We start from the raw sequence: 72089 nt of genomic DNA, 5'->3' as shown, positions 1-72089 counted from the left end.
GAGGACTGAGGAAGTACAGAATGTTGTTGTTGTTGTTGAAAAAGAAGAAATGCCTTTTTCAAGACTATCAATATGCTATGTGTAACGATTACGATGTATATTAAGATCAATACCAGTAATTAAAGTTATAGCACGGATATAACAATTAATGGGGATACTCCACTTTTAAAGATGATACCTTTTACAGATCTACGCGAATCTATATACTCTGAATGTGTTTTGCTCAGCAGGTTCGTCCACTCGGCGGCAGACGGGGTTTCGCAGTTGCGCTGTCGAAGAAGAACTGGACCAAAATGACAAAGATTTCTCCTCGACTTCTTTTTGAAAAACCGATTCAAATATAATTCCACATTTCACTGAAATTTCACATTTTCTCGGTCGGTCGGATGTTTGTCTCTTCCATTGAGACACAAAATAAATATGACAACCTAAATCTGGCTTTCTTTTTACAGCGTAGCCCATATGACAAAGTGGTCTAGAACAATGTTTGTACGTCTGTATGTATGTATGTATGTATTTATGTGTGTAGTATGTTGGTATGTCCCCTCAAACATATACCAATCAGAGCTGACGATCTGGTCACATGTCAGGGTGATGTCATTACGTGTACGACGGCTCGGCTGACTCCCACTGATCTCTACAACCACCTGTCCGTACATTTTGCCACGCCACCTGTCATATAATCCTGTTGTTGACTTCTTGCTGCGACAGACAATCAGTGACATGGTTCTTTTAACAAATAAATCACCACAGTGTAAAAGAAACTCACCAGATTGATATACTGAGTTAAGAAAGTAAACCCAAGTCAAGAAAAAGAAAAAAAATTCCATATTAAATGCCAAGTCTCTGTATATATATATATATATATATATATATATATATATATATATATATATATATATATATATATATATATATATATATATATATGTATATGTATATATATATATATATATATATATATATATGTATATGTATATATGTATATGTATATGTATATATATATATATATATATATGTATATGTATATATATATATATATATATATGTATATGTATATATATATATATATATATATATATATATATATATATATATATATGTATGTATATATATATATATGTATATGTATATGTGTATATGTATATGTATATATATATATGTATATGTATGTATATGTATATATATATATGTATATGTATATGTATATATATATATGTATATGTATATATATATATATATATATGTATATATATATATATATATATATATATATATATATATATATATATATATATATATCAGTCACTATGCGACCTTCATATCATCAGTGGAGAACCGCCAGCAAGGTGTCCCATACAGCTGCTGCTGCACCTTGCTGGGAGCGATAAGCACCGCCTGCCACACGGTAACGTTATCTCTGGTATCCACTCATCATATGGAGTCGACCTGGTTGCGGTTGGGAGTTACTAATAATGGTATCTGTAATCTGGTTCTCCAACCTAATGGGCGGATGATGATACTGATGATATATCATCCACTGATGATATGAAGGTCGCATAGTGACTGATATAAAAACCGAAAGGTTCACAGAGTTACAAGTGTATGGAAGCCTCACTGCGTTGCCCTGATGAAGCCCCAACAAGGGCGAAACCAGGTCGGTAACTGTGAGTTTTGCATGCACTTGTGACAGTATCTGAACTTATAATCCGTAATGACGCACTGCTAGATGGTTCCTCTGGAGCTTTGCAGGCAATGCGGACATGCATGGCGATGACGTCATGTTGTCCGCTCATTAGGTTGGAGAACCAGATTACAGATACTATATATATATATATATATATATATATATATATATATATATATATATATATATATATATATATATATATATATATATATACTGTATATATATATATATATTGTTACAGACGCGGCTTTTAGATGTTATATTGACCGAGCGGTAGTGTATTTAACCGCGTCCGAACAGTTACTCCCCGATTAAAACCCGATTCCACCCGACGTTGACCAGATCGCCCCACAGATATTCAATCGGGAAATCTCTAAAGCGACCGAAAGAGAAGGAAAAAGAAGAAGAAGAATACGGAGGAAGAACAGATTTATTATACACACACAGCAATGGATGGAAGAAGCAGTAACACAGCGAATGGTTAACTTACACTATTCATTTTTACTTAGCCCCAATACAAACGAACAGGACAGGACGTTCACACTTACACAGGGGATAATTGCAGGCAGGTAAGGCTTGAGATGGATCGCTTGGTCGGGAGCGCGCAGTTCGCAATCCCTCGCGGTTTTGGCGGGAAACCCTCCGTCGGGTATCCACCGCGGTAGACGTCCCGCGCTGGTTCGGCACACCTGCTCCCCTTCTTGGGGCGGGGCCGTCTCCCTCCTTTCAGCGCGTCTCTCCAAAGCTGGTCTCCTTGCCGAGTACCTCTCCTCTTTGGCTTGGAGCGTTTCGCATCTCACCGCCTCTCTTTGGTGCGGCCTCGTTGCTCCTCTCCCAGGGTCATCTCCAGCTCATCTCCAGTCATCTCGACATCTCTCATCTGCTAAAGCAGTCCCTTGCAGTCGCTTTTATCACCTCCAGCGAAATCAAGCCGCCGACTCCGAGGGCGCGCCTACCGGGTCACTCACCGCGGTGTTGATTGGCTGTTAGGGCTGGTTCACTCCTTGCTTCTTATGACGAGGTGGAGACACGCCTTTCTTCCCCAACCTTACCTCGTGGCCAATGGTGGTTTGAAGAAAACCAGCCAAAATGCGGAAGGCAATTGGAAGGGAGGTTTTGGGGAAATTGGAAGGGCCTACGCTTATTTTGTTTGATACAATGCAAAGTCAATCTAGTGGGAAAACACATACTTAGCCTACATGGAATAAGGAAATACACTATTTAAAAGATATATCGTGACCTGCGTGTATATTTCATGCAATTAACTAGGACGCTGACTGCGACCATTATTTACATTACAGGGTGGTACCGTACGTTTGTAACGTTCACATTGTAACGTTTTCACATTCATTACACTTCCTCCAAAATTGTTACACTTCTCAAAAACCGTTACACTTCTCAAATTCGTTACACACTTCTCAAAATCGTTACAATATATATATATATATATATATATATATATATATATATATATATATATATATATATATATATATTGTTGTGGATCTCAGCGCCGGCCTTTCCCCTTACCAAGGAGGGATTAGTCCCCTTGTCTTTTACTAGCCGACGGGACCCGGGACCTATGACGTCCTTCCCGGACAGCGTTAAATAGGGTTTTAGGACTATTAATTCGTTATTACCTAAGTACTAACGCTGACCGAAAACGAGGAAATAAGCCCCGCCCGAATCACGGGTGTTGGTGGAAACGCCGAGCGGTAGCGGACCCGTGACCCGAGCCGTTATCAATGACTACAACCCGATCCAAGTGGTTCGTAATCGTGCAACGCTTACCCAATGGAGAAATCACGGAAACGGTCGAATTTGGGAAGAAAAGGAATAACAGAATTTATTTACACTTTATACAATGAGAAAAAAAAGAATACACAGTGCAGCCTTAAACAGTCTTAACTTATCCCTGGACAAACGGGCCCGTCACACTCAGACACACTCACACGGGGTTGCAGACGAACAGGTCGATGGTTCAGAGAGAGCTCGCTCTCCGGTCCCCAACTCGCACTGTGAAGTAGATGAACCAGACAGCAGGAGCTCTCCATGTGTCGTTTGGCGCGCACGGGGTAATTACAGGGCAAACGGTAGGCTGGCTCTGGCGGGTACGCTTGCGGGGCTGCGTACGTAATAAACGGACAGTTCGTAATCGTTCAATAAACGCGAACAAGGCGCTTCTCAATCAATGCCTCGAAACTGTCATGTGCACGTCGGTCCTCTCAATGCAGTTCTCACACGAGTGCTCCGGATCAGTTCTCTCGATACCAGTTTGCTCCGTCCTCATACAGTTCTTCGTAAGCACCTCTCTCTTCTCATCTCTCAACTCCAGCCAGTCCTCTTAATGCTGTTCTCACACGAGTGCTCCGGATCAGTTCTCTCAATACCAGTGCTTCGAGTCCTTCTCATCCAAGTCCTGTCGCACGAGTCCTTTCAATACCAATGCCTGGCTCCAGACCTTTTTCAAAGCGCAATTCATTGCAGTCCTCTCAGCACGCCCTTTCCCCACGAATCCTGTGTAAGCGCCTCTCCCTTCTCATAGCTCAACTTTGTACAACGAAGTTCTCCTGGCCAGTCCTGTTCAAGGGCTTTGTGTGAAGACTTATATAGCCTTGCCCAGCGAACCCTCTCGAACTTACTCGATGTTTCTTGCCACGCCCTATCACCCCATGCCCACCGAGCTCTGGTTGGCTGTTGCTCTTACCGTCACCGCCTCTGACGTGCTGCTTGTCACGGCCACACCTCGACCCTCGCGCTACGCCCCCTTTTTAGGCCTACCTCGTGGTTACCCGACTAGTTTGAGCGAGCAAAAGACAGCTAATGCTGCTGGCAGCCAAAGCACCACACACGGAGGGATCAGCCAAAATGGGGCGTGGGCTCGAGTTTGCCCATGATGGAAATTGGAGGGTGGCCGCAAAATGAAAAGGGACCTAAGCTTATTTCTTTACACAACGCAGATGTCACTAGGGAAATGGCCTACTCTTACACATACTGTGACATAACTAATTCTAATGGGTCCACGTGTTGCTTGTGGACTAACTATGGGGGGGGGGGGGGGGGCAAACCTTTAACCTTTAATGATGTTATATGTACAATCTCAAAACCTCAACAATATATATATATATATATATATATATATATATATATATATATATGTATATATATATATGTATATATATATATATATATATATATATATATATATATATATATATATATATATATATACATACAGACTTGGCATTTAATATGGAATTTTTTTTTGTGGGGGTGAACTTACTTTTAAAGATGTCTTAGAACCAAAAGTTCATTGGAATTATGTTGAAATTATTCTAGATTTTGTTAATGTGACCTTTAAAAGAAACAAAAAACACATTTGACATTTCGAAACAAATAAATTGATCCTTGAAAGTGATGTAAACTGATATTGAACTCAATTCATGGACAGTACTGCGTTAAACTTCTGTACGTTTTCCAGAAGTATCTCTTTATTTTGCACATTAGCCAAAATTTGATCATGCGAGCACGATGAGGCCGTGCATTGTCATCTTGGAAGACAAAGTTTCCTCGAAAGGCTGCACGAGCAAATTGAAGCAATGTTTCTTCCAGAATGGCCCTGCACTTGAACTGGTTCAGGTTTCCATTCAGAACAACCAGGTCAGTTTTGCCCCCTGCATGAAAAGCAGCCCAAAAGGTCACCCCACCACCCCCAGCTTGGACTCTTGGCACTATGCAATCTTTGTTGTAGGCTTCATGCACTTGTCTGCGCACTCGGACGCGGCCATCTTGACGATAGACCAGAAATCTAGACTCGTCACTGAAGATCACGTGATTCCAGTGTCCTGGCTGCCATTGACGGTGCTCTCTGGCCCACTGCAATCGGCGCTGGCGGTGTTGTCTGGTCAGGCGTGGCTTTCTCAGGGGACGCCTGGCATGATAGCCTGCTTGAACCAGTCGTTGGTTGACTAGCCTTCTGGATACAGGCACATTTGTCAGTTGCTGCCACTCAGCCCTAAGCCGATTAGCTGAAATGGTAGGGCCATTGCGGACTAACCGGTGCAGCTGGCGATCATCCCTCCTTGTGGTTCTGCGGGGATGTCCTGGCCTCGGTGTTGGAGTCGGGACACCCCTCTGAACATTTCGTTTCAGGACCTTTGACACCTGACCTTGAGTGATGCCATAATGCCGAGCAATAGCACGCTGTTTCATGCCATAATTTCGTAAAGCCACCACTCCATGACAAACAGCATTGTCGAGTTGACGGACCATCTCGCGAGGAAGCGGCAATAACTTTTGGAGACGTGCAGCAGTTGTTTTCCACTAATACAGAACGCAACAACCCTTGTATACCCGACTGTGAAGCCAATCATCAAATGCACCTGTCCGTACATTTTGTCACGCCACCTGTGAGAAATCCTGTTGTTGACTTCTTGCTGCGACAGACAATCAGAAACATGGTTCTTTTAACAAATAAATCACCAAAGTGTAAAAGAAACTCACCAGATTGATATACTGAGTTAAGAAAGTAAACCCGTCAAGAAAAAAAAAAAATTCCATATTAAATGCCAAGTCTGTATATATATATATATATATATATATATATATATATATATATATATATATATATATATATATATATATATATATATATATAAGCAAAGATTATATGTCATATATATATATATATATATATATAATTGAAGGGGGAATTTTGGTTGATGGAGTTGGGCCCTCTTTAAACGAAACGGACTATCTTTGATATAAAATGACAAATAATTTTACACTTTTTCCTCAAAGGAATTTTATTGTGACATAATGATGAAAGTGATTTTACACTGTTCCGTTTGTTTGTCGCATTATTTGAAACGCAGGTGATGGGGTCATGTGCCTATTCATGTGAACGTATCTCTGTGTGCTTTATAAGGCACTGCCTGTACTTTAAAATAATGCTCTCATTACTCATCATCATCTGACCTGGTGTTGGCTAAGCGGTTAGGGTACCGGCTTGGGATCCTAGGATCCTGGGTTCGAATCCCGGTCGATTGCTGAATTAACGCCAGGGGGGTTGACTCAGCCTGTCATGCCTTCCGAGGTCGGCAAATTGAGTACCAGCTTGCTGGGATGAATGATCACAGTGTGTACCCCGGTTTAGAATAGGTACACCGTATCCCTGTGCATCATAAGAGCGTGACCAAGGGTTGGCGTCAGGAAGGGCATCCGGCCATAAAAACATTGCCTCAAACAGGGAACCCTGATGGTCATGGGGTCCGCAAGGCTAACCCCTGCTCTAGTGGGGAAAATGGCCTTAAAACGATCATTCATTCATTCATATCTGACCCTTCGTCTATATTTCAGCCATTTGTCTCAGTCAGTTTGACAATACGTTGCTGTGCACGTGGGGACATGTATTTCGCAAGATTCTTCACATATTTTACCTTCGCTACGCATTGTCGGCTAAAGAGGCTGTCCAGGTTTCAGCAAGCAGAATGTGTAATGGCGGCAGACATCGTTTCGGAAATCACAATGCCATAGCCTACTTGTGCTCGACAGAAAATGATAACACCTTTCATCTTCACTACAAACGTTTCTACCTGTTTTGTCGCTGACTTTTTAAAGAGGTGAGAAAGTGTGCAAATGAAGTTCAACATTTGCTTACCAGTTGTGGGGATCACATCAAACACTCTCGGATCATGTCTTCCCACGCATAATACAGCCAGCTCCACCTGCTCCCTCTTTCTCGATTATACTAAAATCCCTGTCACATGCCAGAGAACTGTGCCCACTTACAGAAAGGTGGTGCACAATCTTATCAAACCTTCCATTCATCACTCTTGACTTAAGGTAAACATCATAAAAACTCATTAATTAAATGATTTATTAATTAATTCAAATTCAAATTCATTAATTAATTCATTCATTAATTCAAATTAGTAAAAATTCATCCTCGTAAACATTTTGTGGTTTTCGATTATTTGGCCTCTACAACCATCAGTGAAGGAATAGTCTAGTTGGTAGAGGGGGTTAGCGTGCACCCCTGGAAATCAATTTCTAATGGGCGTTTTTATATCGGAAAAAATGCGTAGAAAACGATTCGCTATGTTAAGAATTTGTCCGGATGTCCCACGTGCCATTTTAATGCAAATTAAGCCGCCATTATGTATAAATCTGTTATTCACCATATCTCCGCCAATATTACAGATAACTGAAAAAACAAGGTGTCTAGACCCATATTTAAGGGTCAAAGATCATTATAAGACCAGTCTTGAAGTGATCACATGTGTCCTTGGCATGTAAAATATGCAAATTAATGCCACGATTACCGAAAAATCTATTTTTTATCATATCGCCACCAATATTACAGATAACTGAACAAATAAGGTGTCTAGACCTATGTTTTGAGGGTCAAAGATCATTATTAGACCAGTCTTGAAATGACCACATGTGTCCTTGGCATGTTAACATGGAAATTAAGAGTGCCAGAATTATCGAAAATTTGAATTAACTCTCTATCTCGACCGAAATTTCAGTGTTCTCCACTATCACGTGCTTCACTCATCATCGCTTTCATCAAAACTGTCAAAGTCAAATTCGTCCTCTTCTCCCTCCTCCTCATTATCATCCTCTTCCTCTTCATGATCAATAGTGTACAGGAGATCAACCAGTGACGTTGGTAGCACCGGGCCACATGACCACAACGGTTCCAACACTCCTTCGTCAGTCCTCATCCATCCCTGCCCCTGATCGTAGGGTTTAGGCTTTTCCAAAATGGGTACGTCAGCTCGTTTGTACAAGCAGACGCGGTGATTCACACGCTGGACATGCGGCTTCAAAGCGGACTAGCAGGGAGGAAGGCGAGCCAAGTCGACTTTAGACTTGGAAGTGAGTTTCTCGTTCTCGCCTACCATCTTGCGGAGCTCGGACAACATCCACTGAAGAATCACGACTTTGGCCGTACATCAGGCAGGTGAATTGTTCCAACTGCTTCAGTACCAGAGGGTTTATGATCCAGTTATTCCCGAGTTGCTGGAACGCCTTATGAAATCTGGGGTTCTTCTCTAGCTTTTTCAGTGGTCCCACCTTCCCTTTCCCTTTGAAGGCACTGGTGCAGTCCTCTCCGCTGAACACATAGTACCCAAGAAGCGTGGCACAGTCGTCTTCTCCCAGAGATTCCGCGAGCTCAGAGAGGTTGACTAGTTGTCGATGTTTCCCTGATCCTGTATCCAGGTACACAGTCAGCTTGATGGCATGAGCGTGGTAGAGAAGAATCACGAAGATATCTGTGTCAAGGGTTCTGACCACAGCGTTCTTGTAACCAAGAGCAGCAGCGTGGTGGAGGTACAATACTACTCTCGTACCAGTCTCTTCCTGGTTGCTGTAGATAGTGGGAAGCTCACGAACCTCGATCTGAAACACAAAGGGGCATTGAACTTGAAATTAGAGGTAGCAAATTGAAAGAGTGAAATCGGCCCGATGTATAATTATTGATATACTGTAAATCATATTAATAAAAATCTGGGGTTCAACTTACCTCACCATTCATTGAAACAAACTGATGAGCTCTCCCCTCCACGATCAGCACTGCCATCTCAGTTCTCTCCAGCCTTGAAGCTGCCTGTTGACCACACCATAACCGCAGCAGGAGCTGGCAGAGCTGCTTCTTATTGTCATCATTTGCAAGGAACATCTTGAAGTCGTATGGCTTCCTGGTCGCTGGTCCAGCCAGAATGATCTTCTCCGAGCTGCCACGCCTCAGTCTCTCCTGCGCTTTGATAGATCCCGGATGATAACTGTCAGTCGAGAACAAGAAGTGCTTCGTGGCCACCATCTGATCGAGTATGTGGAGGCATATCTCACCACAGGTCAGGGGCAGGTTGGTAAGGACATGGAGCAGTGCCATGCCGTCCTGGATGAACAGGGCATCCTTGGGATATGGCAGCTCTTCTGGGGTGACATCTTCCATTAGGTAGTGTAGAATGTTGGCTTTGTTGGTCTTCGAGAAAAATCCATCTGGTGTCCCAAGGCTGGGAGGAACAGGCATCAGGCAGTACTTCATGAGTTCTTCCAAGTCTATTGGTTCATCTAGGCACTGCGACTTAACGAGGAGAAGGAACGTGAGGTTGCTTTGCTCCTGATACTGTATGACCTGGAATGACAATGGGTAACATGTTGATACAGATGGTACAGGTTCATATTAAAAATACATCACTCGGGTATTGGAATTCCAGCTTACCTTTCCCTGTGAGGATGTGAGGTTAACCTTCTTGTTGCAAGCCTCCATGGTCTTGAGTTTCTTCCTCTTGATGGGGTCGAAGAAGCTTTCTGGCTTTCCACTCTGTAGGCGTCCAATAAAGTCAGTTTTCGCAGCCTTGCCCACAGCTTCTGCTTGGAGCACGTCCTTCTCAACATCCATGGGGATGGGAGCACTGGAAGTCAGGGAGTAGAACTTGTCCTTATCTGTGATGGTGAACGGATTTGTGAAGTTCCTGACAGCAGTGAGGACGCACTGAACGGCCTTCTTCAATTCAAGACTGGTCTTATAATGATCTTTGACCCTCAAAATATGGGTCTAGACACCTTGTTTTTTCAGTTATCTGTAATATTGGCGGAGATATGGTGAATAACAGATTTATCCATAATGGCGGCTTAATTTGCATAAAAATGGCACGTGGGACACCCTGACTATTTTTTAACATAGCAAATCGTTTTCTACACAATTTTTCCAATATAAAAATGTCCTTTAGAAATTGATTTTCAGGGGTGCACGCTAACCCCCTCTACCAACCCTACTAGAAGTGTTCTTACATTTTCAGGGAAACCGTGCTGTGATTTATGCAATGAGACGGGCAGCTAACAACTTAATTAACACCTTGTTTGCCTTGTGTGTCTTGGGCCAGGTATATACATTTTGCTTTTGCCTGTCGTGGCAGAGAGTATTCTGAATACAAACAGCCACAACTGTCATGAGTAAAACACATTGCCTGTGGGTACCTGGGGAAATTGCATTTTCTATTTAGAGTCAAAACAGATACACTCAGTATCCTCTTTTTTCCTTCGTTACTTGTGAAAGCTCTGAAGACTTCTGAAGACTCTTCTGAAGAATCTCTGGGAGAAACATTATGTTTCTGGAGTTGTTGTTTGGCCTCCATGATCTTCCTGACTGATGCATTTTTCTCATCTTTGATGTTGAATCAAACTCAGCACATTGGGAACAGACATCTGGTTTGGACCAACCAAAGCCATATTTAAGTTGGTTTTGCAATGATGATAAAACTTGTGCCTGCCTTCGTACTGGACTTTCTTCATGTCCAAACCACCTTTAAACTTCAGTATTGCTCTAGATGACAGAGTTGTACAGAACAGGGTGTACGGTACATCTTCATAAACTTGAATGCAGTATACTGTCGTGCGACTCCGGTTAACATCAGAGACCAGCTTGCTGGGATGAATGCCGCCGCACTGAACGGCCTTCTGGGGTTCAAAGTCTGTATATATATTGTCTCAGTATAAAGCTTATTTTGGAGACGTGTTAGACTGCCAGAATCCTGGGATGAGGACTGTGAAGCCAATCAAATACAGGTGAGCATGTCTTGCTCAAATACCGTTCATCTATGATTGTATACATACATACATACATACATACATACATACATACATATATATATATATATATATATATATATATATATATATATATATATATATATATATATATATATATATATATATATATATATATATATGTATATATATATATTGTTGTGGATATGAGGATTGTGTTTTTTTTATTGTGTTTTTTATTATTATTGCTTTATTCTGGACCCTCCTTACTCCATGTATGTATAAAGGTCAAAGGGCGTCCCATAATTACCTTCGCAAAAGCGGAAGGTTATGTTTTGATCGCTGTGTATTTATTTGTATGTCTGTGTGTGTGTGTGTGTGTGTGTGTGTGTGTGTGTATGTTATTCGCATAACTCAAAAAGTATTCAACCGAATTGCATGAAATTTGGTGGGATGATTGGTTATTATACGGGACACATTTGATTAGATTTTGGGAGCAATCGGGTCAAAGGTCAAGGTCAAGGTCACGAAAAGGTCAAATGTTCACTGTTCTGTTCCCTACACTCCCATGCCAAGTACAGAACAGTAGCTGCGGCGAAGGTATGCGCTCTACCGAGTGCCCATTCTAGTTAGGTCATAAACAATCACGTCAGCCAATCATAGATTTCCCCCTTGTTGATAGTTATATCTTTATTATGTGTATTAGGGTAAGGCCTTGTCTTCCATTAAGATGACAGACACTCCATTGCACCAAGTGAAATAAGATAGATTCCCTTCATTCCCCATTCCCACTCCCAAAACTTCCATTGCTAAGCCTCAATTGCCAGCTACATCCCCTCCAAGCCTCCATTGCCAACTGCACTGGGCAGTTTGCCAGGTTTGCTACAGCTGTGGGTTGCTGATTTTGCCCCAAAACCACCATTGAACATGTGCTCGGGGCGGGTAAGAAGGGCGTGCCCGCCCATCGTCATCAAGGGCGGAGCCAGAGGGCCGTGCCGACCAATCAGGGCCGAGGCGAGCTGACCGATGGGCGTGTCCTGAAGGCCGGTGGCTTGATCGCCTGAGGCACTATAAAAGCGCGCGCGCAAGAAGCAAGGACGTGGTTGAGTTGAGTGGTTGGACTGAGTACGAGACGAGTCAGATGAGTCCTGGAGAAAGCACGTGACGTCCACAGAGCAGCAGCAGCAGCCACAGCAGCAACAGCGGAAGCTTCAGCAGCAGCAGCAGCAGCAGCCACAGCAGCTTCAGCCACAGCAGCTTGGGGGGCCTCGACATCAGTTTACGAGCAGGGCCGCGAAGGAACGGCGGCTGCTAAACGCGCCGATCGTGCTGCAGTACCCGTGGACCTTCCTTTCCCTCCAGCCATCCGCCTCCTGCCTTTCCATCCTTTTGTGTACGTGAGTTTGTTCTGTGTGTCTTGTCCCTGGGTATTAATTTCAGTTTGTATAAGCTAGCATTGCACTGTGTCTCTAATATCTTCTGTAAATTATTTTCTTATCTTTCCTTCTTCCTTGGTTACTTTTGAGCATGTAAATAGTAGGAATAAATTTAGTAGTATTTCCAACCTTTTTGTCTTCTGTCTTCTTCTCCTTCACATCCATGTCGCTTTTGTCTTTTCCATATTGAATATCTGTGGCGCGATCCGGCCAACGTTCGGGAATCGGGTTAGTCGGGGTAACTGTTCGGCCGCGGTGCCATCCGCTCGGCAAACCAACATCCTTATCCGCGGTCCGTAACAATTGGTAGTCAGGAGTTGGGATTCGAATCTGGGACTAAATTTATTTAGCCCAAATTTTGGGACACCAATTGTGTTATTGGCAGTAACAATTGGTGTCGGGAGTGGGGTCGGACCCGAAGCGCGCTTAACGCGCTCAAAATTACAAGCTGCTGAAATTTGTTTTAAAGAAAAACCCGAATTTTGAAATCGCGCCATGGCTAGTCAAGGCGATCGGATGCCGGTGGGGGAACTAGAGGAGGGGTTAGGGGTAACCCAGGATCAGAGGGAAGAAATGGAGGAGGGCAATGAGGAGGTGGTTGAGGAGGTTTCAGGCGCGCAAGATGGCGCTCTCGCGCACGAGGTTACGGCGCGCAAAATGGCGCCTCGCACATGGCTACGGCGGCCGCGCCCGCCGCACAAGTGGGAGGGATTGATGTGCGGTACCTCATGGCGCAGATTAATGCAGCCATACTAATGGCGAATATGGGGCTAGAAGCCAAAATGGATAGGATGGGGGGCCAAATGGGGGCAATGAGGGACAAAGCGAGGGGTACCAGCGAACAGTTGGGAAATAAATTTGAGGGTTTAGACAAGAAATTTGCAGGGTTAGACAATAATTTTAAGGGGTTAGACAACGGGATAAAAGAGGTGAAAAATGGGTTAACGGGGGTGGAAAATAGAATGGCTGCCCAGGAGAATCAGATAGAGGGGGTGAAAAATGGGTTAAGGGGGCTAGAAGATAGGATGGAAGGCAAATTGCGGGAAGTAGGGGAGCAATCCGCCCGGGAAATCAAACGGATGGGGAACCAGATAGAGGAGGTGAAAATCGGGTTAGAAGGTAAATTGGATGCTCAGAGGGATGAATTGGGACAGATGAGGGTGGCATCTACTAAGGAGATGGAGGAGATGAAGGAGGAGATACGACGAGGTGTAAGCGAGGAGGTCTCGGGGGTACGCGAGGAGGTAAATCGAGGTGAAAAGCGTATGGAGAAAGAGGTGAGAAATGGAACGGCTAGGTTACAAGGGGGCATAGAGGACCTGACGCAGGAGGTGGAACAGCTGACGGTGGGACAGACGGAGTTAGTGGAGCAGGTACAAAGGAACACTGCGGTACTAGGAGGGTTAAAAGCGACACAAAGAGACATCAAGGACGACTTGTTAGCGACGAAGAGGCAATGTCAGATGGTACGTGAGGGACTGACAACGAGGTTGGAGGAGGTGACGGAGGTAATGGAGACGAAGGACCGGGAGGTGAGGACGCACATAGAAACGGTCAAAGTAGCCTTAGAGGACGAAATTGAGGAGACGCACTGGGAAATAAAAGAGGTGAAGCAAAAATTAGAGAAGGTGGAAGAGGGGGTGAGTGAAATTAAGAAGAGATGGACGGAAACTAAGAGAGAAATACAGGAGGAAGTGATGGAGTATGTGCAAGGTCTGTGTTCAAATCGTGATGTTGTGCTCACCAACCAAATAAAGAGTTTGCAGGTGGTGAAGGAGGTGCGGAGACGAGGTGCCAAGGTGAGTGGCGATATATTCGGAAATGCATATGATGTGAGGGGAGCTTCAGTCGGCTTGGGGGTTGATTTGGATCCGGGTGTTCGTGAGAGGCCGTTGGTGAAGTGTGCGACAGGTATGGTGTGCGAAGGAGGAGGTGTGCGAGAATGTCCGACTCTGGGGTGTGTAAGGAAAAAGTGCGCGCCGAGGAGTGAGTGTGCTGTCGAGAGTGAGTTGGTCGTAGCGCGGGTGCGAGGGGGCACATGGAAGCGCGCTGTGGTGAGTGTTACAGAGGATGTAACGAGAGAGTGCACACCTGTGGTGAGTGTTACGGAGGGAGTAACGAGAGAGTGTGCGCAAGAGGATGCGCGAGAAAGGTGTGTAACGGACGGGTGCATGAGGAAAGAGTGCGCTGTCAAGAGTAAGAAAGAATGTACACCTGTGGTGAGTGTTACAGAGGATGTAACGAAAGAGTGTACACCTGTGGTGAGTGTTACGGAGGGAGTAACAGGAGAGTGTGCGCAAGAGGATGCGCGAGAAAGGTGTGTAACGGACAGGGGCATGAGGAAAGAGTGCGCTGTCGAGAGTAAGGGTGAGTGCGCTGTCAAGAGTGGTGGTGAAAGTGGTAAGAGTGACACGGAGCGTGAGTTGGTTGTGGCAGGTGAGAGGGGATGCACACCTGGAATGGTAGAGCGTGTGTGGGAATGCACACTGGAATTGGTAGTGAGGCACGTGGTTGGGTGTGCAAGTGAGAGCACACCTGTGGTTGTCACATAGGAGGTGACCGAGAGGGGGGCGCGAAGAGGTGTGCGAACGACGTGTGTGTGAAAAGGTGTGCGGTGGTCAGGTGTGTGACAAAATCTGTAAGCGGACTGAGTGTACCTGGGTGTCAGGGAAGGTGCAATGACCAAGAGCATGGAGACGGCTGGATGTGTGAGCAAGGAACGGGCTGCGGGGTGTAAGCATGCGAATGGAGCATCGACGCTAACCGGGTTAGCGGTTAGAACGACGTTTAGCCGAAGCGGGCCCTCGGTGCGTGCCGGGTTTCGCGTGCCACGAGGACCAGCGGGGATCCGAACCACGGCGGTTTCGAAAGAACCGCCGTACGCGACCCATGCTGGGCCTCACTTTGAACGGCCGCGTCCGTGCTCCACTAGGCAGAGCGGGCAGCCCGATAGGAAGGGTCGTCATGGCGACCCCTTTTTGTTGAGGCGTTCCGGCAGGTCGAGATCGGGCCATTGGACGGCTCTGTGCCGAGATGGTGCGTGGGATCTCGGCCCGAGTAAACCTCCTTCCCTTCACCGAGTGTCGGACGCATCCAACCGCCGGCACCAAAGAACCCGCATTCATTGCTCGGCTGTACGAAGCCGAGCTTTGGAAGTGAATTGGCGCACCGAGAGGCACTAGTGAGAAGACTGATGACGAGGATAGTGGTTTGGACCCGAAATTGCAAAGCAAAATTTGATGATTGGTAGAATGATTGGCAGATGATTGGTAGAGTGATTGGCAAATTTTTGATTTGTTGAATTTGGACGAGCCAAATTGGTAGTGGGAGATACCCGATGTGGGGGGATGGCAACTCTGCCATCTCTCACACGGGGGCAAAGGAGCACTAGACTTATGGGGTTTATGGCAGTGAAAACTAGCCCGGGAGGGTTAGGATATAATGATAGGGATCTAGAGAAGATGACCTTAGGTAACGTTAAGTTTAGGTAGTGACAATGATACCTGTAGTGGGGACGCAGGTAGATTAGTGTGGATGATAATGACGTGGTATGTGCTTAGTTTAAAGGGAAGACGGGGAGCACTAAGTTAGCAGGGCAACAGGTAGATGAGATGATGCCGTGTGTGAGGAAAAGGTGTGATTGCACAGGTGTGCAACTGGACAGGTGTATGGAGCAGTGTTTGAGTGAGTGATAGTGATGTGTGTTGTGTTGACCAAATGGTCCAGGAAGGAAGGAGGGTGCAGGTGGCACCAGGTGTGATTGCACAGGTGTGCAACAACAGGTGAATGAAGAATGGTTGTATGGATTACATGGAGTGTGGAATATATGGAGTATGGGAATGGATGGTCGTGGAGTGAGTATAATGGAAACTGTGGAGTGGAGTGGATGGTGCGGAGGTGTGAATGGGGGAAGAGTGGACCCCCATCACGAATACCCGGGGAGGGTAGTGGAAGTGTTAGGTAGAGGGTACAGGTAAATTGTGGTTGGATATTGGCATCTGTGGTGCGGGTAGTTGCACAGGGGTGTAGTGATGGGTGCATTAGTGTCGTGGAAATGGCTGGGTGTGTGGCCTGTTAGTGTGTGTAGTTGGTTTGGGCACTCCAGCACTGTGAGGATGTCGGCCAGGTGAGGCCGCAGGTGGGCTCTGGGAGCCGGTAGCGTTGTTGTGGATGGGGCCCGAGGATCCGGAGGACGGACCCGGGTAGCCCAGTGCCAGAGGGCACCGAGGGGTGACAGAGCCAGGAGGGGCCTTCCCCAGTAGATAGGTTAGGTCAAGGAGCAGGTAAGCTCAGGTGGCAACTACAGTGGTGGAGGTGTGCAGGTGGGTAGACCTGCTGGGAGAGCTGCACGACCCAGCCTGGAAATTGTGCAAGGGCACAGGGAGTTGCATCGGGGGAGTGAGACCCCAAATTAAGGAAGCACCACAGTTTGGTCAATGGGAATTGGTTTTTAGAACCCATAGTGTAAGTTGGCCAATGGATTGGCAGGGAAAGACCCCGGGTAGTGTAAAGTGTGTTAATGTCATTTAGAAAGTAGTTAGGATGAAAGTCTCCTCGCACCATCTGCATCCACTCACCTGGGATGACGTACCTCCACACCATGCCAGGTTGTTTTATTATTTTTGGTGCAAATGTTTGGAATGAGAGACGCATCATGACGTGGGTGTGACATTGTGCTTTGATGTTCCATCTCTTCCTCCTTATGAGGATTGATGATGAATTGGGTGATGGCAAATTTTGAAGTAGAGGGAGTGAAGACGAATTTGGTATAGGGGGAAGATGTGACGGTAGCGACGGATTTGTAAATGTGAAGATTTTTGTAAATATGGGGTAAGGGCAAGGGTAGTGTAGGTGACAGGGGGGGGTGACGTACGGTAGGGATGAGCTTTCTCACTTCGCTCTCCGTACGCACTTCACCTTGCATTGCCTTGTTTGATGTGTACCCTTGTGACCTTACCCCTCGCTCATCTGTCTTTCCCCCCTTTGTCTCCCACATGAGGACCTGTGTGCCACTGGGCGCCGAGGGGAGCGTGCGTGAGTCCGCCATTGTGCGCCCGGAACTCCCAGAACCAGCAGTCTGCATCGATGCACCACATTATGGACCACATGTCTGTGGCCGAGCACCACTTATGGACCCCATGGGTTGGGGCATGGCCCCTCTGCTGGAACCGGCCATGAAGGCCCGAAATCTTGCTGGCGGACCTTGATCACATGGCACCGATGCCCCACAGGTGAACCACACTAGTCGGCCCTGTGGGCCATAAATAAAGAAAATAAAAATGGACACGTTGGCTGCATTTTAATAGTGTAAATAGGCCGCCAGCAAAGAAGATGACAACATCAGGAAAATAGTAATAGCCAGCAGAGGGAGCCGAAGAGCAAGAGACCACCAGCAGGGTTAGGGGTTTGTTTGTTGTTTTTATTTTATTGAACAATGATGACTGTGCACCGATTGGTGCTTGAGGGTGTGTTGGTGCGTTTTGGGTGCTTTCAGGGTGCATTGATGCAGAGCAGACTGTCTCCCCCCCCAGAAAGAACAATCACAGGTCCTGGGTTACGAGTTGTAAATAAAGTAACGTCATTGTAAATAATGCTCCCCACCGTAAATGTATAGCTTGAAGACCATTCCGCAATTCGGTTAACTGTGGGCATGAATCGGTTAGGCAGGGTGCAATGGAGCAGCGGGACATATTTATTTATGTTTTAAAACTGTCGCACTCAGGGTCAGGTTAAAAGTAGAGGGAACTACACCTACGTGCCACACTAAAAGTTAAGGTAAGAGGCCCGGGACATGCCTAAGAGGAGGAGGGTGCAGTGTTGTGGATATGAGGATTGTGTTTTTTTATTGTGTTTTTTATTATTATTGCTTTATTCTGGACCCTCCTTACTCCAGTTATGTATAAAGGTCAAAGGGCGTCCCATAATTAGGTCATAAACAATCACGTCAGCCAATCATAGATTTCCCCCTTGTTGATAGTTATATCTTTATTATGTGTATTAGGGTAAGGCCTTGTCTTCCATTAAGATGACACTCCATTGCACCAAATGAAATAAGATAGATTCCCTTCATTCCCCATTCCCACTCCCAAAACTTCCATTGCCAAGCCTCAATTGCCAGCTACATCCCCTCCAAGCCTCCATTGCCAACTGCACTGGGCAGTTTGCCAGGTTTGCTACAGCTGTGGGTTGCTGATTTCGCCCCAAAACCACCATTGAACATGTGCTCGGGGCGGGGAAGAAGGGCGTGCCCGCCCATCGTCATCAAGGGCGGAGCCAGAGGGCCGTGCCGACCAATCAGGGCCGAGGCGAGCTGACCAATGGGCGTGTCCTGAAGGCCAGCGGCTTGATCGCCTGAGGCGCTATAAAAGCGCGCGCGCAAGAAGCAAGGACGTGGTTGAGTTGAGTGGTTGGACTGAGTACAAGATGAGTCAGATGAGTCCTGGAGAAAGCACGCGATGTCCACAGAGCAGCAGCAGCAGCCACAGCAGCAACAGCGGCAGCTTCAGCAGCAGCAGCAGCAGCAGCCACAGCAGCTTCAGCCACAGCAGCTTGGGGGGCCTCGACGGCAGTTTACGAGCAGGGCCGTGAAGGAACGGCGGCTGCTAAACGCGCCGATCGTGCTGCAGTACCCATGGACCTTCCTCTCCCTCCAGCCATCCGCCTCATGCCTTTCCATCCTTTTGTGTACGTGAGTTTGTTCTGTGTGTCTTGTCCCTGGGTATTAAGTTTGTATAAGCTAGCGTTGCACTGTGTCTCTAATATCTTCTGTAAATTATTATCTTATCTTTCCTTCTTCCTTGGTTACTTTTGAGCGTGTAAATAGTAGGAATAAATTTAGTAGTATTTCCAACCTTTTTGTCTTCTGTCTTCTTCTCCTTCACATCCGTGTCGCTTTTGTCTTTTCCATATTGAATATCTGTGGCGCGATCCGGCCAACGTTCGGGAATCGGGTTAGTCGGGGTAACTGTTCGGCCGCGGTGCCATCCGCTCGGCAAACCAACATCCTTATCCGCGGTCCGTAACAATATATATATATATATATATATATATATATATATATATATATATATATATATATATATATATACATACATACATATATATATACAGACTTGGCATTTAATATGGAATATTTTTTTTGTGGGGGTGAACTTACTTTTCAAAATGACTTAGAACCAAAAGTTCATTGGAATTATGCTGAAATTATTCTATACTAGGGCATTGCCCGTACTATATCTATATCTAAAATTATATCCCCCCCCCTCTATTTACATGAAATGGTTTGGTCCAAAGCGAACGGCTTCCGTAAAATTATATCCCCCCCCCTCTATTTACATGAAATGGTTTGGTCCAAAGCGAACGGCTTCCGGAGTTTGGTAAAGAAATCGCCATCGCGTGCACAAACGCGCAGGAAAGCGAATGAATCGCAAATTCGTTTTTATTAGTTTTAAAACATAGTTTAACGCCAACATAGTTTGCAAACGTGAAATAAATGAATACGCTCTCAAATGTGCCATCCGAGGCAGAGTGTGTCCGCCACGTTCGGCACACGCGATAGTTCGCTGCTCTCTGATTGGTTGAATCGTTTTTTGGACATAGCTCGGTAAGTAATTGTCCGATTAATATGAAACCTTGAAAAGGCACATCCTCGGGTCCCCAGCAATATACCTGGCAAGTTAAAAGTATATCGGACCCGTGGTTGTCGAGAAACAGCGGTCACAGACAAACGTACAAACAGAGATTACTGGAATTATAGATAGATTTTGTTAATGTGACCTATAAAAGAAACAAAAACCACATTTGACATTTCGAAGCAAATAAATTGATCCTTGAAAGTGATGTAAACTGATATCGAACTCAATTCACGGACAGTACTGTGTTAAACTTCTGTGCGTTTTCCAGAAGTATCTCTTTATTTTGCACATTAGCCAAAATTTTTTTTTAACAAAAACAAAAGTTAAATTACGACTGGGCTTACGGACAGTAAAATTACAGTTCAGTACTTCGTGTAACCCCCACAAGCATTCAGGAGAGCACGTACACGTTGAGGCATGCTGTTCACGAGATTTGCCAAGGTTTGGACAGGAATCGCTTGCCATGCAGTTACAATAGCCTGCTGCAATTCACGCACAGAGGCAGGCTGCTGGTCCAAGTTGTCGATTTGACGTGTTAAATCTGCTCACAAGTTCTCTATCGGATTCATATCAGGGGACATGGCAGGCCACTCCATATGCTCTACACCATGGTCAGCAAGAAAGTGTTGGATCATGCGAGCACGATGAGGCCATGCATTGTCATCTTGGAAGACAAATTTCCTCAAAAGGCTGCACGAACAAATGGAAGCAATGTTTCTTCCAGAATGGCCCTGTGCTTGAACTGGTTCAGGTTTCCATTCAGAACAACCAGGTCAGTTTTGCCCCCTGCATGAAAAGCAGCCCAAACGGTCACCCCACCACCTCTAGCTTGGACTCTTGGCACTATACAATCTTCGTTGTAGGCTTCATGCACTTGTCTGCACACTCGGACGTGGCCATATTGACGATAGACCAGAAATCTAGACTTGTCACTGAAGATTACGTGATTCCAGTGTCCTGGCTTCCATTGATGGTGCTCTCTGGCCCACTGCAATCGGCGCTGGCGGTGTTGTCTGGTCAGACGTGGCTTTCTCAGGGGACGCCTGGCACGATAGCCTGCTTGAACCAGTCGTTGGTTGACTAGCCTTCTGGATACAGGCACATTTGTCAGTTGCTGCCACTCAGCCCTAAGCCGATTATCTGACTTGGTACAGCCATTGCGGACTAACCGGTGCAGCTGGCGATCATCCCTCCTTGTGGTTCTGCAGGGACGTCCTGGCCTCGGTATTGGAGAAGGGGCACCCCTCTGAGCATTTCGTTTCAGGATCTTTGACACCTGACCTTGAGTGATGCCATACTGCCGAGCAATAGCATGCTGTTTCATGCCGGAATTTCGTAAAGCCACCACTAAATGACAAACAGAATTGTCGAGTTGACGGTCCATCTCCAGGGGAAGCGGCAATAACTTTTGTAGACGTGCAGCAGTTGTTTTCCACTAATACAGAACGCAACAACCCTTATATACCCGATTGTGAAGCCAATCGTCAAATGTACCTGTCCGTACATTTTGTCACGCCACCTGTGATATAATCCTGTTATTGACTTCTTGCTGCGACAGACAATCAGTGACATGGTTCTTTTAACAAAGAAATCACCAAAGCGTAAAAGAAACTCACCAGATTGATATACCGAGGTCAGAAAGTAAACCCAAGTCAAGAAAAAAAAATATTCCATTGTAGCGGCTACCGCTGGGTTTTCACAATCGCCTTGCACCTATCAAGGACGCGGAGCGATCACCATGCCGGGCTCGTCCAGGACGCCCGGGCAGGCCTGCGCTCAACTTGCCAGGCCTCGGTCGGGACGCCCAGGCATGCCCGGGCATGCCCGGGCAGGCTCGCCCTCAACTTGCCAGGCCGCAGCCAGGACGCTGGGCCACGCCCCCTCTCGCCTTTCCTGGGCAAACGCTCCGGGATAATATGTATATATATTGCTGCCCGATAAACGGGCTTTTCAGAGTGCCTGAGTGTTTGGTTTGAATAAAGCAACTCGGATGAATTCCAGCTTTTTGTCACGTCCATTCTTCCGATCGACGTGGGAGCCCCAGCTCCTTCATTGGTGACCTACCGACATGGACACGGCAGTCGCTCTTAAACTGCCTACCTTCTGGGAGGCTCACGCGGCGGTTTGGTTCGCACAGGCGGATTCCCTGTTCGCCCTGCGAGGCATCACGGCCGACGACATCCGCTTCCACCATGTGGTAGCAGCGCTCGGTTCGGCCACCGCGGCCCGCGCCCTGAGCCTCCTCGAGAGCCCGCCAGCCGCTGACAAATACGGCGCGATTAAGAAGCTTCTCCTCGACGCTTTCGCCCTCCCATCGGCGGAACGCGCACGGCGCCTGCTCGACCTGCCCGAGCTCGGCGACACGCGCCCTTCCGAGCGAATGGACTACATGCTTTCACTGCTCGGCGAGCACTCTCCGGCATTCCTGTTCCGGGAGCTGTTCCTCCGTCAGCTGCCTAACCCGGTACGCCTCGCCCTGGCAAGCATGACGATCACAGATCCCCGGGCCCTTGCCAGAGAAGCCGACAAGATCTCCGCCGCAGGTCAGCGCATCGCAGCGGCGACATTGGACCCACCGCCGTCCGACGCAACACCCATGGTGCCCGAGCACCCGGCACGGTCGACGACCGAACTGCCGACGCAATTGGCGGCCGCTACACCGAGCCGACCACCTCCAGCACGACGACCGGGGCCTCCACCTGACCAAGCATGGTGTTACTATCATGCCAGGTTCGGACAGAAGGCCCGGACATGCCGACCCCCGTGCACCTTCGGCAGGCCGGGAAACGGCCGGGCCGGCGTTCATTACCAGCCATGAGCGCCGGCCACACGGGCAACTTACTGTTCATCACGGATAAAGCGTCCAGACGGCGCTTCCTGTGCGACACCGGCGCCCAACTGAGCGTCATACCCGCCTCTGACCAGGACAGGCAATCTGCGGTTTGCGGCCCCTCCTTGGTTGCGGCCAACGGATCGACCATCCGCACCTTCGGCCCGCGCAACATCACCCTCTGCTTCGGCGGCCAACGCTTTGCTTGGACGTTTGTAACCGCAAACGTGCCCATGGCTCTGCTAGGCGCCGACTTCCTCTGCGCCCACGGACTGCTGGTGGATGTCCAACGGCGTCGTTTAATCAACGCCGAAACCTTCAGCTCCCTGGTATGCACATTGAGCAGCTCCGCGCCGACCGAGCTGGCATGCGCCGTCCCGGCGGCGAACGAGTTTGCTCGCCTGCTCACGGAGTTCCCGGCCCTCACGCGGCCGACGTTTTCGGCCGTCGCAGTACGGCATGGGATCGAGCACCACATACCAACCACGGGCCCGCCGGTCTATGCCAGGGCCTGCCGCCTCGACCCAGCCAAGCTCGCCATGGCGAAGGCCGAATTCGACGCGTTGGAGCACCTCGGCATCGAGCGGCGCTCCGATAGCGCGTGGGCCTCGCCACTGCACATCGTGCCAAAGCCGGGGGGTGGATGGCGCCCGTGTGGCGACTACCGCCGTCTCAATGACGCTACCACCCCCGACAGGTACCCGATCCCGCATATCCAAGACTTCTCCGCCCGTCTGGCGGGACGGGTCATTTTTTCGAAAATTGATCTCATACGGGGATATCACCAGGTACCTGTCAGGGCGGCCGACGTCCCTAAAACGGCAGTCATCACGCCGTTCGGCTTATTCGAATTCTTGCGGATGCCGTTTGGTCTCAAGAACGCGGCTCAGGCGTTCCAACGCTTGATGGACGGCGTGCTGCTTGACCTGCCGTTCCTTTTCGTTTACCTGGACGACATCCTCATCGCCTTCGGGCGCCTCAGCGAGCACGGCCTCATCGTCAACCCGGCCAAATGCCACTTCGTTACGACGGCCGTTGATTTTTTGGGCCACCACATCACCAAGAACGGGGCCGTGCCGCTGCCAACCAAGGTCGATGCCATCACCACGTTCCCGCGTCCCCGCACCATAAAGGCCCTGCAGGAATTCCTGGGAATGGTGAATTTTTATCACCGCTTCGTGCCCCGCGCTGCTCAACTCATGCGGCCCCTCTACGAAGCCCTCCGGGGCAAGCTGGCCAAGCACGACATCGCCTGGTCCGCAGCAATGGATGCGGCCTTCCAAAGCTCAAAGCGGGCCCTCGCCGACGCAACACTGCTCGCTCACCCGGTGCTCAACGCTCCCATCGCCCTCACCATGGATGCCTCCGACTACGCGGTGGGCGCCGTACATGAGCAATGGGTGAACGGGGTTTGGCAGCCACTCGCTTTTTTCAGCCGGCAGCTCCGGCCGAACGAGCTCAAATACAGCACGTTTGACCGGGAGCTCCTCGGTCTACACCTGGCCGTCCGCCATTTCCGCCACCTCCTGGAGGGCCGACCTTTCACGGCATTCGTCGACCACAAGCCATTGGTTTACGCCATGGCCAAGGTCACGGAGCCGTGGTCGGCCCGCCAACAGCGCCACCTCTCCGCCGTGTCGGAGTTTACCACGGACATCCGGCACGTCGCCGGCAAAAACAACGCCGTGGCCGACTGTCTTTCCCGGGCCAGCGCGAACGCGGTCCACCTGGGCGTGGACTTTGCGCTTATGGCGGCGGACCAAACCACCGACACCACGGTGCAAGCCCTCCGGGCGGCGGACACGGGCCTCCGCCTGGCCGACATCCCCTTCGCGGACACTGTCCTGCTCTGCGACGTCTCCCAAGGCCAGCCTCGCCCCATCGTGCCCGTCACCTGGCAACGCCGCATCTTCGCCTCCCTCCACGGCCTTTCCCACCCGGGCCGGAAAGCTTCCCAGAAGCTGGTGTCGGCGCGATTCGTCTGGCACGGCCTTCGTCGGGACGTCCGCGATTGGACCAGCACCTGCACGGCCTGCCAACGGGCCAAGGTCCACCGACACACCTAGGCCCCGCTGGCACCTTTCACCGTGCCCGAACGACGTTTCGACCACGTCAACGTGGATCTGGTGGGCCCCCTCCCCCCGTCACGGGGGTTCACACACCTGCTCACCATGGTGGACAGGACCACCAGGTGGCCGGAGGCCGTTCCCCTCGTCTCCACCACCACCGCCGACGTGGCGCAGGCTTTCATCGCCACCTGGGTCGCCCGCTTCGGCGCACCGGCGGACATCTCGTCAGACCGCGGACCACAGTTCACCTCCGAGCTGTGGGACGCGGTCGCCCGCAACCTGGGGGTCAAGCTCCACCGTACTACGGCCTACCACCCCCAAGCAAACGGGTTGTGCGAGCGATTCCACCGCTCCATGAAGGCCGCGCTCATGGCCGGCCTTCAAGACGGCGGTTGGGCCGACCGGCTGCCGTGGGTCCTTTTGGGCCTCCGCACGGCCCCCAAGGAGGACCTCCAGGCATCCACCGCCGAGCTTGTCTATGGCCAGGCGCTACGCGTCCCGGGCGAATTCGTGCCCGACGCTACCAGTCCCTGGTCCGCAGCTCACCAGCGCTCGGACCTCCAGGAGGCCGCCCGACGGTTTGCCCCCGTGCCAACATCCCACCACGGTGACCCCCAGTCCTACGTCCCCCCAGCACTTCGCACAGCGGAGTATGTTTTTGTGCGTCACGACGCGCATCGGGGGCCACTCCGGCCGCCGTACGACGGGCCCTTCCGGGTGCTGCGACGGGACGACAAGTCGTTCGTCATCGACATCGGCGGCAGGTCGGACCGGATTGCGGTGGACCGCCTCAAGCCGGCGCACGTGGACGTCGACCACCCACCACGGGTGGCCCTTCCGCCGCGGCGAGGCCGCCCCCCGTCCACGGTGCCCCCCACTCGACCGCTCACCACCACACCGGACCCCCTCCCACGACCCGCCAGGGGTCGCTTCGGCCGGGTCATCAGGACCCCCCTCAAATTGACCCTGCCGGTGCAAGTCGATTCTGGGGGGACGTGTGTAGCGGCTACCGCTGGGTTTTCACAATCGCCTTGCACCTATCAAGGACGCGGAGCGATCACCATGCCGGGCTCGTCCAGGACGCCCGGGCAGGCCCGCGCTCAACTTGCCAGGCCTCGGTCGGGACGCCCGGGCATGCCCGGGCATGCCCGGGCAGGCTCGCCCTCAACTTGCCAGGCCGCAGCCAGGACGCTGGGCCACGCCCCCTCTCGCCTTTCCTGGGCAAACGCTCCGGGATAATATGTATATATATTGCTGCCCGATAAACGGGCTTTTCAGAGTGCCTGAGTGTTTGGTTTGAATAAAGCAACTCGGATGAATTCCAGCTTTTTGTCGCGTCCATTCTTCCGATCGACGTGGGAGCCCCAGCTCCTTCACCATATTAAATGCCAAGTCTGTATATGTCGGGACTCGAACCAGGATTCACAGCCAGAAATCAAGGAGTAACAAGGGTTTTCCGACATATACATGCAGTATATACATCCAGGGTGTCCCAAAAAGTCACTGTGAACCCCTGCAAATTCCATGTAACCATGAAAAGCAGCCCAGTAATTGTTAATACTTACAAACGGCGCACATGGCTTTTGATATGGGTTTTACATTAACAACACGTCAAGCCTTTGTATTGTTGTAAGACAGTTGTTTTTGAGAAGTGGATTAGGTTTATGTTGTTTTTTTTAACTTGAGGCACGTGTTTTTTTGGTGGAACATGTGTTTCATAGTACAGGTGAATATATTGAGAGAGTAACGCAGGAGTTTGCAAAAAAGTTTCCTGACAGTGCTGTTCCACATCGTAACACTGTGCAGGAGTTAATTTTCAAATTTTGCAAGACTGGTTCAGTTGTGGACACATGGCCTGGCAGATCTTCAGTTATCAGATTAGAAAGTTTTTTAAAGTTTTGGTTTGCATGTCAAGAAGCCTGAGGAAATCAGTTATTAAGTTGTCATGGCAGGCTGCAGTTGTCTCAGATAGTAGTACGGTACACACAGAGCATAAACGAAATGTCTGCACCCCACCTGGAGTCCATATAAAGTAACAGCTGTGCATGAACTGCAAGAAAGGGACGACATAAAGTGTTCCGTTTACTGCCAATGATTTTGAAACTTTATTACTGCCAATGGAGACGACATTATGGAAATCACCTTTTTCTCAGATCAGGCTTGGTTACATTTATCTGGCAATGTAAACAGCCAAAACAGAGTTGTGTTTCGTCAGCAGAAAATCAACAAGTAGTATTGGAGTCACTATTGCATGACGTGAAAGTTTCCGTGTGGTGCACCATGTCACATAAGCGGATAATTACTCCCGCCAGGGAGTAATGCATGATCGTGTCCGTGTGTGTGTGTGGGTGGGTGTGTGTGCGTGTGTGTGTTCGTGTGTTTGTGAACAAGATATCTGGAAAAGTTCTGAACGGATTTGGGTGAAAGTTGGTGGGATGATTGCCCTTGGGATAAGGAAGAATTGATTAGTTATTGGTGAAGCTCAGGATATTATTCCGGATCCAGGAATTTTTTGAAGGATTTTTTACCATTGGAAGATAGGGCTCTTTTTTTTTAAACATTATCTTCTATATATTCTATATTTAACATTGTGATATGAAAATAGTTTTCATATTTGTTGTAAATGTAGTTTAAACTCGTGGTTATGCGTTAGAGCGGTGTATTTTGTTAGCAGCGTCGTCTTCAAGGTTCTTTTTTTTCTAATAAAGACATATTCTGTCATTTTAAAACTACCAAAGTGTGTATTCGGTTTCCCCGTTTCGTAAAATGTATCGTTTGATACGTATAATGCTTTAAAACTTTTTTTTTCTTTTTTTTTCCTCAGAAGAGCTATCAACATTTACCTCAGCGAATGTCAATCGCGGTGTCAGTATTTGATAATAATAATAATAATAATTCATTTATTTTGTATAGCGCTTTTCAAGAAGCCCAAAGGTGCTTTGACAGAGTGGAAAACATAATGCATAACAATACATGAAAACAACAATTGCAAAAAGACAAGAATCAATAGGGAAATATTTAAAGCAAAAGGAGGGAGAAGGAGAAGAGATAGTCAGGGGTTAAATGAAGTTATAAAGAGTTAGGTGAGTTATAAGTGTGACCAGCATGTGCAGGGGATTCTTCCCAGAAGAATGAGTGGTCGCATTAGCTTGTGCGACTTAAAATGAGCGAGTTTTGTTTTCACGTTTGGGCCAGTTTTATATGTTGTATCTCCAAGGAATGAAACGAAAATTTTGTCTGGCTTACAATTTTATTTGAAGTCACACATGCCTCAACATACACTCACTTATATAGAATTTAACGCTGAATCCGAAAATGTAAGTGAAATTGCCTTGTTTTTTTTAACATTATCTTCTATATATTATATATATATATATATATATATATATATATATATATATATATATATATATATATATATATATATATATATATATATATATATATATATATATCTGTGCAGTGTCTGTCTTGTGTTGTCTTGTCTTGTGTTGTCACTGAACTACTCCCTCAAACTTTTGTGAAATCGTACTATTCCAACTTGACCCACGGCGGGAGTATGCGCTCTACTGAGTGGCGTTCTAGTTAACCCCATATTTTTTCCACCAGACGATCAACTCGGAACGCTATTGCAACATAATTATTTACGCTTTCATTGGTCAACTGAATGAAGATGAAATTATCAGTGCATATTTCCAACAGGACTTTGCTGCTGCACACACTGTTCGTGGCTTCATGATGCTGCTCTTCAACATGTTTGTAGACAAATGAACTTCATGTATGTGTGTATATATATATATATATATATATATATATATATATATATTAAATATATATATATATACAGTGATTATTAAAAGTCTACACCCCCTTTCAAAATTTTCACCTTTTGTTGCCTTATAGCCTGGAATTAAATTGCATTAAACCAGACTTTCCCACTTTTATTTACACATCGTAACCCACAACTTCCAAGTGAAAAACAAAATCTACAAATTTCAGAAACTTAATTAAAATACAAAACTAGAATATCTTGGTTGGATAAGTGTCATATATATATATATATATATATATATATATATATATATGTATTGTGCATTTTATTAAAATCACAATCAGTTTCAACTAATAAAATTATATGAGCATAACAAGACATATCAGAATAACATTGTTTTTTTTTTATTTATCTTGTTTTGGTGTCAAATTCTTTAATTATTATTTTGGTGTCAAATGTCACCTGATTGTCTCGAAATGCTTAATGAATTATATGGTATTCCTCATTATAGCCTGAAAATGTATATTGATTTGAACATTTCTGGATACTTGTGTTGAACATACATTTATCTGGATTATTTAAGGGTCTGTCAAGTCGATAAGTTGATATGTGGTCCTGGGACAGAGTATAACATTCTACCAATGTAACAATACACGTGACATCTTGTAAGTATGTGCCATTTTATTTGTTTTTCAAAAAGGAGTTGCAAAGATGAAAAAGATCTTTTAGAAAAAGAAAAAGAAATTTCCGATGTTGTGCGAGTATCTAGCTTCATCTAACCATAGGTATTTAGGTCAGTATTTAACCATCGGCCATCACCAACTTACCTGGCTTTATAAATTGATCACCATTGTAAAAGGCCACTTTGGATACCTTCAAGGGTGATTTCTCATCATACATAATGGCTTCGGCTTCCTTATCGTGATAGAATACATCATGATCATGGGTGATTCCTCATTCATATAATGGTGGCAATTAGACTAAGAAAAGCACAGATAAAATCGAAAGTAATGAATACGAAATTATACCAACTTTGCATCTCTGAATCTGTGAGTTGGTGCCTTGTTCACTCAATTTTGTAGCCTCACTGGCTTCCTTACAACTTCCTCTTTTGCATTTGACTGTTGTATACCTTTATAATCTTGGTTTGTGTCAGTTTGCAAACCCAAACTAATTGATATGAGCAGGTGAACACCTCCATATTGGTACGCCAGTCAATCATTGGTGGAGTTTGATTGGATGCAGGCAAACGCCGCCATATTGGAATGCCATTCAAGGCTTCAAAGCAAGTTTATTTTTGTTAGCTATTACATTTACTGCGCATGTTAAGGGACAGAAAGATTTTTCTTTACCGACTCTATGTGGAAAATTTTTGTCAGACGTGTATCTTGTCTGTCGCTTGAGTCAAATTTGTGTACACATCTGAAAACTCCATTCACAGCCAGATTCCTCGAAAGATATAGAGCCAAATCGTATTACTTCCTGAGATATGTTCCATACATATCATGCGGCTTATAATAAATCTGAGCAACTTATTACGATGTACGTGGGAATATATTATTTGACAGTGATAACTGCCCAATGTGTAATATTATTGCTTGCACATCGTGCATTTCGATAATACATGTGCATGCATTTTTCTACTAAGATTTTTTAAACCTCCTTGGTGCTCTTGCCTCACTGTTTCCTGCATGATACTTCTGTTTGGTAAATGTACATGCTGCACCTGTTTCATGTATGCTATTCCTGGCTAATATCATATATGGTACCTACTATGCCTGGCATCATGGAACTACCTGGTGTTAAACTAAAGCTGACTATCAGTACATTTACAGTTTGCTTTATTCAACGTCAGTTCCCCCTTTCATTTCCAGGTTCCAGACAGAAAATAATAATAATAATTATTATTATTATAATCATGATAATGATAAAAAGTAACTCATTCAATAACTTACATGCAACGGTCAATCGCAATGAAGAATTTTTTTTATATCCACTCTTTATGTGTGTGTGTGTGTGGGGGGGGGGGGGGGGCATTGAATAGCAGCTCTTGTTGAATTAATGGTGAAAAAGTTTTGAATTTACGAATTCGATTCACATTGAGACGTCTCCAAATTCTCAGTCGATTGAACAAATGAAATGTATACAAGTATGGACTAAAAAAAGGATTTACACCATTTACTACAGACGATGTACAGAGCTTCCGATGTTGTATGCTTGTACTCTTATATTAATGAATATAGTAACATGATTGGCCCACTTACCAGCAAAAATCATTGCATACTAACTATTCCAAAACCATTCAACCGAGCTAAAATGGACTCATTAAATGGCATTTGTTCAAATTTAATTCCTTCACAGCATTGAGGTGTGTAATTTTATTATTATTCTCGTTATGTAATATTATACACGCCATTACCAAAAGTATTGGGACAACAATGCCACAACCAAACTTCAAATGCGCCCAACTATATAATATGTTTTCTCACAATGAAAGCAACACCTGATTTAGCCATATGTTCAGCAAGTATTGAAACTCAGGTGCAAACAAGATGCCATGAGGTGAGGAGGTAAAGAGCTGCCTGACTTTCAATATGGAGTGGCTATTGGGTGCTCGAAGTTTGGAAAATTTCATTGCACTTTGGCCTTCGCTATGAGGGTAATGTGTTCAGGAAATGCACGTAATCTATAAATCCGTGTGTGTGTGTGTGTGTGTGTGTGTGTGTGTGTGTGTGTGTGTGTGTGTGTGTGTGTGTGTGTGTGTGTGTGTGTGTGTGTGTGTGTGTGCGCTTGTTGGCTTAACGGTTAGGGTGTTGGCTTGGGATTCTTGGGTCCTGAGTTCAAATCCCGATCAGTCGTTGAATTAACACCAGGTGCGGTTGACAGCCTGTCATCCTTCCGAGGTTGGTGAAATGATTACCAGTTTACTGGGACGAATGAGCCATTTGAATGTCGGGGTGATGCCCTGACCAGGATTGTGCCCAAATAGTCAATAAACTGCTTTGGCAGCCATATGCATCTAATGATGTGGGAGTGGACATCATATATATATATATATATATATATATATATATATATATATATATATATATATATATATATGTATGTATACACACACATATCATTATGTGGTGGTTCATTTCAGCCTAAAGTGGTAGTTACTGAGTGCGGAAGAGAGATGCGGATGTGTGAATGGTGTGTGTGTGTGTTGCAGGAGTGGGTGTGGTTTTGCATGAATGTTTTTTTGTTTGAGTGGTGCATGTTGTAAGGGTAGGTGGTCGGTTGTTTTATTTATTTATTTTTTTGGTGTGTGTTTGAGTGGATGAGTGGATGAGGGGCTGTGGATTCTGGGAGTGTAGGTGGTTTTGTTGTTGTAGTCTGTGTTCTCACTGGCTGGGGGTAGGAGTATGTACGCATCCAGGTGTAGCTGCTGCATGTGGAGGCATATGTGCCCCTGCTGGCCCAACTTAGCTGACTGTATTGAGGTTGAGGGCCGAAACGGGATGATGCAGAGGACCTCGACTGAGGACCTGGTCAATGAGGCACTCTTGTGCTTTGAAATTATATATATATATATATATATCAGGTTTATTTGATTTTTATCCTGGATAGTATTGTATATATAATTTGTGTATAAAACACGAGGGGTAATCTTGCTTGAAATGACCATTCAAATAACAAGACTAATTACGAGCGATGGTCATAAAATTTGTCACCCAGTGTTCTGCCCATGGGGTTTTAGACAACTCAAAAAAACAAAAAAACATTTAGAGGCCATTTTCCCCCACAGAGCAGCGGTTGGCCTTTTTCAGGCACCATGGTCCCATTTTTTGAAGCAATGTTTGTGGCCAGAACCCTAGCTGTTCGTCGCCTCTTGTGACACACAGGGAATTACCAGTGAACTGGTACTCAATTATGCCGACCTCGGGAGGATGACAGGCTGAGTCAACCCCCCTGGTGTTAATTGAGCAATTGACCAGGATTCAGAACCCAGGATCCTCGGGTCCCAAGCCGGCACCCTAACCGCTAAGCCAACACCAGGCTAGACAACTCAACACCCGATTAGGAAATCAAAGTAGCTGTGAATCATTATAATGATATTGTTATATATACTCCTGCATATATTGTTACTTTCCCAATACTTTCAGTAATATGTCGTTTCTGTCCATTTAGTCACATAGCCATCTATTATGTATGGAGAGAGAGAGACAGAGAGAGACACACACAGAGAGAGAGCGAGAGAGAGAGAGAGAGAGAGAGAGACAGACAGAGAGATAGAGAGACAGAAGCTTGTAGAATGAATGAATTAAAATTAAAATTTCATCCAATGTGGAATGCGAAATAAATAAATAACCCACAATGAGACTAAGGGTATACACTATACAGCTTTGGAAATGGACACACACACACACACACACACACACACAAAATCACACAATTTTACGTTATGAAAGGAAACTCCTTCTGAGGGCTGTTATAAACACAGATTACATGATAACAAGGTGATCGGGAACACCACTTAATTGCACTGGGCAAGGGGAGGAAAAAGTCAAGGTTTATATACAAAGCGACTACGATCACGCAATGTTCCTGCTCTTCAACACGTTCTGCAATTTTATAAAACCTATTAAAAGCTGTTGCGAATTTCACTGAGAACTGTGAAAAGGCGAGAGAGAGAGAGAGAGAGAGAGAGAGAGAGAGAGAGAGAGAGAGAGAGAGAGAGAGAGAGAGAGAGAGAGAGAGAGAGAGAGAAAGAGAGAAAGAGAAAGAGAAAGAGAAAGAAAGCAAAATAAATGGTATAAACTCGATTCTTCCTCAAATACTCACTCATCCTGTGTACAATTAATGTATGGTGCTATATTCACATAGGATCATGTTTCAGAGATTAAATGTGAATACTGATTCTTGGTTTATCACATTCTTTATTATATCTACTCAGTAATCCTATGTAGGGAGTATAAAAGTTGCAATAATTTTGAGTTTTATTGTTTTTATAGGCTGTATAGGGTTAGGGTTAGGGTTAGGGTTAGGAATTTTTTGGGAATTTTTTGGAAGGTAATAAAGTTTGTTCAGTTTAAGAATTTCTCGTCGTATGTGATAGGTTAACTAAAACATGCATGAAGTGTCGCTCAGGCTCAGGTCCCTTAATCTTGAGGGTTACATCTGCTTGATGAACTAATCCACCTCCTTAATACCCGCATTACCTTATTTTCCTTGTGCGGCACGTGTACAGTACAAACTTGGTCAAAGAGAAGTTCACATATCACAAAATGACCCCCAAACCCACACACACATACACACACCACAAAACTTCATGCACTATCTACCCTCTTAGGGCCTTGATGTTTCTCTATTTTTATCTCAATATACGTCTGTCTGTCTCTAATTCAATCACAGTCTAAAAGTTTTCCTCGGATGAACAATGGCCGAAAAGATGTGCCGAGACACCTCCATGCAATTCCACTTCGACTGGATGCCACCCAATCACAGCTTCAGGAGGCAAACGGGAGCAACTCGCCAGGTCGGACACCTCATGTGAGGTCAGCACGCGGTTCCATACGCCAAGTTGGGCCATCTCACCCATGAATGCCTGCGTGGCATCAAAGTTGCCTCCGATGATATCCTGTGCATGAAAGCGAAAAGGGTGAGTGCACTCTAGTTTGAACCCTTACTGGCAAGCAAGAGCATCTGAGGTTAGATTATGCAAACGACCAAATCCTGCAGATTTTGGTTTGCAGACAATTGTCTTACACTTTATGAGTTGGCTTCCTTCAAAGAAACAAAACCTTTGACAGACGTTTCGGACACATTTTACACTTATGCTCGCCCACAAAAAACCAGGAAGTGCTTCTCACACCAGCAATTTTCTTTTTATAGCAATGGAAAAATGTTACAATATCTAACCAGAGCTCACATAAACCCCTCGTACACTTTTTTTTTTTTTTGTATACAAGATCGAGGCTAGTGTAAGAGCTAACAATAATGACAAAAAAAAACAAAGGGACACGTAAAACGAAATAAAGGGAGCGGGAGACAAGATGGGGATAGAGGGGGAAGCACACAAGTACAACATTTGAGAGCAGGGACATCGGGAGATCTGTGGGAGGGAGAGGGCTTGGGGGGGAGGAGGCGTGGGAAGAGGGGTGGGGGTAAGCGAGGTAAAAAAAAAAACACATGGACACAGCTATGAGTTCCAGGAAAGAAGTCGGTATTACAGAAAAAAAAACATCTACATGTGCTGTATGATATAGCAGCTGTTCCAATGGCATAAAATCCAGAAAAATATGTATTTTCTGGAGACACTCCGTGTAAGCAAACATGCCCATACTTGTAATTATAAAATAAATTATATGCATATACTTTCTGGTATTAGTAACAGAGATGCCCTGTAGATCTGAGTATTACATATACATGAGGCAATACACATGGAAAATCTCGAGTGCCTTGGGGGTGCAGGTGCAGACCTTGCAGAGAGACAGCTGTGTGCAATGGTTCACTTCATATTAGATGCCTTGGATTTCCACTAAATTGTGATGACGACGGTGAAATCCTACAAATGTGACGTGCACACACCCACCTGCTCCTGTCCTAAAATGATTGTCCCACCCGCCTCCACTGGCCTCCAGGGAGCCAGGTTATCACCAGAACCGTGACTACTACCATCTTGGAATGCTTCCCACACTCCATCCCGTGTGGTCCACGTGACGCACACATGGTGCCAACGTGAATCTTTCAGCTTCAGAGGAAGCTGCGCAATCTGGGTGCATTAGGAGACCACAGGATGGAGAAAGATGAACTATATTAGCAAGCAATTCCGGCATGATAGAACAAGCAATACTTAATTACGGAAGCGAGAGAAACATTTCCCCCATGAGATGCACTTAGTCTCATAACCTTGTGCCCCTCAGTTGTATATACAGTGTATTAGAAACTTATCTTCTAGTTACTGTAAATAAAACAAGTCAGGAGACGACGATGGTTCACGAGCGAGCGGTATTCAATGACAAAGGATGGACTATAACCGAAACAGACCTGGACAGACCATGCCTGGAAATGTCAAAACGAAGGTTACTGACCTTGAAATGAGATAGAAAATAATGTATCATCAGTTATGAGGTTAGTTAGCTACACGATACCGAAAATTCGGTTCGATTCCGACAACTTAGAAAATTTGACCTTTGTGATCTTCAAAGGTCAAAGGTCGAAGATTCTGAAATTTGTTGGAAAACTTGTATTTCATGATATATGTGATAATATAAGATCATGTACGACATTTCACCTTATCAGGAAGCGAACAATGTAATAAAACCATAAAAAATCGACTTTTCTAAATTTCTTGACTTTGTGACCTTGACCTTGGGGCGAAAATGAAAAATCGAGCTCCGTGGGGCTAGACACATGACATTGGCCTAACCAAATACCGAAACCCCTGTCAGATTCCACCAACTCCCTCGGAGAAGATGTAGCTTGAAATCGATTACCCCCTAAAAAGTCATCTTTTTCGGGCGTGGCTCCGCCCACAATGGGCGCAATACGCCCACTCTAGGCAGGACACAACTAGATCATGATATCAACCTCCCACCCAAGTTTCATCAAGATCGGATGATATCATCGGGTAGTTATGCTGCGGACAGACAGACAGACAGACGCACACCCAAGACGAATATAGTGGTCACTCTGTTTGATAACTCGTGAACCAATTACTCAAAAACTTAAATAAATAAAAACCCCCAGCACTTATCACCTGAACCACCTTGTATAACAGTAAGTGGCAACACCCAATTTAAATTATTTCATACAAATGGCATTTTATCACTCCTAGTTGCATCATGTATGTCATGTCACCACCCAGAGGCGTATAAATGCGAAAGTGTATGAGTGGTTGGTGATGACACACTCTCTTGACAGTTGAGGTAGATGTCATAAATGTGTGAGTATCAGGTAGGAGCGTCCTTGACATTGTTATAGTTCCTGGATCTTTGTTGCATGCTTATAATCAGACATTATCACATGGTGTTGGCCTAATGGTTAGGGTGGTGGGCTTGGGATCCGAAGGTCCTCAATTCGAATCCAGTTGAATTAATGCCATGTGCGGGTGACTCAGCCTGTCATCCTTCCGATGTCGGCAAAATGAGCATCAGATAACTGGATATAGAGAGGCACTGCATCAGCGGCAGACGCGGCCACAAAAATGATGCAACCAGCAGCCGGGTGGCTGCACACGAACCACCCACATCAGACATTGGATGACATTGTATGAGATCCTCCTCCATTCTTCAGTCAATGCTGCCAGCCCTAGTTCGCTATCCGGGGATCCAGGGATCTGCCATAACCCAAATACATCGATCGATGGTGGACAAATTAAATCTGTATTCATCAATCGTCAGTGAACCGTTCAGGTGCCTAAAGTTGAAGCTGCCATTTTTTTTTCTCGAAACATTCCAGCAAGGCTCTACAGTGCTGTAGATGTGGTTGTGAAACTCTTACTCAAGACAAATTCATGTAACTTCAGTCGCTTATGGTAACTTCAGTAGATCTCCTGAACTGGATGTTTAGTCGTCACGTGCATCACAATGATGATTCCTCAATGCTATATTTTGAAAATATCGATCGTCTCATGGAGTAGCTACTACCCACGATCGTGACCGGGACATCAGATGTATTGATTGTCGTTTGAAGACTCTGTCCATAAACTGTCAATGAGAGAAGAAGACAAACAAATGGCCTGCTACAAGTGTCTGTGTAGCCTCACATTCCCCCATCTGAACAGCTCGCACTGTCGGCGTCTCAGTCAAGAGTTGTCGTCGGCCATCCTACAACATTTCAGATGTGCACAATTATTGTCAAACAGTAGTAGTAAATTATTTCATTGTTAAACTAGAATGGCACTCGGTAGAGCGCATACCTCCACCAAGCTCAACAGTTCACGTTTTGTATCCCACTGAAAGGCAAAACCAAAATCGAATCGAATCGAAAATCGAATCGAAAAATCGAAAATCGAATCGAAAATCGAAACACCAAAATCGAATTGGTTGTTCTTGTCGCCTAACCAATTCAACTCGTTTACCCCAGATCCACTTTTCTGAAATACCGACTTCTTTCCTGGAAGTCCTAGCAGTGTCCATGTGTTTTTTTTTTTTACCTCTCCCACCCCATCCCCCTTCCCTCACCTCCTCCCTCCAAGCCCTCTCCCTCCCACAGATCTCCCAATGTCCCTGCTCTCAAATGTACTTGTGCGCTTCCCTCTGTCTCCCCATCTTGTCTCCCACTCCCTTTATTTCGTCTTATGTGTCCGTTTGTTTTTTTGTCATTAATGTTAGCTCTTACATCGATCTTGAAAAAAAAATAATAATAATAAAACTCATACAACTAGTTTTGTTATAATCCATCCACAACTTTTGAAATACCATGCTATATATCGTTTTTGGCTCCATCACTCAATGGTGAAGAATCACTCATAAGATGGAAAAAAATTTCTCATATCCAGATCCGGATTTTCACCAAAATCGAATAGATTTGTCCTTGTCACCTACCCAACCTGTCTACCAGGTTTCATCCAAATCCGTCCGCAACTTGAGATATCATGCTATATATCGTTTTTGGATCTATCTCTCAATGGCGAAGAAACATTAAAAAAAATTACAGTTGCTGGATCCGGATCTGGATTTTCACCAAAATCTAAATATTTCGTCCTTGTCACATATCCAACCTCTCCACCAAATTTCGGCCGAATCAGTCCACAACCTTTTGAGATATCCTGTTATTCAGACACACAAACAGACACAGGTGAAATCATAATCTCTGCCCACCTTCGGTGGCACAGGTAAACAGCCACCAAACACATTGAGGGCAATGCATGCAAATGGCGGTCACATCGAAATTGAGAAGTCATCAAATAGACCTGTTAATATTCCACTAATAATTATTCAAATGTCCAATGAGATTGACTTTTTTAAATCCCAAATCCATGTGCTCCTTTAATTTTCTGAGCAGTTTACTTTTCTTCCATCATGGCTATGGAATGGGACAATTGGTTGATAAATTGTATGGGAATGATGACAACAGTTAAACCACATCGTCGGACACTAAGTTCTCACATGAGTAATACATAAATATGACTAACCTCCTTATGTAACATATAATGTGGAGCTTGAGAAGACGTTCATGTCAACCCTGCTGTTTCACTTCTGAGCATAGAAATCCTGACTGAAAATTCCAATTTTTGTATTCCATGCAATTTATATACGATAATGGTGAAATGGAATGCGTGGATGAGATTGTTTCCTCTCACTCTACATCATTATATATGCAATTTCAATAATTTTCAAAGATGTAAGTTTATGGACAGGACGAGACAATGGTGTGACTCAACTCATTGACACATGCAGTGGACATCACACTTTGCCTGATGTGACGATGTTGAAATACAGCATGTTTTCTCGGCCCTGATCACAAATACAATCCCTTGTGTTATGATTGCGCTTTTAGTAGCTGTGACCCTGACCATGATGTGAATTCACAACATAGCTGAAGGAGGAGGGGACAGTGGTGGTTTTGCAGCACTCATGCTGGAGCTTACTGATGAGCCAAACCTGTATCAGTTGGGTTATATTTCAGGACTTTTTTAAAGCCTGAAATAAAAATGGATTAAAATGAGATTTTTTATCACTGGTGTACACATAATACCCCATAATGTCAAAGTGGAATTTTGTTTTTCAGAAATTTCTTCAAAATAATTAAAAATAAAATAGAGAAACATCTAATTTATATAAGTATTCAAACCCCAGATTATCAGTGGGATTCAAGTCTGGCCTTTCGCTGGGCCACTCAAACTCTTTCACATTCTTGTTCTGAAGCCATTCCAGTGTTGCTTTGGCTGTATGCTTGGGATTATTGTCCTGTTGGAACGTAAATCTTCACAGCAGTCTGAGGTCTTTTGCACTGTGAAGTCGGTTCTCCTCAAAGATTTGCCTGTATTTGGCTCCATTCATTATTCCCTCTATCCATGCAAGTCTCCCAGTCCCTGCAACTGAAAGGCATCCCCATAGGATGATGCTGCCACCACCATGCTTGACGGTAAGGATGGTGTTAGATGGGTGATAAGTTGTGCTCAGTCGTAGCACTTTACATTCAGGCCAAAGAGTTCAATTTTCGTCTAATCAGAGCACATAATCTTTTGCCTCATGCTCTCAGAGTCTTTCACATGCCTTTTTGCAAACTCCAGGCATGCTGTCATGCGCCCTTTTTCCAGGAGTGGCTTCCATGTGGCTACCATAAAGCCACCATTAAGGTAGCTAGATATTTTTTGAAGGGCTGCATCATCTGTTTTCCTTCCGGCAGGTTCTCCCATCTCAGCCAAGGAACTCTGTAGTTATGTCAGAGTGGTCATTGGGTTCGTGGTCACCCCCCTGACCAAGGTCCTTCTTTCCCGGTTCCTCAGTTTGGTCGGACGGCCAGCCCTAGGAAGACTCTGGGTGGCTCCATATTCTTTCCATTTTCTAATGATGGAGTTCACTGTGCTCTTGGGAACTTTGAACACTAGAAATTGTTTTATACCCTTCCCCAGATCTATGTTTCCTCACAATTCTATCTCAGAGTTCTACAGACAGTTCCTTGGACCTCATGGTAAAGATTTTGCTCCCAGATGCACTGTCAACTGTGGCACCTTATATAGAAAGGTGTGTTTCTTTCTAAGGCATGTCCATTCAATTGAATTGGCCACAGGTGGACTCAAATCAAGTTGAAGAGACATCTCAAGGATGATCAAAGGAAATTGGATGCAGCATCTGCACTTCATTTGGATTATCACAGGAAAGGGGTGGAATACTTATTTACTCAAGACCCGACCCGGATCTCAGTCAACGGAACATCTTCTCTTCTGGACTTGGTTATGACTAACTTCCCTGAAAATGTCTGCTGCTCTTCTTCTGCTCCGATCGGATCATCTGATCATGTCCTTGTTAAAGTGGACATCTCTCTGACCATCCTCAGGGAGCCTGCTCAGCGTCGACGAGTCTGGCATTTCACTCAGGCCAACTGGCACGGTCTTCAAGCAGCCATCAATCATCTGGACTGGTCTCCCATCTCTACCACCTCTGACATCAACTCATCCTGGGAATTCTTCCAAAGTAAATTGCTCTCTCTCATGCACAGATTTATCCCATCTCGTCTTCAGTTGTCATACCCTTCCTCCCGTCCATGGTACACGGAATCTTGTGGTGAGGCTGTTGCCCAGAAACAACTTGCCTTCGTCTCCTGGAAAGCAAATCCAACGGAAGGAAATCTCATTTCCTTTCACAAAGCCCGAAACAAGTGTGTGTCCACCCTCAGAAGAGCCAGGAAACAATATCTCTCCGTTCTCAAGACCGAACTCTCTTATCTGTCTCCCTCTTCCAAATCCTGGTGGCGTCTGGTCAAATCCGTTTCTGGTGTTTGTTCCCCCTCCATCCCCTCCCTTACCTCAAACGGCTACACAGCTGACTCCGCACGTGAAAAAGCTGAATGCCTCAACTCTGTGTTTGCCTCTAAATCTTGTGTCCCAAACCCATCCCTCTCTGTACCCACCATACCCAGTCGTACCCTGCTGCTCCTGGACTCCGTGTCCTTTCCTCCTGACAAGGTGGAAAAGTTTCTGTCAACCCTCGACTCTGATTCTGCAACTGGACCCGACGGCATCAGCCCACGGGTCCTAAAATCCTGCTCTGCTGCTCTATCTCACCCTCTCTCTGTTCTCTTCACCCTCTCTTTTGCTCAAGGTCAACTGCCATCTGCTTGGAAATCAGCCAACATCACCGCTTTGCACAAAAAGGTGCAAAAACAGATCCTAGCAACTACAGACCAATCAGCCTTCTCCCAATTATCAGCAAAGTCATGGAATCCATCATTGCTTCTGATATGAAATCTTTCCTCTTCTCCAATGGCTTGATCTCTGATCATCAATTTGGTTTCAGACCAGGTCACTCTACTCTGGACATGCTGCTTCTGCTGTCTCAACAATGGATGGAGGTCCTCAATGCCAAACAGGAAATTAGAGCTGTCTCCCTCGACATATCACGTGCCTTCGACACGGTCTGGCACCCCGCTCTGCTCACCAAACTCTCCTCCTTTGGTATCCATGGAAATCTCCACGCATGGCTGGCGGACTTCCTCTCTAGTCGTCGTCAACGTGTGGCCCTGAATGGGTTTCTCTCATCTCCTCTTCCTGTTCAGGCCGGAGTTCCCCAAGGCAGTGTTCTGGGCCCCGTGCTTTTTCTGGTCTTCATCAATGATCTCTCTGACTCTCTCGAAAATCCTCTCTATCTCTTTGCTGATGACTCCACTCTCTGCCGCTCCATTCCTCTTCCCTCAGATCGGCAGTCTGCTGCCTCCTCACTCTCTGAAGACCTGGACAAAATCACAGACTGGTCAAACAAGTGGAACATGTCTTTCAATCCTGACAAATCTCACACTCTTACTATGTCTCTCCGAAAAGATCGACTGGACAACCCTCCCATCTACTTTCTCAACAATCCTCTCCAAGAAGTTCTGTCGCTCAAGATTTTGGGTCTCACTATCTGCCATGATCTTTCTTGGGAAAACCACATTTCCAAGCTGGCCTCCAAAGCCAGTCGCCGACTGGGCATCCTCCGTTGTGCGAAGTCCTTCCTCGGCACACCTGAGCTCCTCACCACATACAAGGCTTTCATCCGCAGCTCAATGGAATACTGTTCTCCCCTATGGGCCGGTGCTCCTGCCTCACACCTAGCTCGGCTTCAGGCTGTTGAAACCAAAGCTTTCAGAATTATTGGAATCTCCCGCGATGAAGCTATCTCTGAGGGCCTTTCACTCACTCACCGCAGGCAGGTAGGTGGTCTTTCTGTTTTCTACCGACTCCTCTCCGGCCTTGCACCCCCAGCTTTCTCTGTGCTCTGTCCCCCAAATATTCCTACAGGTCGCACAAGATCTGCCAGCAACCCTCTGATGGTTAAACTGCCGAAATCTCGGCTCGCCGCTCACCTTCACTCTTTCATTCCTCTTTTCTCCCGCCTCTGGAACAAACTCCCTCACTCCCTTCAATCCCACTCCTCCCTCCAGGTCTTTAAAACAGCTGTTCACCACCATCTCTTATCTTCCCCCATCCAAAACCTTGATCTTTTCTACCCCCGCTAATTCACCCCAGATCCACCTTGTTTGAAATTCCAACTTCTTTCCTGGAAGTCCTGGCAGTGTCCATATGTTTTATACCTCTCCCACTGCCCCCTTCCCACGCCCCCCCCCCCAAAGCCCTCGCCCTCTCTCAGATCTCTCGATGTCTCCATGTCTCTCGGTCCCTGCTCTCAAATGTTGTGTTTGTGTCCTTCCCCCTCTCTCCCCATCTTGTCTACCGCTCCCTATGTTATATGTTTTATGTGTCGGTTTGTCTTTCTGTGTGATTAATGTTCGCTCTTTCACGAGCCTCGATCTTGTATACAAAAAAAAAAAGAAGAAGAAAAAAAAAAAAAGACATTTCAGCTTTTCATTTTTAATTATTTTGTAAAGAATTCAAAAAAAAAAAACCGCTGATATTATGGAGTATTATGTGTAGATCAGTGACAATAAATCTCAATTTAATTCATTTTAAATTCAGGCTGTGAAACGTAATTGGGAAAACGAAAAGGGGTGTGAATACTTTCTGTATGCACTGTATGTAAAATTGTGAGCACCCAAACCAATAGATGAGCAAAGCTGTGTTTGAGAAAATTATGTTTGGGGTGTTCTCTATAAATATTCGAATTAAAACTGTATAAAAATCATTTCCCGGCCAATTAAAATGGAACTAAAGTGACTGTCAATTCGCATGAGAACTCAGCTGAACAAGATTTGCTTCATACCTTATCATTCACCACGAGTTCCATGGGATTGCCACCCCACTCCATGAGTGCGATCTCATTTGGCTGCCCCGGTACAGCATAGGAGAATGGGGTCCCGGCATTGGGGCCTGCAGCACGCAACCACAGGCACAGCGAGAAGGAGTGCATCTCAGGAAGTGAGTGCTGCAAGCGTGCATACATGTAGTTGGTCCGCAGTGGAAAGGAGATCTTGAAGTCGTCTGAAGATAGGGTGGATAGCAGTGGGACTGAAACACACACAATCCAACAACACCGCTAGGGACTCCTTGTGTTTTGGTCCATGTTCTCTCAGTGACTAAATGCAATTCAGGAATGAACTAAGCTGTGCCATCCCTGTTGGATGTGTTAATTTATGGCCACTACATTTTGGCCATAAAGCCACAACTCCATAAACATTAATCCTTGACTTATTGGCAATATAGATCCAGAGGAAATTCTGTGCGTCCCATATGTTTCATTGTGCCGAAATTGCACCGCACAAGCTTCTGGTTGCCATGTAGGAGCAACGTCACAAAGCAAGTTTGCGCCATTCTTTACAGACAATCAAACTATTTGCGCAAATTAGATGTTTGTCACGATCTTAGCATTAGTGGGTGAAACGCTGCGCAACTCCAAAAGCAATTGATCTTTTGTACAGGAATAACTACAGAACCTCGGTCCGGATTCATTACAGTAGCCCAGGTGTATTGTTAGATTATTTATTAATTTTCACGAACATACAGACAGTATAGAATATATAGATATAAAAATAGGTTCACGTGGCATATAGGGTGCTAGTAATCAGCGACCCCATCGACCAGTTCATGCAAAACTTTGCTCGTAATACTATATACTCACAATGAAAGTTTCACTTGTTAAACGCATGGTATGTAACACACCTGGTAACGGAAGTGACGCGGAGGGGAAAATGCGGGCGATACCCGCACGGTCGCAGTGGCGGAGCAAAAATGGGATTTAGATCCCTGCAAATATTCTGTACAGTCATTGGACGTGATTGCCATCATATACTTTTAAATTTTTTTTAACAAGATGCTTACTATGAATGATACAGTAAAACCTGCTTTGAGCGAACATATGAAAGTAAATGGCATCCTAATTGCGTGTAATTTTTTTTTACACCCAAAATAAATAAATAAATTTAGGAGAGAATAAGATGTGGTGGACGCTCAAGGCAAAAATTATTGTATACTTTATGTCATACAAAAGCACAGCAACTGAAAATGGAAACACGTCATCGAAACATCCACCCCACTGGATGAGTAGGCACAATTTAAAAGAGAACGTTACACAGCGTTCGTATGTCATATGCTGCGTGCACAGCGTTACACAACGACACTTGTTTCCCGGGCACGTGCGACATGTGCAATGACAACGACCACAGGAGCGTCACAGAGTGGCGTGGCAAGCGAGCGCCGTGAGTACGATCAGCCCAACCGAGCCAGCACATTGTTCGGCTTTCCCAAAAGGCATATCCTCATCAAGGGCAGTTGATGCCGTGCGGTGCGCGCCGCTGGGGCCTCCCTTACTTCTGTGGGGCGCCGGACCCCCCGGCGCGATGTGGCCCTTCTCACGGAGGGCCTTGTCGAGCTCTTGCAAGCGACCGTTAAGGAGTTCCCGCAAGGCCCCTGCACTTTGTCCTCCGGATGCGTTCGCTCGATGCTTGTGCTGCGCACGAAGACAAGTGCAAGGAGTCATTATGATGCACACGGTAAAGTGAAAGATATGCTTTCAATACACCTGAAGGAATTGCCCCACAGGAGAAGATTAACACGATCACTTGCACTGAAGAAGCCAAGACAATATCTCAACAATGCAAGTGGGAAAGTAAATATTGTCACATTGGGACAAAACAACAAAGGAAAAACAACATTAAGTCTAATATATTAAACACAGACCTCTCCAGTATAGATAGGCTGTAAATTGATAAAATTCCATGTGGATAAATCTGGATCCTACATGATCCTTCCATAAGTATGTGCCTCTGTGAATGTCCTTTGTAAGCCAGAATGTGCAAACGCATCTCATCTCACGAGATACATGAAAAGGTTTTGCGCAGAAAAGAGATGGAAGGGTCACCATGGTGATGCCTCTGTATCTGCCCCGATTATCCCTCCACTCCTCCTCTGTACTCCCCCTAGAGAGATGAAGTAGCCTAATTGAGAGATTGAACTAATGTGGTGTTTATAGAGTGCATTCACAATGGGCCAAAGTGGCCACCCCCTGTTCCCACGTTATCTGCTTTTACTCATATGGACCGAACCAGTAAGGAGTGAACCAGAGCTGTGCTTTGGGCTGTACAAGAGCGAGGATTGTTGGAGAGAGAGAGAGAGAGAGAGAGAGAGAGAGAGAGAGAGAGAGAGAGAGAGAGAGAGAGAGAGTGTGAGGAAAAGCTCAAAAAGAGATGCTAATTAGTTAATACAACACTTTTTAATGAAAGTGTCCCTGCGGCAACAGATGTGGTGCGAGGTTGTGCTCTCAAGGTCTTATTAACACAAATGAAAAATACTTGACAATTAGGTTACCATATATAATGACGTAATTAGAAATGTTCACAACAGGTTTATGGAAATCAATCAGCTCTTTTCCTTTTGCTACTCACAGTATAAGCGCTACAATAGTGACGTCATTTTTGAACGATATCACAGAGAAGTATTACCACTTAATAGTGGGGTTACAAGGTATATCTATGGAAGCTTTGAGTTACAATTGCACGTTTGTTTGTACCTATGTGATGTGGATGGGTGCTGCAACACACACACACACACACACACACACACACACACACACACACACACACACACACACACACACACACACACACACATATATATATATCAAATAAATGTATCTTCAATTCAAAAGGAATTATTATTTGTTTTTCTTGACTCCTGCTGTTCTTCAATGTACATCTTTATATTTATACCTACATTTGTAATGCATTCTATACAGGGAATACATGGAGAAACCCAGATTGTAATACACATTCTATCAAAACGACCAATTAAAAGTGATCATTGCGGTTGAACTTGCTCTTAACCTGCACCCACCCTTTCGATAAATGAATCCAATGGTGTACATAAAACATTTGACCATTGTGCATTTCTTCTCAAGATGCTAATGAAAACGCACCTTTGTGAGCAGATCAAGTCAGTTGTAATCAAGCATAAGCTCCTCACCTCGAGGCTGTCGAGCCGCTCTCGCAGAGACTGCACTGTACGGTCCAGCTGCTGGATCGCTGCGTCTGGTTGCGATGCTCCGTGAGCCAGCGGTGGAGCCATTTGTTGCATGGCCTCGTTCTCGCAGCGCTGCAACTTGGCGCTCATCTCGCGGATGGTCTCGCGGTGCTGCAGGATGGTCTCTTTCTGCTGGAGAATGGTCTCGCGGAGTTCGATGAGACTCGTGCGCATCTCCTCGTCCGCCGTCCCCATTCGCGGTACCGCGGGGAGAGGGCAGCTCGCCTCGATGTTCGGAGGTAGAGCGGTGCACACGTAGCACCCGGCGTCGGGCATGTGCTGCTGCTGGTGCTGGAGTGCTTGATCGGTTGCACGCGCGGCGAGAACGAACATCATGACCAGGAGCGCGCGAGGGTAGCTCGAGCTGCACATGGTGGCGACGACCCAGCAAGGATATATATTACCTGTCAAATGCGAATTCCGCGTCCAATACTTCAATATCAGACCAAAGAAGTATCGAAGCGTGGCAGGTTGAGGGAGGTGATCGAGGAATGAAACCCAAAGGAAGCTGAAGAAATCAAGAGAAAAAGCGTCTTCACGGGGACTCGTACCTGGGCTCACCTGCCTGCGTCGAGAGCAGCAGCGCAACGCACAAGCCTCGAGCGGACGCGCGCTTTAAATGGGACGATCGACCGACGCAATCACCGAGCGCGTCATGCGCTTCCGCCACCCATCGGGAATCCGGGAGTATTCCTCCTACCTTGGCACACTACCTCTCCGCTCGCCTCCCTCCCCTTCTTGATGAGTGAATTCGAGTGATGCTTTTCCTTCGAGAGACGTTCTTACGAGGTGCCACGATCCAGGGATCCCGGCTCGGCCAATCGATACCTGCGCACGAGTTCAGGTTAAGAGTTCCATTCGTTACTTCAAATCAAACGGAACTTCCTCGAACGCGCTCGCCTGATCAATTACACCCATCGATCGATGTGTCTGAAGTATCACCAGAGTAATTACGCCATCCATTTCCCTCCTTAATGCTTTATCAATGGCGTGTCTTGTTGTGCTATTATTATCTACAATGTCCGCGATTCCTGGAACAGGTGAACACACGATGCAGAAAAGACATTCGGACGTGAAAAGTGAAAACTCAACATAGGGCTTCGTTCTTCCACTCCCCCGGGCTCACAATGGCATCAATGGACCAGGAACACATGGCATGGCCTTTCCCTCTCTCTCCTCTTTCTCGTCCATCTCTTACAGTGCATTCAGAAAGTATTGAGACCCCTTCACTTTTTTCACATTTTGTTTTGTTGCAGCCTTATGCTGAAATCGTTTCAATTCATTTTTTCCCTCATCAATCTACACTCAATACCCCATAATGACAAAGAGAAAACAGGATTTTAGAAAGTTTTGCAAATTTATTAAAAAGAAAATTGAAATATCACATTGACATAAGTATTCAGACCCTTTGCTATGACACTTGAAATTTAGCTCAGGTGCCTCCCATTTCTCTTGATCATCTTTGAGATGTTTCTACACCTTGATTTGAGTCCACCTGTGGTAAATTCAATTGATTGGACATGATTTAGAAAGGCACACACCTGTCTATATAAGGTCTCACAGGTGACAATGCATATCAGAGCAAAAACCAAGCCATGAGGTCGAAGGAACTGCCTGCAGAGCTCAGAGACAGGATTGTGTCGAGGCACAGATCTGGGAAAGCCTACAAAAAAATCTCTCCTGCATTGAAGGTTCCCAAGAGCACAGTGGCCTCCATTATTCTTAAATGGAAGAAGTTTGGAACAACCAGGACTCTTCCTAGAGCTGGGCGCCTGGCCAAACTGAGCAATCGGGGGAGAAGGGCCTTGGTAAGAGTGGTGACCAAGAACCCGATGGTCACTCTGGCTGAGCTACAGAGATCCTGTGTGGAGATGGGAGAAACTTCCAGAAGGACAACCATCACTGCAACACCCCACCGATCTGGGCTTTATGGCAGAGTGGCCAGACGGAAGCCAAACAGTTCAATCTTGGTTTCATCAGACCACAGAAGCTTGTTTCTCACAGTCTGAAAGTCCTTTAGGTGCTTTTTTGCAAACTCCAAGCGAGCTTTCATGTGTCTTTCACTGACTGAGGAGAGGCTTCCGGGTTCTTGGTCACCTCTATTACCAAGGCCCTTCTCCCCCGATTGCTCAGTTTGGCCGGGCGGCCAGCTCTAGGAAGAGTCCTGGTTTTTCCAAACTCCTTCCATTTCAGAATTATGGAGGCCACTTTGCTCTAGGGAACCTTCAATGCAGCAGAATTTTTTTTGGAGGCTTCCCCAGATCTGTGCCTCGACACAATCCTGTCTCTGAGCTCTGCAGGCAGTTCCTTCGACCTCATGGCTTGGTTTTTGCTCTGATATGCATTGTCAGCCATGAGACCTTATATAGACAGGTGTGTGCTTTTCCAAATCATGTCCAATCAATTGAATTTACCACAGGTAGACTCCAATCAAGGTGTAGAAACATCTCAAAGATGATCAAGAGAAATGGGAGGCACCTGAGCTAAATTTCAAGTGTCATAGCAAAGGGTATGAATACTTATGTCAATGTGATATTTCAGTTTTTTCTTTTTAATAAATTTGCAAAACTTCCTAAAATCCTGTTTTCCCTTTGGCATTATGGGGTATTGAGTGTAGATTGATGAGGGAAAAATGAATTTAAACGATTTCAGCATAAGGCTGCAACAAAAAAAATGTGAAAAAAGTGAAGGGGTCTGAATACTTTCTGAATTCACTGTAATTGGACCTCGTTATTGTCAATTTTGAATTCCACCTTTTTGTCCGGAATATATAGATATCTCCCCACAATCGTGAAACCCTTAAAATCCCTGGAAAAATTCTGCTTCGTCCATAAATTATTTGTTTGTTGTTGTTCTTGTTGTTTTAACATTGTATTCCCTCCCAGCCCCTCTTTGCCTCTCTCCCCCGTGTTCTCCTTTTAGCTCGATATATGACCTTGTTGGTCTTGGTTATACCTAGCTATGACCTAATGAGTACAGGATATCAAGCTCCTCGTGCTGAGACCCGTGGGGGTAAAAAGGCGTCGATGACAAAGCCTCCAGTTTCCCCAGCCGACACAGGTGTGGAATGAGCTATTATTCTCGCACGGCACTTAGGCCTACGTGCAACGGTTCGTCACTTGACAGACGAGCTAGATAAAACTGTGACACGTCACAGAGAAACACTCACCTCGTTCAGATGATAATTATTATATCACAAACCATGGCAGGACGAAGACATATATATTAAGAATGACTGCTCTGCTCAAAGCAATGATTAATTATTTGATGTGCAGGAATAACTTGTTTCTTTATGGCTCTGTTGGACCAGTTCAAGCATTTTATAGATTGAATTGAAGTATTGAACTAATTGTTGAGGAGGTTTTAAAAATTATTTAATTGGTACACAGAGTCGAGGCTCATGCAAGTGTGATGGAAACTAAAAGACAACACTGGTGGCAGTCCAGAAAACATGTGGATGCAACAATGGAAAGAATGACAGAGTCAGAGAGACCAATAACCCAAGACCCAAGTAGAGGGAGAAGACCAGAGGCAAAAAACAGAAAGGGAGGGAGAGAGAGAGAGAGATATACTGAGAACCCAAACCCAAGTAGAGGGAGCAGACCAGAGGCAAAAAACAGAGAGGGAGAGAGAGAGAGACACTGCGAACCCAAACCCAAGTAGAGGGAGCAGACCAGAGGCAAAAAACAGAGAGGGAGAGATAGATACTGAGAACCCAAACCCAAGTAGAGGGAGCAGACAAGAGGCAAAAAAACAGGGAGGGTGTAGAGAGAGAGATACTGAGAACCCAAACCCAAGTAGAGGGAGCAGACCAGAGGCAAAAAACAGAGAGGGAGAGAGAGAGAGATACTGAGAACCCAAACCCAAGTAGAGGGAGCAGACCAGAGGCAAAAAACACAGAGGGAGAGAGAGAGATAGATACTGAGAACCCAAACCCAAGTAGAAGGAGCAGACCAGAGGCAAAAAACACAGAGGGAGAGAGAGAGAGATACCGAGAACCCAAACCCAAGTGGAGGGAGCAGACCAGAGGCGAGAGAGAGAGAGAGAGAGAGAGAGAGAGAGAGAGAGAGATATATATATATATATATATATATATATATATATATATATATATATATATATATATATATATATACTGAGAACCAAAACCCAAGTAGAGGGAGCAGACCAGAGGCAAAAAACAGAGAGGGAGAGGGAGAGAGAGAGAGAGAGAGAGAGAGAGAGATACTGAGAACCCATTCCCAAGCAGAAGGGGCAGACCAGAGGCAACAAGCATTCTGAGTATTGCGCTGCAATACATGTCCCCTACCGGCAGTCTGTCGTCCGGTAAACTGTTGGGGAAATTACCAAGGGTTATTTACCCACAGGTTCTGAATCGTTCCCAATCGCAAATTACCTCAGGACGGGCTCACCTGTGATTCGCACTCGGGACTTCAATTTCGTTATCCACCTTGCAGACAGGTCAGCAGAAGCACGACACAATAAGTTGTTGATAAAGAACCTTTCGAGTCGCTAAATATTAGTAATTTATTATATTTTCCGGTTCACGATCAATGATCGATGTGTATATATATATGTTGCTCGGCTTGGCTCCGCCCCTCCCAAAAGCGCGCGCTGTGTCGAGCTTTTGACATGGCGAACGAGACTGAGGGCACGCGGTGCGGCTTGAGGAGAACTCCAGAATAAACAAGCATTCTGAGTATTGCGCTGCAATACATGTCCCCTACCGGCAGTCTGTCGTCCGGAAAACTGTTGGGGAAATTCCCAAAGTTCAAAGTGCCAAAACTTTGTCAAAAATGATCGAAACGTCGTGCAGTTCGAACTTGATCTGTAACTTATCATGGGGGACTGATACACTGATAGGGGACTAATAAGTCCGCAAGGTCACTCCGTGGAGCAGCCTGCACATATTGCACTATGTGTGAATTATATAATTACCAACTCACGGTTTGAGGTAACTCAGCTAAAAATTATCCAATTTGCACCAAATAAAGTTCATGAATGGTTGCACAGACCCCTACCTCTCACTAAAAGTGGAAACAGAATGTAAATTTGAGTTAAAACAAGGAATATTAACAGCTTTGACTTACCGCACTCCAAATTATAGTCTGGAAAACTGTTGGGGAAATTACCAAAGTTCAAAGTGCCATAACCTTGTCAAAAATTATCGAAACGTCGTGAAGTTAGAACTTGATCTGTAACATATCATGACGAAACCATGTACCAAGTTTGAAATCATTAGCATTAAGAGTTTAGGAAAAAAAGTCCGGAAAGCTGTTCTTTGCGTGACAGACTGACAGACTGACAGGCGGAGGGATGGAGTGCAAACCTATAGTCCCTTCGGTGTACACCAGTAGGGGACTAACACGAGATATCCATTTTTTTTTTTACATTTTCGTTTAATTAACGATATCTGCCAAACCACATGCCCATTTTAGTAGACTGACATGCTGAACAGATCTGTGAAATTTCCCCTCGATTGGATCAAAAACGAGGGAGGAGCTCGGTTTTAAATGTTCATGCTTAAAAACGTCATAACTCTGAAACCATGTGATGCATGACGTCATGCTCGCTGACTTTTTTGTTCGTCATGGGTATGCGATTCGGCCTGCAAATTTTGGCCTAGATCTGTTCAGCCGTTGCAGAGAAAAAGGGGTTTCGTGTTTTCACCAAAAACAATATGGCGGCCGAACCACGTGACCTGTGACGTCATAATTACCATTAAAATATTGTACAGACCGAGTCCATCATATGGTGAAAATTTGATCTCAATCGGTCCTATTATTGCAGAGAAAATCTTTTTTAAAGGAAATTAAAACTTAAAATGGCACTGAGTTAAGGATCATCAGAATTATCAGAATTCCCAAAGTTCAAAGTGCCATAACTTTGTCAAAAATGATCGAAACGTCGTGCAGTTCGAACTTGATCTGTAACTTATCATAAGTAAACCATGTACCAAGTTTGAAATCATTAGCATTAAGCGTTTAAAAATAAAAGTCTGGAAAACTGTTCTTTGCGTGACGGACTGACAGACGGAGGGACGGCGTGCAAACCTATAGTCCCCTCCGGTGTACACCGGTAGGGGACTAATAAACAGAGAGGGAGAGAGAGATGTACTGTGAACCCAAACTCAAGTAGAGGGAGCAGACCAGAGGCAAAAAACAGAGAGAGAGAGAGAGAGAGGAAGAGAGAGAGAGGAAGAGAGAGAGAGGAAGAGAGAGAGAGGAAGAGAGAGAGAGGAAGAGAGAGAGAGGAAGAGAGAGAGAGGAAGAGAGAGAGAGGAAGAGAGAGAGAGGAAGAGAGAGGAAGAGAGAGGAAGAGGGAGAGAGAGGAAGAGAGAGAGAGAGAGAGAGAGAGAGAGAGAGAGAGTGAGAGAGAGAGAGAGAGAGAGAGAGAGAGAGAGAGAGAGATAACCCAAGACCCCAGTAAGCAAAGGGGCAGCCAATGTGTATGCGATGAGTTGTGAGAGATGCCAATAATATTGACAGCTTTCGATTCCACATGATCCAGCAGAGACAGGAGTGATGGAGGGCTGCCAGCCTATAGAGAAGAGCAGTACTCCATGATTGAACTCCGAGCAAAGGCCTTGTACACTGTGAGGAGTTCCTGGATTTGTAAAAAACAACTTTGATACAGACAACCCCAGGAGAGGTCATGGCTGATGGTAAAGGCCCCAAAGTTCGAGAGAGATTTTTTTTCATTTGACATCTTTGTTTGCAAAAGTGCACCATTAATCAACAGATGCCACTTCAGTGATACTTTATATGGAATATATCATAGTTGTCCACTATTATAGCTATCAAACACATGTGAGATCACTTTAAACTTGTTTGTGGGTCCATGGTTGCCTCGAAAACACACAAGTGACATCTCAAATGTGTTTCAACCAAATGTAAACAAGATTTTAAAAAGTCAGTCGCTTGAAATGTTAATTCTACACCTGGCACTGAGCCATGGAGTGTTTCAGGTTGCTTATTGAAATGTTTCCTGGTATCTCTTTCAAACATTCTGAGTGTTTATTATTGTTGTTAATACAATTAATGATTAATAATTATTGGGCTGATAGGACGGCCTAGAGGTGCGCACACTCACCTCTAAGCTGTCCAGCCTGGGTTCCAATCCTGACCCAGCTATACACGGACAACACCGAGGGCAGTTCAGAAAACATGTCCATGCAACAATGTAGAGATAGACAGAGAGAGAGATAGAGACTCAGAACCCAAGACCCCAGTCGATCATGGATTAGACCGGAGGCAGAAAACAGAGAGAGGGAGACCGAGAACGCAAGACCCCAGTAGAGGGAGCTGACCGGAGGCAGAAAACAGAGAGAGACCAATAACCCAAGACCCCAGTAGAGGGAGCAGACCAGAGACAGAAAACAGAGAGAGACCAATAACCCAAGACCCCAGTAGAGGGAGCAGACCAGAGACAGAAAACAGAGAGATCAATAATCTAAGACCCCAGTAGAGAGAGCAGACCGGAGGCAGAAAACAGAGAGAGATCGAGAACCCAATACCCCAGTGGATGAAGCAGACCAGAGGCAGAAAACAGAGAGAGACCAATAACCCAAGACCCCAGGAGAGGGATCAGACTGGAGACAGAAAACAGAGAGATCAAGAATCCAAGACCCCAGCAGAGAGAGAGAGAGCAGCCTTTGGGTCGGAAACCCAAAATACCCTGAAGACCCAAAAGACCATGGATACCCAAAAGACCCAAAATACCTTGATAGGGTCATCTCGGTGTTCCCGATGGGTGTTCCCAGAAGTGTTATTCCGGTGTTTCATAGGCAGGTTGATTCAGTGTATACCATCCCTCCGATAAATTTTAAACTGGGTGTCTGTCTGCCAGCATTAGTTGGTGCATGTTAACGACACCATGGTGTCCTTCGCGATGAGCTATCGGCAGAAACAGCATGAACAAATTACCAGTGCAAGAGGGGATTAGTATGTTTCTAGCTTTTCCATGTCATATTGGTCATATTAGTTTAACGACCTTTCCCCTATTTTAGGTTATTGGTCAATAGATGGCATATTTCCATTTGGTTATTAAATTTGCATCTTCTTTCTTCAGACCTAATCTTTTCATGTTGCTTTTTACACATTAGTTCCATATTTCCTTTGGCTTGCCCGTACTTTATTCTGTGTGAGAGCACAGCCCGAGGCAAGCAATAACTCAAATTCCACCAGCAAGTGTCAACCGTAACACAAAGAAATATGGCCAAGGATCGAGGTTTCGGATTCCACCGTTCCTTTATTTCATGGTCACTGTAAAACACACAACATTAAATACACTACTTCATACCTTACAAAGCCACAGGAGAATCTGAATACAAGCCAATCAATAATAATAAGAAAAGGGAGTTCAGAGTTGTGAAACGCTAATTACAGAGACCACTCGAAAATGTTGAAATCATGTCATTTTTAATCAACGGTAAAATACAGTGATCACCTGCGTAATATCGTTGATTAAGGAAGCAAATAGAGAGTTCATAGAACACCTTACCCCACGTAGTCTTGAGAAAAAGGACAGGGGAAGGGTCTTTTCAACTCTTGCTTTGCGTTTCCAAGCACAATATATACCACTATACCAGCTTTGTCCATTAACTTTGAATAGCAGGTGCCATGGTTACCGTACGAAGCCGGTGGGTCAAACCGAATAGTCCAGAGCTGCACCTTTTGCCAGTTCTTTTCGGAGAAACTGACGATTTTAGAACAATCTTTGAGAAAAAGAAGCACTTAAACAAACATATCTTTTGGACAAAGTTAGCTCTGTAGTTGCATCTTTAGGCACCACTATTTTTGTCTGAATCTCGCTGTTTCTCTTCTCTCAGAGCGCATTACAAATTTGATTGGTCAAAACGGCATACAATTTTGCCAAAGTACTGATAAAATGAAGGTATTTGGAAGTGCCAAAAGGTGATTTGTTTTCTACAGTGTTCAAATATATGATTCAATTGAAATTAAATAACTATTTTAAAGATTGCAGAAAAATAGCTCTTTTTTGGAAGTTCCCTGCCATTTATGCACCTTCTTTTACATTCAAGGGCAGTGGTCTTAGTGATTCTGGAGCTCTGGGCAGAAGTCAAGGATGGGGGCCCCAAACACCTTTATTCCCATCCTACCCACACTGAACAAGAATGAAGTGCCTAATTTTCACAATGCATGTCACTTCAATAATGCACAACAGTTTGCGATTTGACTTTACTCTATTCTCCAATATTGATCAAAACAATACAGAAAATGGAGACCTATTGCTATGAAACGAAAATTAATATTACAACAAGAAAGAGCAATCAGAGATTGCAGACCCTCGATAGGACGTGTTTTCAGTGGTTTAAAAAAAAAGACTTTTATGTTAAACCAAATATGGCGGCAGAACCACATGATCGATGACATCATCATTATTTTTTTTCTCCAACAATTTATTCCTAGATGACACTCAACAAATTTCATCTTTATCGGATGAAGTTTTGTTTTTGTCGAATTATGACGGATTATGAAAAGTTTTTCGATTTTTTCAAGATGGCGACCGAACCACGTCACCGATGACGTCATCATTATTATTTTTCTCCACCAATTTATCCCAAGATGACACTCAAGAAATTTCATCTTGATCGGATGAAGTTGTATACTTGTCGAAATATGACGTCATAATGGAGGCAACTATGACATAATCATTAACATATGTTATTCCACATGGAGAGTTCTTTAAAATGAGCCATGTGTCAATTTTTTCTATGCAGCGCTTTCGGAGATGTAGAGGTGCAAAGTTTTTTGTTTTATTCCAAGATGGCACATGTACTACGTGACCCATTACATCATAATTGTCAAAAAATTCCACAGGTAGAGTTGTATCTATGGAGAAAATTTCCTGTCAATCGGACCAACGGTTGCAGAGAAAATCATATTTATTCATTGTGGACAAAGAAACAAACAGACAAATGAAAAATCGGTCAGAGACCGAGGACTTGCCGAAATGTACTTTTTTATCGGCTATTTTGGATCATTAAAAGTGAATAATGACTCTGCCAAAGTTCAAACGACGTGGGATTAATCTCCACATGAGAGAATTCCACATAGCTATTTGGGCGGTGTATAAGCTAACAGATCACTGTCTCCATCGATCTTGCCAAGGCCGTATCACCTATCGGCTCAAAATCCTTTTAACTGTTGACTTGGTAGCTTTTACAATTAAGGAAACACGTTTCGGGAGTACATACGACATAGTGATTGTGAATGTGAAAGCTCTGAGGCGTCTTTCGCTTCGCATCGCAGTGACGGTGAACACCAACATGGCAGCTGTAAGATTTAAATCTGGCTTCAAGCCCCCTCACCACCCAAAGCCTTCAACCAGACATATTAACATGCTCCTCCCCCTTCATTCCCATTCTTCAAAGCAAACCGGTAAAAATTGTTGTATCGCCATTATATATTACTAGCAAAGGTACCTGCCTTGAGGGCGGGCTTCAATTGGGAGGCGCAAATGATTTGGTGACCATCGTTTTGGGTGACCTTGAGCTTGACCTTGGGCCTAGAGAGTTAAAAATTGGGCACAGTCTATTCCAGGGCAAGGCAAATATGTGTGTAGAGTATGGTGATGCAGTGTGCAACGATGTATACATAGTACTGCGCACAAACAGACAGACAGACAGATGAAAAATCGGTCAGAGACAGAGGACTTGCCGGAATGTACTTTTTTATCAGCCATTTTGGATCAATAAAAGTAAATAATGACCTCTGCCAAAGTTCAAACGACGTGGGTTTAATCTCTACATGAGAGAATTCCACATAGCTATTTGGGTGGAGTATAAGCTAACAGATCGCTGTCTCCATCGATCTTGCCAAGGCTGTAACACCTATCGGCTAAAAATACTTTTAACTGTTGACTTGGTAGTTTTTACAATGAAGGAAACACATATCGGGAGTACATACGACATAGCGATTGTGAATGTGACAGCTCTGAGGCATCTTTCGCTTCACACCGCAGTGACGGTGAGCACCAACATGGTGGCTGTAAGATTAAAATCTGGCTTCAAGCCCCTTCACCACCCAAAGCCTTCAACCAGACATATTAACATGCTCCTCCCCCTTCATTCCCATTCTTCAAAGCAAAGCAGTAAAAATTGTTGTATCACCATTATATATTATGAGCAATGTTACCCGCACTGAGGGCGGGGCTTCAATTGGGAGGCGCAAATGATTGGGTGACCATCGTTTTGGGTGACCTTGAGCTTGACCTTGGGCCGAGAGAGTTAAAAATTGGGCACAATTGGGCACATTCCAGGGCAAGGCAAATATGTGTGTAAAGTATGGTGATGCTATGTGCAACGATGTAGACGTAGTACTGCGCACAAACAGACAGACAGACAAACAGACAGACAGACTAGAAATCGGTCAGAGACCGAGGACTTGCCGGAAAGTACTTTTCTTAATGACCTTGAGTTTGACCTTTCAAAGTCACTCAAGGTCAAAGGTCATGGTGCCAAATGAAATGTCGTATGTGACTTCCTATATGTCAGTAACAGTAAGTGTATGCATATCTCTTGTACTTTTAGAGTTATAGTGGTTTCAAATATATTTTAAATGAAAACTTGACCCCCCTGATTTCACATTTTTGGTGACCTTGAGCTTGACCTTGGGCCTAGAGAGTTCGAAATTGGGCACATTGTATTCCAGGGCAGGGCAAATATGTGTGTAAAGTATGCCGATGCTATGTGCAACAATGTAGACGTAGTACTGCGCACAGACAGACAGACAGATGAAAAATCGGTCAGACACCGAGGACTTGACGGAATGTACTTTTTTATTGTGTTTTTTAAGGCTTTTGTGTTAAAACAAATATGGCGGCCGAACCATGTGACCGATGACGTCATCATTATTTGTTTTCTAAACTAATTCATTCCTAGATTATGCTCAATAAATTTCATCTTGATTGGATGAAGTTTTGTACTTGTCGAATTATGACATCATAATGGAGGCACCTATGACATTTTTATTCCCCATGGAGAGTTCTTTACAATGACCCATGTCTCAATTTTTTCTGTTCAGCACTTTCAGAGACAAAGAGGTGCAAAGTTTTTCGTTTTTTCCAAGATGGCGACCGAACCACGTGACTGATGACGTCATCATTTTTTTTTCTCGACCAGTTCATACCGACATGGCGCTCAAGAAATTGCATCTTGATTGGATGAAGTTTTGTACTTGTCGAATTATCGAATTATGTTGTCATAATGGTGGCTTTGGGCCTAGAGAGTTAAAAATTGAGCACAGTCTATTCCAGGGCAAGACAAATATGTGTGTAAAGTATGGCGATTCTACATGCAACGATGTAGACGTAGTACTGCACACAAACAGACAGACAGACAAACAGACAGACAAACAGACAGACAGACAGACAAACCAACCAACCAACATAATTGCCGGAATCTATTCCGGCAAATAACAAAAAGACAGCTAGACAAACTGACTCAAATGCAATACCTTCTCCTCTGGCGAGGGTAACAAGTGGAGCTGCATTCAAATTCGACTGCTCCCCTGCCAAACGCAAATAAATTAAAAATTAAAAAATAACACATCCTCCATACCACGACATTGCCGCCTTGCAGCAGATGGAGATGGAATTTGGCGAGGGCAGTGCACAATAAATGATTGATCAATTGTGCAATTAAAATGGGTGGTTCATGTGCAGCCACCAGGATGCTGGTTGCATCATTTCTGTGGGCGCGTCTGCCGCTGATGCAGTGCCTCTCTATAACCAGTTATCTGGTACTCATTTTTCCGACCTCGGAAGGATGACAGGCTGGGTCAACCCCACCTGGCATTAATTCAATGGGATTCAGAACTCAGAACCTTAGGATCCCAAGCCCACCACCCTAAACATTAGGCCAACACCGGGTATTTGTTTTTGAAAATAAATAAATAATAATCGTAAAATAATTAATTTCTTAATCAATTGGCTGATAGCATACCTAAACCAGTACTGTTTCATCCAAATCTAACTCTTTGAAAATCAATTTTAAAAGTTATCGAAAATTAAATAATTAATGGATTACTTGATTAATCAATAAATCAAAAATACCCTTTTATAGCCAAATCACTTGGTCACTGTCGTGTCCAGATATCAGCTTCCTAGCTCAAAAGGTGCCTGAAATATTGCCCAGATAAGAAAGGAAATCAATAGTACTTCATAAATCGATAATAATTAAGTAATTAATCAATTGGTTGATTGATCAAAAAATAACGCGAATAATGTTTTTGCCAAAGCACGTGTGCACTTTTGTGCCCACATTTCAGCCTCTTAGCTCAAAGGATGGCTGAGATATCGCTGGACAAACAAACAAGAAAACAAGAAAGAGGTCATACAGAGCACGATACTTGCAAAATCCTCCCCAATCCCCCCCTCTCCCCCCCAAAAAAAGTTGCCATGGATACATCAAATTGGCCATTACATTGAAATTAAAATTGACCTTGAGATTAAAATTTATCTTAAATCAAAACTCGGGTCAATCAGGTGAAAATTTATTATTTTTCAGATGAAAATTGATGATTTTAGAAGTTTCACCTTGAGTTAACCTCTGACCTTTTGATCTCAAAATAGTTGGTTTCCCAATTCAGTGTTGCACTTTGCAATTGCTGTTTAATTCTCAAGTCAATCTGATGAAAATTGACAATTTTTCAGATGAAAATTGATTATTTTAGAAGTTGAAGAGGATTTTAGAAGTTTGACCTTGAAATCCTCGATTTTGCAAGTAACAAGAAAGAAAACAAACAAACTTAGTGAAAACGGAGTACTCCCTTTTGGTGTGCGTCATCACCAGGCACCCTTTGGTGCAGTGCCTGGATATGGAATGCAGTGCCTGGATATGGAATGCAGTGCCTGGATATGGAATGCAGTGCCTGGATACGGAATGCAGTGCCTGGATATGGAATGCAGGGCCTGGATATGGAATGCAGGGCCTGGATATGGAATGCAGGGCCTGGATATGGAATGCAGTGCCTGGATATGGAATGCAGTGCCTGGATATGGAATGCAGGTCCTGGATATGGAATGCAGTGCCTGGATATGGAATGCAGTGCCTGGATATGGAATGCAGTGCCTGGATACGGAATGCAGTGCCTGGATATGGAATGCAGTGCCTGGATATGGAATGCAGGGCCTGGATATGGAATGCAGGGCCTGGATATGGAATGCAGTGCCTGGATATGGAATGCAGTGCCTGGATATGGAATGCAGGGCCTGGATATGGAATGCAGGGCCTGGATATGGAATGCAGTGCCTGGATATGGAATGCAGTGCCTGGATATGGAATGCAGTGCCTGGATATGGAATGCAGTGCCTGGATATGGAATGCAGGGCCTGGATATGGAATGCAGTGCCTGGATATGGAATGCAGTGCCTGGATATGGAATGCAGGGCCTGGATATGGAATGCAGTGCCTGGATATGGAATGCAGTGCCTGGATATGGAATGCAGGGCCTGGATATGGAATGCAGGGCCTGGATATGGAATGCAGTGCCTGGATATGGAATGCAGTGCCTGGATATGGAATGCAGTGCCTGGATATGGAATGCAGGGCCTGGATATGGAATGCAGGGCCTGGATATGGAATGCAGTGCCTGGATATGGAATGCAGTGCCTGGATATGGATGCAGTGCCTGGATATGGAATGCAGTGCCTAGATATGGATTGCAGTGCCTGGATATGGAATGCAGTGCCTGGACATGGAATGCCGTGCCTGGACATGGAATGCAGTGCGTGGACATGGAATGCAGTGCCTGGATACAGAATGCAGTGCCTGGATATGGAATGCAGTGCCTGGATATGGAATGCAATGCCTGGATATGGAATGCAGTGCCTGGATACGGAATGCAGTGCCTGGATATGGAATGCAGTGCCTGGATATGGAATGCAGTGCCTGGATATGGAATGCAGTGCCTGGATACAGAATGCAGTGCCTGGATATGGAATGCAATGCCTGGATATGGAATGCAGTGCCTGGATACGGAATGCAGTGCCTGGATATGGAATGCAGTGCCTGGACATGGAATGCCGTGCCTGGACATGGAATGCAGTGCGTGGACATGGAATGCAGTGCCTGGATATGGAATGCAGTGCCTGGACATGGAATGCCGTGCCTGGACATGGAATGCAGTGCGTGGACATGGATTGCAGTGCCTGGATACAGAATGCAGTGCCTGGATATGGAATGCAGTGCCTGGATATGGAATGCAATGCCTGGATATGGAATGCAGTGCCTGGATACGGAATGCAGTGCCTGGATATGGAATGCAGTGCCTGGATATGGATTGCAGTGCCTGGATATGGAATGCAGTGCCTGGACATGGAATGCCGTGCCTGGACATGGAATGCAGTGCCTGGATACAGAATGCAGTGCCTGGATATGGAATGCAGTGCCTGGATATGGAATGCAATGCCTGGATATGGAATGCAGTGCCTGGATACGGAATGCAGTGCCTGGATGTGGAATGCAGGGCCTGGATATGGAATGCAGTGCCTGGATATGGAATGCAGTGCCTGGATATGGAATGCAGTGCCTGGATATGGAATGCAGTGCCTGGATACGGAATGCAGTGCCTGGATACGGAATGCAGTGCCTGGATACAGAATGCAGTGCCTGGATATGGAATGCAGTGCCTGGATATGGAACGCAGTGCCTGGATATGGAATGCAGTGCCTGGATACGGAATGCAGTGCGTGGACATGGAATGCAGTGCCTGGATATGGAATGCAGTGCCTGGATATGGAATGCAATGCCTGGATATGGAATGCAGTGCCTGGATATGGAATGCATGGCCTGGATATGGAATGCAGTGCCTGGATATGGAATGCAGTGCCTGGATATGGAATGCAGTGCCTGGATATGGAATGCCGTGCCTGGATACGGAATGCAGTGCCTGGATACGGAATGCAGTGCCTGGATATGGAATGCAGTGCCTGGATATGGAATGCAGTGCCTGGATATGGAATGCAGTGCCTGGATATGGAATGCAGTGCCTGGACATGGAATGCAGTGCCTGGACATGGAATGCAGTGCTTGGATACGGAATGCAGTGCCTGGATATGGAATGCAGTGCCTGGATATGGAATGCAGTGCTGGATATGGAATGCAGTGCCTGGACATGGAATGCAGTGCTGGATATGGAATGCAGTGCCTGGATATGGAATGCAGTGCTGGATATGGAATGCAGTGCCTGGACATGGAATGCAGTGCATGGATATGGAATGCAGTGCCTGGATACGGAATGCAGTGCCTGGATACGGAATGCAGTGCCTGGATACGGAATGGAGAGGGAGCGGTGTATAATAGGAATGTAATGACTTTAGATTAATTGGACATCTGTGTGACTGCATCACATTGAGCTCGAAAAACAACATACTCTCGATATAACGATGAAAAAAATGAAATTAGTAAAGTAGAAGTGTTTTTACCTGTTAACCCTAACGTTACCATTGTTGCTGCTGCTTCATTGTTAGTTCTACTTTTGAATAAAATAGTTACGTTTTGTAAACTTTCACGTACTTTCCTCTGCTTCTTTTCGTTTTTCTGCCCTACTTGGATAATTTCGTTTCATTCTTTCGGGCTAACTTTGCCTAGGTAGGCGGTAAAATAACGTCTGCTCAATTGATGACGGATGTGCATCCTTTTTGAAAAAAAAAATAATACAACTGACAAATAGCACGAGCTAGATCGATTACGTGTCAACATGTGGGCGTTAAAAAAAATACAACCTATGAACACAAGAGGAATGACTCATTTGTTTAGGGAAGGTAGACATCTGTAATTAGTTGTTGTTACCTCCGCCACCAAAGGTGGATGGAGCTTATGTTTTCACTCCTGTCTGTCTGTTTGTCCGTTTGTCTGTCTGTCAGTTGTGAACAAAATATCTCAAAAAGTTGTGGACAGATTCGGACGAAATTTGGCAGAGATGTAGCGTATGTGACAAGGACGAAATGATTACATTTTGGTGAAGATCCGGATCCGTCTACTAGAATTTTTTTTAGTGATTCTTCACCATTGGGGGATAGAGCCAAAAACGATACATAGCAGGATATCTCAAAAAGTTATGGACGGATTTGGACGAAACTTGTTGGACAGTTTGTATGTGTGACGAGGAAGAATCGATTCAATTTTGGTGAAGATCCGGATCCGGATCCAGCAAGTAGAATTTTGAAAGTGATTCTTCACCATTGAGTGATAAGGCGAACCAGGTGGAGGTATGCTCTCTAGTGTGTGTCGTTCTAGTTGGATTTGTTTTTGCTATGAGAGAAAATTAAAATACAGTTGATCAAACACTGTCAGATTTTTCATTTATACACTGGGTGATTTAAATGATGGATTCTTCAGTAGGTCATATAGTATATCATCCCCACCAGCCATCGCTATCCTCCTCCCACCACCCCCCCCCTCCTCTCCCCTAACCCCCTCCAGCGCAGGGCCCTGGGCAATCGCCCAGACTGCCCCACAGTTAAGACCTCCCCTTTTTACACCACCTTGTTTAAAACGTTACATTAGTTCTTTGTACCTGTTGTTTGTGTCCTTTATGATGTCCCTAAAAGCAGTACCCTTTCTATTCGGAAAGATTAAAAATTTTGTTTGATGGCCATACCGACTGAAGGTTTTCTTCAGGGTTTGTGTGGGCACCTTATGTCATGATGAGGATGAAGCATTGGTCATCGATGGACATGATTTTTAAGTTGTCCTCTGAGGTTTCTCTGTAGATGTCAGGCTGTGATCCAAGAAGAGTGAGGTTAACTGAGGAGTGAACTTTACCTTCTGCCCTGCTCATGCAGAGTAGAATGATGCTGACGTCCTCTCTTGGCTCCAGAACATTGTCTGCTAACAATCTCAGGTGGGGAAACTGTACACACAGGTCTGGAGACAGGATCTCACTACTATCACTGGGGATGTGGGCATTTTCAATGATCGTCGGCAGTTGTTCTCTTCGACAATCCTGGGCCTACACCATCAATCAGAGAGTTTGCTCGTCTCCTTTCTGCCATGATTCTTTGTGCACCGTAGGTGGAGAGCTCAAAGGGTATGTTGGATTGTAGAATCAGTTATGGGTTTTAAAGAAAACTGTTGTCTGTTTTGAATAAATGATAACATTTGAGAGCATGTCATAAATATATGTTATGGTAATTTAGGCATGATAACATTTTTATTTTTATTTTTTGTATGCAAGGTCGAGGCTCGTGTAAGAGCTAATATTGATCACAAAAAAGACAAACTGACACATAAAACAGAAAACATATGATAAAGGGAGCGGGAGAACAAGATGGAGAGCAGGGACATCGGGAGATCTGTGGGAGGGAGAAGGTTTGGGGGGAGGAGGCATGGGACGGTGGGGGTGGGGGGGGGGTGGAAGAGGTTAAAAAAAACACGTGGACATCGCTAGGACTTCCAGGAAAGAAGTCGGTATTTTTAAAAAAGTGGATCTTCGGTGAATTAACGGGGGTAGAAAAGATCAAGGTTTTGGATGGGGGGAGATAAGAAATGATGGTGAACAGCTTTTTTAAAGACCTGGAGGGAGGAGTGGGATTGAAGAGAGTGAGGGAGTTTGTTCCAGAGGCGGGAGAAAAGAGGAATGAAAGAGTGAAGGTGAGCAGAGAGATTATCAAATTATCAAAAACATCACAATAAAATTATCAAAACTACAATATTTGTTGCAATGAAGCAGATAAAAATAATACCCCCATTCTAATTATTGATGACCACAAGCACCAATAGTTATACAGTTGCCGTATAACATCATAATGTACAATGAAATCAATTTGGGGCTTTATGGGGGGTAATTGTTCGGTATGACATTATGATGACATCATTACACCTTGCATTTTATTTCAAAGGAAAAAAGTAATCTATCTATAATTCCAGTAATCTCTGTATGTCTGTGACCGCTGTTTCTCGACAACCACGGGTCCGATATACTTGAAACTTGCCAGGTATATTGCTGGGGACCCGAGGATGTGCCTTTTCAAGGTTTCATATTAATCGGAGAAGTAGTTACCGAGCTATGTCCAAAAAACGATTCAACCAATCAGAGAGCAGCGAGCTATCACGTGTGCCGAACGCGGCGAACAGACTCTGCCTCGGACGGCACATTTGAGAGCGTATTCATTTATTTCACGTTGGCAAACTATGTTGCCGTTAAACTATGTTTTAAAACTAATTAAAACTAATTTGCGATTCTTTCGCTTTCCTGCGCGTTTGTGCACGCTATGGCGATTTCTTTACCAAACTCCGCAAGCCGTTCGCTTTGGACCAAACCATTTCATGTAAATAGAGGGGGGGGGATTGTCACCGTACTCGCAAGCCGTTAGCTTTGGACCAAACCATTTCATGTAAATAGAGGGGGGGGGGGGGGGGATTGTCACCGTACTCGCAAGCCGTTCGCTTTGGACCAAACCATTTCATGTAAATAGAGGGGGGGGGGATATAATTTTAGATATATATATAGTACGGGCATGCCCTAGTATTAACAATTGAAACAAAAACATCAAGTTAGTTACTTACTACCGAGTTATGGTATTTAAAGTTTGAAACTCTTCAAAAAAGTTTTGGACATTTAAGAGACAATGATGTCATAATGACGTCATAACACCTAATTGATTGGTTTAACTGAAAATTTGATATCAACATTTAATTCCTTGACCTAAAGACTTAGTAACTCAAAATCTCACCGTAGAATACGTATTGTAATATAATTAAACTGTTTTGCTTGTTTTACAAGGTAATTACCAGAATTACCAGACATCATACCCCCATGGTTATCCAATTTTTTGAAGCATGATTTAAAAAAAATCTCTAGGCCCATGTGTGGCTTTTATGAAACAATGGTGCTTTTACAACCGTGTAACGGTGCCATCATAAAGCCACCTACCTACCTGTTGGTCTGTTGTACACCGCACCTTTCCTATGCCATCTCCAGGCATTGCAAATCGTCATTGCTGGGCACCGGAGGGGGCTTGGCAGTGACGCACGCTGAAAGGGAGTACTCAGTTTTCACTCTGTTTGTTTGTTTTCTTTCTTGTTTTCTTTCTTGTTGTACACCGCTCCTTTCCTATTCCATCTCCAGGCATTGCAAATCGTCATTGCTGGGCACCGAAGGGGGCTCGGCAGTGACGCACGCTGAAAGAGAGTACACAGTTTTCACTCTGGTTCTTTGTTTTCTTGGTTGTTTGTTTGTTTGTCCGGGCGATATCTCAGCCATCCTTTAAGCTAGGAAGCTGAAATTTCGGCACAATAGTGAGCAAGTCCTTTGTCAAAAACGGTATTTTTTTGTTTTTTGATTAATCAATTAATTGATGAGTTATTTAATTATTAGCGATTAATTAAGTACTTATTTAATTAATTAAATTTCATTTCTCTTCTGACCATTAACTCAGGCACCTTTTGAGTTAGGAAGCTGATATTTGGACATGCCAATGACCAGGTGATTTGGCTGCAAAGGCTATTTTTGATTTATTAATTAATCAATTAATCAATTAATCGATTAATTATTTAATTATTTGATTAAAGACAATTTTTTTTTTTTTTAAGTTACAGATTCTGATGAAATGGTGGTGGTTTATGTGTTCTCTGACCGAATTGATTAATAATTTAATTTTTTAATGACTATTATTTATTTATTTTCATTAATAATCATTTATTTATCTTCTTTCTCATTTGGCCAATATCTCAGGCACCTTTTGAGCTCAGAAGCTAATATTTGGACATGAGTGACCAGGTTATGTGGCTATCAAGGATATTTTTGATTTATTAATTAATCAATTAATCAATGTATCGATTAATTATTTAATTATTCGATAAATTACTAAAAAAAAATTTTTCCCCCCAGTCACAGATCCTGATGAAATGGTGGTGGTTTATGTGTTCTGTGACCGAATTGATTGATAATTTAATTTTTTTCATGATTATTATTTATTTATCTTCATTATTAATCATTTATTTATTTTCTTTCTCATTTGGCCAATATCTCAGGCACCTTTTGAGCTGGGAAGCTAATATTTGGACATGACAGTGACCAAGTGATGTGGCTATCAAGGATATTTTTGATTAATTGATTAATCATTTCATCGATTCATTATTTATTGATTAATCGATGAATTACTTATTGATTAATCAATTAATTATTTAGTTTTTTATTAATGACTTATTTGATTAAATTTCTAAAAGATACATCTTCGGATGAAGCACAAGTGGTTTTGTTATGGTATTAGCCAATTGATTAAGAAAATATTTTGTGATAATCTTTTATTGATTTTAATTATACAATTAATCAATCAATTAGATGTACATCTCTCCCTCCCAATGCAGCCTCTATGAGCTCCACTGCGGTATTGCCGGGCGCCGGAGGCGCCCCGGCAATGCCGCGCTGTAGGATATTTAATTATTTGGCATGGGGGCGGTGTACTTTGAATGTATGTGTACTTGTTGTACACCGCTCCTTTCCTATGCCATCTCCAGGCATTGCAAATCGTCATTGCCGGGCACCAAAGGGGGCTCGGCAGTGACGCACGCTGAAAGAGAGTACTCAGTTTTCACTCTGGTTTCTTGCTTTCTTGTTTGTTTGTTTTCTTTCTTGGTTGTCCGGACGATATCTCAGCCATCCTTTGAGCTAGGAAGCTGAAATTTCGGCACAATAGTGAGCAAGTCCTTTGTCAAAAACAGTATTTTTTTTTTGATTAATCAATAAATTGAGGAGTTATTTAATTATTAGCGATTAATTAAGTACTTATTTAATTAATCAAATTTCCTTTCTCTTCTGACCATTAACTCAGGCACCTTTTGAGTTAGGAATCTGATATTTGGACATGCCAATGACCAGGTGATTTGGCTGCAAAGGATATTTTTGATTTATTAATTAATCAATTAATCGATTAATTATTTAATTATTCGATTAATGACAAAAAAATTTTTTTTTTTTAAGTTACAGATTCTGATGAAATAGTGGTAGTTTATGTGTTCTCTGACCAAATTGATTAATAATTTAATTTTTTTATTATTATTATTTATTTATTTTCATTATTAATCATTTATTTATTTTCTTTCTCATTTGGCCAATATCTCAGGCACCTTTTGAGCTGGGAAGCTAATATTTGGACATGAGTGACCAAGTGATGTGGCTATCAAGGATATTTTTGATTTATTGATTAATCATTTCATCTATTTATTATTTATTGATTAATCGATTAATTATTTATTGAGTAATCAATTAATTATTTAATTTTTTATGAATGAATTATTTAATTAAATTTCTAAAAGATACATCTTCGGATGAAGCACTAGTGGTTTAGTTATGCGATTAGCCAATTGATTATGAAAATATTTTGTGATAATCTTTTATTGATTTTAATTATACAATTAATCAATCAATTAGTGTACACCTCTCCCTCCCAATGCAGCCTCAATGAGCTGCACTGCAGTATTGCCGGGCGCCAGAGGCGCCCCGGCAATGCCGCGCTGCAGCATATTTAATTATTTGGCATGGGGCGGTGTACTTTGAATGTATCTGTACTTGTTTGTTTCTTGTTTGTTTGTTTGTTTGTTTGTCCGGACGATATCTCAGCCATCCTTTGAGCTAGGTAGCTGAAATTTCGGCACAGTAGTGAGCAAGACCTTTCTCAAAAACAGTATTTTTTGTTTTTTGATTAATCAATTAATTGAGGAGTTATTTAATTATTAGCGATTAATTAAGTACTTATTTAATTAATCAAATTTCTTTTCTCTTCTGACCATTAACTCAGGCACCTTTTTAGTTAGGAAGCTGATATTTGGACATGCCAATGACCAGGTGATTTGGCTGCAAAGGCTATTTTTGATTTATTAATAAATCAATTAATCAATTAATCGATTAATTATTTAATTATTTGATTAATGACAAAATAATTTCTTGTTTTTAAGTTACAGATTCTGATGAAATGGTGGTGGTTTATGGGTTCTCTGACCGAATTGATTAATAATTTAATTTTTTATGATTATTATTTATTTATTTTCATTATTTATCATTTATTTATTTTCTTTCTCATTTGGCCAATATCTCAGGCACCTTTTGACCTCAGAAGCTAATATTTGGACATGAGTGACCAAGTGATGTGGCTATCAAGGATGTTTTTGATTTATTGATTAATCAATTAATCAATGAATCGATTAATTATTTAATTATTCGATGAATTAGTAAAAAAACATTTTTTCCCCCAGTTACAGATTCTGATGAAATGGTGGTGGTTTATGTGTTTTGTGACCGAATTGATTGATAATTTAATTTTTTAATGATTATTATTTATTTATTTTCATTATTTATCATTTATTTATTTTCTTTCTCATTTGGCCAATATCTCAGGAACCTTTTGAGCTGGGAAGCTAATATTTGGACATGACAGTGACCAAGTGATGTGGCTATCAAGGATATTTTTGATTTATTGATTAATCATTTAATCGATTAATTATTTATTGATTAATTGATTAATTATTTATTGATTAATCAAGTAATTATTTAATTTTTTATTAATGACTTTTTAAATTAAATTTCTAAAAGATACATCTTCGGATGAAGCACTAGTGGTTTAGTTATGCTATTAGCTAATTGATTAAGAAAATATTTTCTGATAATCTTTTATTGATTTTAATCATACAATTAATCAATCAATTAGCGTACAACTCTCCCACCCAATGCAGCCTCTATGAGCTGCACTGCGGTATTGCCGGGCGCCAGAGGCGTCTCGGCAATGCCGTGCTATAGGATATTTAATTATTTGGCATGGGGGCGGTGTACTTTGAATGTATCTGTACTTGTTTTAATTTGCCTCAAAACTTAGTGTTATTAAGAAGTTCACCCATTATACTGTATAATAGGGTGGAAGGTGACGTCACTTCCTGATTTTGAACACAGCGCGAAACCCACAGCCGCCTTGTTGATGGTATTGTGGCGGACACAAAAGCCCACTGGCGTGGTGACATCATTCCACGCACCGAGTGGGCGGTGGCCACGCCCGAGGGGTAGGCGTGGCCTCATGATATACCCCGGGCGACCAGCCCGGAGGAGTTTAGTGTTACAGTGTAGTCTTACAATAAAGACGTTTATATGTTACCGCTTGTCCGCTTCCTCCTTGCTCACAAGCAGCGCGCGTAACGCCGCGCTTTACTGGTGACCCTCGACGTTGGATCTGCCGGAGCGATCCTTCCACACGCGATGCCATCGCCATGGCCGCCTTCGTCAAACTTCCGGAATTTTGGGAGGCTCAGGCCGAAGTCTGGTTCGTCCAGGCCGAAGCCCAATTTCAGCTTCGGCACCTCACCGGCGATGACACGCGCTACTGCCACGTCGTCGCCTCCCTCGGGCCCGGCACGGCCGCTCGAGTTGTGTCCGTCCTTCGCCACCCACCGGACGGCCACAAGTACGAGGCACTCAAGCGGCTACTCCTAGCCACGTTCAGCCTCACGGACGACGCACGGGCCGACCGCCTCCTGGATCTCCCCGAGCTCGGTGAGACGCGCCCGTCGGTCCGAATGGACCATATGCTGTCACTGTTGGGCGACGAAGCCCCCGGTTCGCTATTCCGGGCGCTTTTCCGTCGCCAACTTCCAGCGCAGGTTCGCCTCGCGTTGGCCGGGACCGGGCTAACGGAACCCCGAGCATTGGCGGCCGAGGCGGACAAGTACTTCGCCGCTTCGGACACGCGGGCGAGCGTTGGCGTGGCCGTCACGGCCTTCGACGCTGATGTTCCACAGCATCATCTTCTACAGCACGCTGATGTTCCACAGCATCATCTTCTACAGCACGCTGATGTTCCACAGCATCATCTTCTACAGCACGCTGATGTTCCACAGCATCATCTTCTACAGCACGCTGTGGTTCAGCAGCATGCTGATACGCACCTCGTGAACGCCGCCACGCCCCGCCCACCGCCGCGGCGAAAACCGCCACCGCGGGGAAACCCGTCGACTCCACCGGCCTGGCGGAGCCAGCCGCACTCC

At 44.5% G+C, this 72089-nt stretch overlaps 3 protein-coding genes across 4 annotated transcripts in view; 1 reads left to right on the top strand and 2 right to left on the bottom strand.

The window, feature by feature from the left end:
* The window catches only part of DESI1 (desumoylating isopeptidase 1), a 10976-nt gene extending 10969 nt beyond the window's left edge, over positions 1–7 (bottom strand). For both annotated transcript variants that reach the window (XR_013623192.1, XM_068117607.2), the window contains exon 1: positions 1–7. This exon is cut by the window's left edge and continues 273 nt beyond it. The gene's annotated coding sequence lies outside the window, so the exon portion shown is untranslated.
* ALG1 (ALG1 chitobiosyldiphosphodolichol beta-mannosyltransferase) overlaps positions 1–433 on the top strand; it is a 115748-nt gene extending 115315 nt beyond the window's left edge. Inside the window, exon 13 of the mRNA XM_068117594.2 lies at positions 231–433. Within this exon, the coding sequence (XP_067973695.2) occupies positions 231–344 (114 nt within the window). The 3' untranslated portion in view covers positions 345–433. The remainder of the gene's footprint in view (positions 1–230) is intronic.
* Positions 434–33899: 33466 nt separating this feature from the next.
* LOC137419226 (neuronal pentraxin-2-like) lies at positions 33900–47715 on the bottom strand. The gene is made up of 5 exons (XM_068105372.2): positions 47036–47715; positions 45386–45524; positions 43842–44086; positions 35570–35749; positions 33900–34615 (listed from the first exon to the last, which is right to left on the bottom strand). The coding sequence occupies exons 1-5, from the start codon at positions 47462–47464 to the stop codon at positions 34391–34393; spliced, it is 1218 nt and encodes a 405-aa protein (XP_067961473.1). The 5' UTR covers positions 47465–47715; the 3' UTR covers positions 33900–34390.
* Positions 47716–72089: the final 24374 nt, after the last annotated feature.

The sequence above is a fragment of the Myxine glutinosa genome, chromosome 1 (genome assembly GCF_964187855.1).
Source record: "Myxine glutinosa chromosome 1, kmMyxGlut1.1, whole genome shotgun sequence".
Lineage (NCBI taxonomy): Eukaryota > Metazoa > Chordata > Myxini > Myxiniformes > Myxinidae > Myxine > Myxine glutinosa.
This window is presented reverse-complemented; position numbering and strand designations above follow the sequence as displayed.

Bases quoted from the DNA above. Each gene is read 5' to 3' on its own strand.
- LOC137419226 (XM_068105372.2), bottom strand. From the start codon at position 47,464: ATGTGCAGCTCGAGCTACCCTCGCGCGCTCCTGGTCATGATGTTCGTT. The intron at 35,750-43,841 runs GTATGAAGCAAA...TAATGCACCCAG, and splicing joins AACTCGTGGTGAATGATAAG to ATTGCGCAGCTTCCTCTGAA. The intron at 34,616-35,569 runs GTGGGTGTGTGC...TTTCATGCACAG, and splicing joins TCATTTTAGGACAGGAGCAG to GATATCATCGGAGGCAACTT.